The following is a 60948-nucleotide window of genomic DNA, read 5'->3' on the forward strand; positions in this document are numbered from 1 at the left end:
TCAGGATCCTGGCCCTGTCCTCTTCACTCAGACAAAACTACTGATGAGAGGAATTTCCCCTGTGACAGAGTATGCTGGAAGCATGCCCAGGCTCACTGCGGCTCCATCCCAGTAGTTCCGGGCAGAGCCCCTAGTGCTATTCACAATCAAGACAGTGGGGTTATATAACTGGAGTTAAAACACTGTATATTGAAAAGGTCTACAGAGGGATCTGGACAGGCTGGATCAACGGGTTGAGGCCAACTGTATGAGATTCAACAAGGTTCAGTGCTGGGTCCTGCACTTGGATCACAACAACCCCATGCACTATTACAGGTGAGGCTTGGAAAGATCCCGGTGGAAAAGAACCTAGGGGTATTGGTCAATGGCCAGCTTGTGCCCAGAAAGTCAAGAAGGCAAACATCCAACCATATTGTATCAGCAACAGTGTGGCCAGCAGGCACATGGCAGTGATCGTCCTCCTGTACTGGGCACTGGTTTGGCTGTACCTCAAATACTGCGTTCAGGTTTAGGCCCCTCACAGCAAGAAGGACATTGAGGTGCTGGAGCATGTCCAAAGACAGGCACTGAAGCTGGTGAAGTGCCTGGAGCACAAATCTTATGAGAGCAGCTGAGGGATCTGGGGTGGTTTAATCTGGGGGAGGCTTGAGGGGAGACCTTTCAGTCTCTACAACTGCCTGAAAGGAGGTTGTAGTGAGGTGGGGGCTGGTAAGAAGCAACATGACAAGATGAAATGGCCTTAAAGTGTGCCAGGAGAGGTTTAGGTTGACTACGTGGAAAAATTTCTTCACCAAAATGGTGGTCAAGCATTAGAACAGGCTACTCAGGGAAGTGGTTGAGTCATAATCCCTGGAGGTATTTAAAAGACATTTAGATCTTAAGAGACATGGTTTAGTGGTGGACTTGGTAGTGCTGGGTTAACAGTTGGACTCTATGATCTGAAAGGTCTCTCCAACCTGAAGGATTCTATGATTCCAATGGCACTGGGCTCTGCTGGAATTCTCCATTGATTCGAGGAGCCGGTGTGTGTGTCCAAAGCAATTACAGAAGCATGCCTTGTTGAGGCAGTTCAGTGGTGTAGCAACATTTTATTTCTCCCACCTGAGAAAATAAAAAGCAGGGTGGAATTATTTGTCAGCTCAAGCCCTGTGTTAATCTAGTTGCAAGTATAATGTGATTTCCCTCCTGCCCCAGTTGTAGGTATTGCAACACCTTACATATGGATCATTTTAATCTACTATAATCTGGATGGCTAGAAAGAAGGTTTCTTTCCACCACAGCTGCTTGTGATTAATACTAAATATACATGCCAAGCTTCAATCAAGCAAGAGTGTGCATTTTAGCTAGTCTGTATTTGGTAAATCAACAGTAAACCCTTTAAATGCAGAAGATGCTGCAAAGCTTTACATGCTTAAGTTATAACCAGCTTTTTTTTCCAAATGCTTCTTCTATTTGCTATTTCTAATGTATCATTATCTTTTACTTATTTTCTTTAAGCAAAATTGATTTAAAAGCTGCTGATCACAGAAGATAAGTATCACCTCACCTTTACAAACTGTGGGCAAATATCCATTAACTGTTTTGTCCTCTTCATTTTACATTCACTTACTGCAAACTTCAGCAAGAAGAGAAGCATTTCAGTTGAAATTGAGATCAAGCACATGTAATAAAGAAAACAACAACAAAAAAAAAAAAAAACCCAAAGCCAATAAATTATAATTTTATAAAACATTATAGAATACAAACATGTATTCTTATTTTACTATAATTATCAAACTAGGATTAATATAATCTTGTATATTACTTCCCTTCACGGTGAATTAGATTATGTAAAAAGTCTCCCACTAGTATTCTTACCCAGCAAGAAACATTTCAATTGTAAATTTGCCTTTTAGAGTCTTTAAATTACACACACATTAAAAAAGGCCAGTACTATGGCTACTGTGTATCCACTAATCTGTAAATAGACTCCCAGTCCAGGACTCATCTCTGAAACGCGGCATCAATAGCACAGACTCCCATTTAGCTTTAGTTGAATAAAGCCATACTAGATACGCAAATAACATCAAACTTGCTGGATTAGAAAGGGGCACCTCATACTCTAAATCATGATTGTCAATCATCACCCAGGATTAAGGGATATAGTTTAAAAACCTAAAAGCAAGCACTTCCTTTTAACTTCTGCCTACTGTGCATTTTGGATTATCGCCCAGAAGTGGCATTACTTGAAACAAGGCTGCCTCCCTTCTACCATCTCAGGGAAGTGCATCTTTACCATCTGCTAACCTCTGCTTGGGGAAAAAAATATAAAAAAGTCTCAGCAAAGCATACGATTTAGATTTGAGATCTACTGCTGACTGTGATTATATTTATAACTCACTTTTCACAGAAAAGTGGGGGGTTATTTTTGGCTTAATACGTGCTTTCTGAGCACAGTCACCACTTTTATCAGAAAGATGTAAGGCAGTTAAAAACCAGAGCAGCTACTCTATTCTTACACAGGACTGGCAGCCATCCTGAATCAACTGCTTTTCACATGAAGGGTTTTGAGGGATTGGAATGCATTTCATTGTACTCCTAAAAGCAGAGCAGCATCCCATGGATAACTCCACCTGTCCTCCTGCACACAAGACAGTCAACATTCAGCCTTCCAACTCTTATCCCTCACCTCTCCCTTTACCACTTCTCCTGTGTTCCCCTGTTTGAGCTAGAAGACGCTTTGGCAAAGCTGGAGTTGCCACTTTGAAAGTCTCTCATTTGACGTCAGAAAAGGCCAAGGGAGAGGGAGATTGGTCAAGAAATGTTAATGTTGAATGCGTATGCAGGTTCAATGAACTGAGCTCAGGATTTGGTTATAAACTGGGAATAATTTGTGGCAACATTTAACAGAACTGGCTGCTTGGTTTGGCCCCTAAATCATGATTTATCACCTAATCATTCAGGCAAACAAGTTTGTGGTTTTCCTCATTTGATGTAAAGTTCGGGTCATTCTTAGTTTTTGGCTATTTCTGCTCAACAACTGTCATGTCAACTGATGTACCTGCATGTGCAAGTTACATGGAGAGCTGGACACAGATGAACAATTTTGGAATTCAAGTATGGCAAAATCTGTGTAGAAGAGAAGGTACACAAGGAATCAGAGACAGTAGCTGTCTACCTGAACAAGGATCTAACAACTCTGTTTTAAGGTTCTGAGGTTCATCTGTGGTTCAGTGCTTCCATGTCTTTGGCTACTACCACAGACAACAATATACATGCCATCATGCGCATCCATCCTGTCAAACCCAGCTAATGAAGAGTATGGCACAGACCCCTTGAAGTTATTCAGGTATGTAAAGCCTCTTCAAAACTATGGGATTTAGATACCCTTGCACTTTGGTGGATCTGAGCTTCTAAACTGGATGCTGCAGTGTTTGGTCTACTCAGGTCTCCATTGCAGACATCTCAAATGATCTGGCAGGTGATCTCCCATAAGCAAAGGTTTCTTCTGCATTTGCTTACGAGTGTGTCTCCCCTTCTCTCTCTGTATTTATGAAAATTTATTAAAATGCTCTTATCATACATGTACATGTGTGCAAATGTATGGTATGTAATATAGTCAAGTTATGAGGAAGAAAAAGACAAACAAGAAGAGAATAAAGTATTATCAGTGCTATCCTAGACTATAAAAATACGATTAAATCAACTTCTACAACTAATCAAAATATTTTTCAAAATCAGTATTTTTGGGATATATTTATAATTGAGATGCTCACCAAAATCTGGGGACATGGGTCAGATCCTCAGCTGGTGTAAACTGCCACAGCTGCACTGACTTCATATGCACTTTCACAATCTAATTGAGTCAATGATCTTGCCCCTAAGGTACAGTTTATGGATGCATACTAATTAAAGAAAAAATACACTGGTTCTTTCAGCAAAAAGGGGAAAAAAACCTCAGCTAAGGCTAATCTTATCAACATATAACCTTTTAATCAGATTATTGAAACAACATGTTAATTTATGAAAAGTTTGGCATTCTATTAAATTACAAACAACGTAGTGAATTGCAACCCAACAGGCTGCTTCATTGAATTCATGCAGCCACTCCTGGAAAAGGCATTCCAAATTTGAACTTAATTAATATTCCTACTCCTGGTTTCCATAGTTTCTTTTTAAACATGAGTACTTGCAGAAACTGGCAGTAACTTTACCCATATTCTCAATAATAACCCCCCTCTGGCTGTCAATATGTGTGAAAGGAAAAATTTTTTACATACCCCAAACAGCCTGTCATTTTCCTGTCTTTTGTCAAAAATATGTTGGCAAATTTCCCCCCCCCCCTTTTTTTTTCTTACACAGCTCAAGACGCTTAACTGTTTCTCTGCTTGGGTTATGAGTGAGGCACCTTCCCTCCTTTGTGTATTGGAAGCTCAGGAGTCGTGCTTCTCCAATCTCAGATGACAGCCCCATAGAAAAAAAAAACAAACAAACAAACCAAGAACAAAACAAATCAAGACAACAAATATCAGGGTTATGGGGAGGGGAAAAAAGCTTTCCTTGGAGAATCAGGAACTCAAGTAGCTAAAATGCTGGGGGAAGTGTTTCACATTTTTCTTTCTTGCCTAGGAACTTCAAAAATGGCTACTGTCCATACTGAACCAAGAACTTATTCTAAATAAGCTTTAAAGCTGTTTTTCTATTCCTACATAAAAAAGCACTGCCCTTCATACAAGCAATATCTGAGCTAGCCCAGAAAACAGGAACACAGACCAAGAAAGTCTCACCATCTGGACAGAAAGCAGGAGAGAAGCACATCACTGGATCACGCATGGGCAAGGAGAAAGGAGACCTTCCCATGAGCATCCCACTCCCATAGGAATCTTTCTAGAGGGCACAACTTCTACTCTGCAGCTTAACAACACTTCACCTTCTGAACAATGGAGCCCCAAAACACATCTTTCACCATTATGCACGATTGTTCACCAAACCAACCCATCATTCACTATATTCAACCCAGTACCCTCTGACTTTTAGGGAGTATTCTTTGTCTTTTGTGTTGGGACAAGGGAAATAAAAATATACTTTCGGAGGGTGCTAGTAGAGCAAAGGGCCCAAATGAAGAATTTCAGGTAAAAATCTTCATAATAAATCCACCCTGAGCTCCATGCTGCTACAGGACACTGTAATAGCGATTAAGCCTTCAAGCCTGGGAACCAGTTACTTCAGATTTAACGTGGCCTTTGGACTACAGCATATATTACTTTCCATGGGAAGTTCAGTGTCTCTGTTTTATCTGGCCCAGCAAACCCAAGTTATCTCAGCCACTCTCTTGACCAGAATTTACATGCAAGCAGAGTTGACCAGCTACGTTTTAACCCAGGTGTAATTGAAGTGACGTAGCTGGTAAGTGGAAAACCTGCTAAGAATTGAAGATGGGTCCTTACCTGAGAACTGGTGATTTACCCCAGCTTCTAATCCAATAACATTATAGAATGTGTTTTTTCCTAGAAGACCACTTAATGGCAACAGTTAACGCACTTTTTCAGCAGTTTCCTGCTAAATGGCTAGTTGTTCCCTTAACATACAGATCTTGCTATTCCTTGCAAATCTCCATTACAGACTTAATGATTTCTTATGTTAGAGGCTATACCTAAAGCTCTTTCCTAAACTGAAACCAGTGTAAGCAAGATCAGGGTGTCACCATGGATATATCCAAACTAATTCTTCTCTCTGTGTTTCTTTAGCCATGTTGGCCAAATGTGGCAGAGGCATAGATTAAAAAAAAATATTATGCTGCAATAAATTTTATACAAAACATTCAATGTAAAGTTCAGAAATACAAATTAGTACCCCACTGAAACAAAAGCTACAGAACTGGTATCCTGTGTGGATGTATGTTAGTATAGTGGGAGATTATGAGAGATGTTAATGTGCACCGAGTGTCTATCACACAGATGACCACTCACCCACACAGAAGTTGTGATCACAGCAGAGCACAGAGAGTACTCCAGAGCATCTTAAGGGAGTCTTGGGAGTCTTCGGAGGAAGGAATCTGTTGGACATCATTCCTCAGTAAACCAGACTTGGTTTACTCCACTGTTCAAAGAGTAACTCTGACACAAAAAAGCTATTATTCACTGGCAAATGCTCTGACCACACCACCCAAGTCCTGAAAGGCAGACGTGGGGACTGTGAGAACGAAGACCTTGGGCCCACTGTAGGAGAGGATCTGGTTCGAGACCATCTTAAGAACCTGAATGTGCACAAGTCCATGGGACCTGATGAAATCCATCCGCGGGTCCAGAAGGAGCTGGTGAATGAAGTTGCCAAGACACTGTCCATCGTATTTGAAAAATCATGGCAGTCAGGTGAAGTTCCTGACGACTGGAAAAAGGGAAATATAACCCCCATTTTCAAAAAGGTGAAAATGGATGACCCAGGGAATTACAGAGCAGTCAGTCTCATCTCTGTGCCTGGCAAAATCTTGGAGCAGATTCTTCTGGAAGGCATGCTAAGGCACATGAAAAACAACAAGGTGGATGTTTTTAGTTACTGCTCAAATGTTTGGTCTGGCCAAGGACTTTCTGAGCCTCATGCTCTGCCAGGGAGGAGGAAAAGCTGGGAGCAAGGGAAGAGAATACAACACCTCAGCACCAGCCGACCGATAACTCGCCCCCCCCAGCACAACCAAGCACCAACGGATACCTCCTCCAACTCTGCAGTCCCCTAGCCCTTCCAGCTAACTCCCAGTTACCTCCTGGGCATGACGTGCTGTGGTATGGAATACCTCTTTGGTCAGTTTGGGTCAGGTGTCCTGTCTCTGCTTCCTCCCGGCTTTCCCTCCTCCCTGGCAGAACAAAGTCCTTGGCCAAACCAAAACATCATTATTATCAGCTCTGTTCCCAGCCCGAAAGTCAAAACACAGCACTGCACCAGCTACCAAGAAAGAGAAAAATGACTGCTACTGCTAAATACAGGACAAATGGGTTGCCCAGGGAAGTTGTGAATGCTCCATCCCTGCCGTTGTTCAAGGCCAGGTTGGACAGAGCCTTGGGTGAGATGGTTTAGTGTGAGGTGTCCCTGCCCATGGCAGGGGGATTGGAACTAGATGATCTGTAAGGTCTTTTCTAACCCTAACTATTCTATGATTCTATTAACACTCCCCTGGCAAAGAGGACTTGGATACACGCAATCAGCAAATCAACCTTCAGAACCTGTTGTTCTTTATGGCCTGACTTCAATGCTGACCCTACTTTAAAAGTGAGGTGGAGTGGGGGGAACATGGAGCAGATGAATTTCTGTGGTCCCTTTCAATCTGAATTATCCCTGTCTATAACATAGCTAGGTATACAAGAGGTAAGCCCTATACTTGCCATGCAGCTAAGTGCAGCCGTAGTTGAGTTGGCCAATTGCATAGGTTAGATTACAGAAAAATCCAAGTCAAGAAAGATTAAACTCACATATGATAAGCTGCCGTAGTGAGTCCATGGCATACTCTCAGCAGGTACAGGAGGCAGATGATGGTGCCATGAAGCAACTAATCAAAAAATTAAACACAACAAAGCAACCTTAGGCTGGACGTTCATCCTGTCAAGGCTGTTATCAACCACAATTTTCATGATTTTGCAGAATAAGAAGCTTGCCTTCAGAGTACCACAGTGCAAAACCATGAACTTTTGTTCTGTCATTCCAAATTCTTCTGTTTTATTGAGTTGAATCAACTAGTCCTGTTAGCAGTTGCCTCCTGTGTTGCCAGACGGGGAAGCTCAAAGCCACCTGTGAATCAGGAGGGGACAAGATGACAAGCAACTGCTTGACAGATAAAGATCCTGTTCTTGGAATAGTTCCTGTCTATCCTGCCAAATATGCCTTGGCTGAAAAGTGTGTGGTGGCTTGAAAGGAGGGATGAAGAGAGGGGAGGGAGAGGTGAAGATCAAAACTGTCTCCAGGTAAGGTAGCCCCAAGGCAGAGTCAAAAGAGAACGGTGGGTCAGATGGAAGCACTCTAGGAGAGACCAGGCATCTGAGAGGAAGTCTGAGCCAAATTCAGGATTTTCTTCAGGAGGCAAATAATTTCTCCTTGATGTTGGTTGTAGCCTTCAGCTTTAGGGACAATCAAAGTCCTAACTTGAAGGACCTATTAAAAAGAAAAAAAAGTCAGGAAGCCCAAGTGGCCCTTTGGTAAAACAAGATGTTTTGTGATTCACAGTTCATAGTATAGACAAAGGCAAATGTGATGGCTAAAACACCATTCATTGTTGCACAGGGAAAAAAATACCAAATTCTTCAGCTCCCCTGGGAAGGACAGCAAGCTTTTTTTCTGACAAGCATTACCTAGAAGATGGATCCTGGAAAACAAGAGGGTGAAAGTAGTGAGGACTTATAAGGGTAGCTCATGAACAGAGCACTGGAGGAAGGAGACAGACAGGAGGTGCACCCCAACAGACTGCCAGAGCAGCTCTGAAATACAAAAATCCTGAGAAATCACTCAGACCAGGACCAGCACTGAAGAACTCCACCTATGAAGGAAAGTTCATGGTGTTCAGCGTGGAAGAAGAGATCCAGAAAAGAAACTTCTGAGGACAACAGAAGAAAGTGCATTTCTACAGGAAGCCAGTGATGGAACAGATGGATGGCATCTGTAGATTGTCTAACTTGTATCATACCTCTTTGTACAGTCTTAGACAAATGCACAATCATTAGTCGACCAAACGGTCAGACAGCAGCTGTCACTCATGCAGGCAGAGCTGGGATCCAAGAGGGAGCAAATTGAGAGGGCCTGGTCTTTGCCAAGGACCAGCAGGTGTGGAAGTAAAGAGATGCCAAGCAGAAGGGAACCAAGCTAGAAGAAAACTCATTTTGTTTGAAGTTAGCCAATGTCAGATTAAAGAAATCAAAGACTTGTTTAGAGTAAAGCAAAGAGAAATAAAGGAAGCATTTTTCAGATTTCAGTCCAAGCCTTTTGTCCAGTTTAACCCCTTTCCTCTTGTTTTTCCATTTGCTTGTTTTTTCATTAGTCACAACAGAATGGCTCCTCCAGAAGAGACTCATCGCTTGGCTTTGAGATTGCTAAAGAGATCAATACCACAGTAATCTAGGAGGCACGGTTTTCATTCTTGCACCACCACATACACTAATATGCTTCTTCACACAGCGCTGTCACTGGAGACAAATCCATAGCCAGTGCTGTGCTATAGCAGCATTAGTGTTCAGCCTTCATAAAGACAACCACTAAACACTGAAAGGCAGCACTTGCCTGCTACCAAATTCTTTGTTCTCTAGTCTACCAACAGGAATCAGCTCTAGATTCTTCCATTTGCCAAGGAAAATGAAATCCAATGAGCCAGATGAGCTAAAAGGGCTGAATTCATTACAGACAGTCTCAGGGGTCAAAACAACAAGTATCAGTGGGCCTCTATAAGTAGGTTAAGACATTTTCCTCTTTAGGAATCTCATTTTAGCTGAAGTGGCTTGCATCCATTCATAACTGATGAAGTAACTGAGACTCTTCTAGAAAGCAAATCTTCTGCCCTACTTTAATTCTATGCCAGGAAGAATCAGACTTTGGAACAGTTCCTTTCCTCTGTTAGTCCATGATCTAGGGAGCCTACACAACTAGCACAGTTCACATTTAAATTCATGGAAAGGTGATTTGGTAATATCAGTCTCCATAATGTTACCATGCCTTGAGAACTACTCAATTTTTGCCTCTTTTGGCTCCAGCTGCATCTTGCATAGTAGTTACATTGTCTTCTATAATCTTGTTTCATTGCAGAACTGGCTCCATTCCATTTTCCCCTTGGAATTCATGTAGTTTGACATCCAAATATAACCTACTAGTAAATTAAATTTAAAAAAGTCAGAAACTGTTATGTCACTCTCCCCTAGCTTCCTCAGCACATCTTTCTATGTTCTCAGCACATCTTTTCATAGTTCTTTCTATGTCTATTTTATACAGAGCAAGTTCTGCTCAAGAATGCGAGCCATTTCTTATTTTTCATGGAACTAAAGCAATTTGCTGACACTTAAAGGAAAGTACGCTCCAACTCAAAATTCATGACAAGTGTAAGAGTACCTGACAGCACTCTATATAACTCATGCTATTTTTTAAACTAAGTTGACAAACTCTCACAAGTTTCTAAGAGTAAAGGGCAGACATTTTCTGAGCCTGATTAGGACCTTTTTCAGTACTGGAAATAAAGAACCAAGATGAACTCTCTTTAGCTGCTACTGATGTTGATTTCTGCCTTCACAACATGACTGAACAGTTGAACACTAAGCACTCCTGTGGAATCATTATTTTCTGCCTTCTCTTTTTAAGCTAGGCCCCTAACGTTGCTAAGTGTACCATTTTTACATGAAACAAAACAGAAAACTGCCCACCTTCCTGTTCATTACCTCATATGGTGGGCCTGAATGGAAAACACCAACAAGGAGAGAATTATGCATCGCACAAAGAATAGCTTGGGTTTTCTCAACATGTGTAGTGTCTTAAATGGGAAACAAACTACATTTTGGATCATACTGCTGCCGCACAAGGCATTCTCCCTCTGGTGGTCTGATCCGAGGGTACGTTCTGGAGTAATTTCCTAGAGGGAAGCTGACAGCTCTTTCACACCCTTCCCTCCTCCCTCTACACAAATGGCAGTATTATTCTTACAGGATTGCTATTTATCAAGACCAAATAAAGTCTTTTTTTTTTTTTTTTAAGCAAAATGCATTTGTAGTGTAGAGACTTCAAAGGGACCTTTGCCTGTGTTTGTAGGGACTACCACCATCTTGGATGTATGTCTTTTTGTCACTTTAGCCTACTTTTTAATTTTCAGAGAAGAGGCCTTTCTTTATTGCTAATGAAAGCACTACCTTAGCATTTTGCTTGCCAAAAAAATTAAGTGCTATCAGCTAAATACGCTTCATTGTCTGCCCTGAGTTATACACCAGTCATGGTAGGTTTTAATTTGATTAGTGATTGGGCTAAAAGGAGCTAAATAAAAATTATAATGCCCAAGAGCCACTTAGACTTGTTCAGACACTTTAAATACCAAATCCCTTCAGCAATATATCAGTATCTTTATAGACAAAACTGAGTTTAAATGTACAAATCTAATTGATCTCAAGTGCATTGGAATTACTATATTTAGGCATTGGATTATATTCTCCAGAAAGCCTCATGCTGTGTAAGCAACAAAATTAATTGTGGAAAGACAAAGGTATGTGTCTTAACATGCTTACAGATTTTTAAAAATTCATATTTTCATTGAAGCTGGCAACGTTACAGCTGCTCACACCAGCAGTGAATTTGGCACAGAGCCCTATACATTGAGCAAATATAAGCTGGCTATTCTGGTCTCTTTCAGAAGACCTGGACTTTAAGCCCAGCCTCAAAATTTCTATTCAAGGCTGTCACTGTTGCAGGAAGAAAAAAGTAAATAAAAAACCAGCAAGTTGATTCTGAACAGCTAAGTAAGACTTTCTTTTCTTAGGTCTTAACTAGGGGCTCCGTTCATGTAGGCATACATGGCAGATACTAGACACCACAGAAGGATGTCATTATACTATTTCAGAATGAACAAGCTACCTAAACAGAAGGAAGGAGCAATTCATCCCGAAAGCCACTTCAAGATTAATATAGCACGTACTTAAAAAAGGACACAAAAATACGTGTATTTGTCTAGTTGAACAGGGAAGTCATTTTAAACTTCAGATGGAGGCACGGATTCTGGCTGCTTCAATCTCTGCTGCTTCATGCAGCTCAGTTGCCTGCCTGCAGACAGACACCCCTGGAAGGGAAAAGCAACAAAATCCATTTTTTTTTTAATATAACCCCATATCTGCATCTCAGAATAAAATAATCACCAAAACCACACTTGCAGACATGATTTAAGATACCCCTCTAAATTTCAGTGGCTGAACCTGTGTTGCACTTTCTGCTTAACACGGGATTTTCCAGTAACAAGTCCCAGAGAGGAGTCTTGTCTTGATCCTCCTTTACAAAAGGAGATACATTCATGGGTTAGTCTGTCTAACTTTATCCAGGCCGTATCCCACTTTTAATACATGGGGCTGGGCTGGGTCTTGGAGGTCTCACTTTAAGATTTTTCCTAACAGGCTAGGGAGAGCAGGAGTGGATTTGGATCAGAAATTCCACAGAAGAGCAAAATTTTTTCTAGGTTGAAGGGTGTTGTTGGCTTATTTTTTTTTTTAATGATAAATTAAAATCACACAGACTGGGAAACAAAGTTAAGTTAAATCTAGCCCAGCTTTATGCATTTTAGCAATTCACTCTGTTGTCTGTAGAACACAACAATATAAATATTGCTATCTCTGCTAAAATGAATTATTGACAATTTTAATACATGTTGCACAGTACATATTAATATAGAAAAATACATGTTATCAGCAGTGCAATGTTGACCATGTACTAATCCATTCCACCTGCTCAAATATTAGTGCAAATAATTATATATTTGTAATGCATCATTGCTGTCTAGTTTGAATCTCTGCCTCCAGAATAAATGTCTCTTCTCTGAAGTTGTTTGCTATTATGAGTAAAATGTTCTGTATTCATACTCAAATTGACTTTGGCTGGATAAGTAAAATGAGCAACCTTCAAAAATCCACTTGTCTAAGACTTAGCAAGTAATTTTAATGAATTGTTTACAGTAAAATGAATGTTATAAAAATGTTTCAAACACAAGCTTATGTTAGCTGGCTTCTCTACAACACTCGAATACCACACGTCAAAACAGTGTAGAGTTCAAAATGACCATCTTCTGCTGGCAGCATCAACTGAGGTGTACCATAAACATATCTTTCAGCGGGAGCTATTTACCCTAATAGCATGCAATTATCTACCTACGAATCGACCCTCCAGAGTCTCATCTTTCTTTTTAAGCCAAGAGGCAGCCTTGGTGAGACTGGACACTTGGTAGAACAACAGCTCCCATTCCCAACAGACTGATCATCAAAATGAGAAAAGCAGACGTGCAACCAAGACACTACAAGGGATTGTTTGTGTTAGGATATACCCTTGGCTAGATATGAAGTTGGGATAGGGTTAAGAAAAACAAAGCACAGCCCTGGGAACAAATGAGATAGGGTTTAGGCGAAGAAATTGCAAGGGAAGACTGTGGTGCAATCAGCCAGCCAATAAAGAGGTAAGGAAGAGAAACAGCCCCAGAAATTTACAGAGCCCCATTGTGCACACAAAGAGAAGGAATGGAAAGAACCAACATCTCTTAGTCCATTCTCTCCTCTACCCTTGCTAACAATAGGCCTATAGGGATGCTGGGGAGGGACTCTTCATTAGGGACTGTAGTGACAGGACATGGGGTAATGGGTTAAAACTTAAACAGGGGAAGTTTAGATTGGATATAAAGAAGAAATTCTTTCCTGTTAGGGTGGTGAGGCACTGGAATGGGTTGGCCAGGGAAGTTGTGAATGCTCCATCCCTGGCATTGTTCAAGGCCAGGTTGGACAAAGCCTTGGGTGAGATGGTTTAGTGTGAGGTGTCCCTGCCCATGGCAGGGGGGTTGGAACTTGATGACCTTAAGGTCCTTTCCAACCCTAACTATTCTATGATTCTATGAAGAAACTTTCAGCAACAGCTGCTGCTGCCGTGATGCCTGTCTCCCAAAACAGTATTTGTTCCTTCCAGCTCTGGCTCCAGCAGCCTTATCAAGAATTCTGGGTTTCAGTGGAAGAAGAGAGAAGGTTTAACACTTAAGGAAGAAAAAATTTGAAGTATCCACTTTCAAAGAACATTGCATAATAGAAGAGCAGCTGAACAAGCTGGCGCTTCCAGCTATGGGTCTTGAGGCAGTCACACATGCTCTAAAATTACATTACCAGGGTGGAATAATTCCGAACCTCCAAGGATGACAAACTATAGCTCAGAGCTACTGGACCCTTTTAGGCAGCCTATGCAGAGCTAGCGAACATCTTTTCTGTAGCACAAGGGTGACCTTTGTCACCCTTGTGACAAAGCCTCACATTACGCTGAGGCTACACAACCAGGGGAGGGTAAGAACAGGCAGAGAACATGCATGCTGACCCCTCGCAGCAGGGGTGAGTGGCTCGGCTGAGACCAGGACAGGCTTTAGCATGACAAAAGTAGAGACCACCACTGCCTGCAGCTTGGCCAGCATTGCAGGCTCAGATGCAAGGTCTCCTCACTTCACAGAGGGGAAACAACTGTGTGAACAAGCAGGATTTGGGAGCACTGTAAGAAAGCCTCAAATTTATTTTCATCCCATATTAGGAGAGTTTAAATTACAAATAAATAAAGTGCAAATAAAATTTCAAGATATAACCATTGAGTATTCATTTTGGTTTATTAAGGTGTTCTCAAGTATACTATTCAGAGATGGCTCAACTTTACATTTCATGTTACTTTCCTGACATGTTACCTAATGGATGCTGAAGCTGAGGTATTTTTCCCCGCCATGCTTGGTCCCTTACTGTAAAGCCTGCTCAGGGGAAAGCTTAGAGAAACACAGACCTGCAGAGATGAGAGAATATGAGAAAGCTAGAAGAATAAAGGGGAAGGGAGCTAAAGACTTTCTACCAGGCTACATGTGGATGAAGAACCACCAGATAATATGTAAAGGTCATGCTGCAAAGTTACAAGTTAAAGTGTGGTAACAGAGGAGAAGGGATAGTGCAATCCTGAGATCTGGAAAGGAAAACAGGGCATAGGGATGTAAAGCTAGTAGAATAAAAGTAGAAATGAAGGCTTCCACATACACTATGGGCTGTATTGACATAGAGTAAGCAGTGCCCCATACAAGAGAAAAGACGAAAGGCAAACACAGCTGCTTCCCCACTCTAAGATAAGCAGAAGACATGGTATAGAAATCTACCACCAAAAGAAATTAGAATGAAGGAAATAAAAAAGACAAGCAGAGCAGTGAACATGACTGGGTAGGAGATCTGGCTCCCCCCTCTCGTTAAAACAGGTATAGAAACATTGGGAAAGAAAATAACATTGCCAGCCTTGACATAGAGAGAGAAAATATTCCGATGTGGACAGTAAAATGGAAACCTGCCTCCACTTAGAACTAGCACAGAAGTGAGGGTGGTAGTGGAAATAATGCCTAGAAGCCAATATCCAGCAGAACATCAGATCAGGAAAGGCGATCCTAGTTTTCAGTTGTTCTCTAGAATAGTTTTTGGTGCTGACAGCCAGCTTATCCTTCCTGCTGTTCGTAGGACTAGAAAGGCAAAGGAGAAGAGCCACTACCTGCATTTAAAACTTGACAAGCAATTATTTAAGGTATCTGCTTCCTTCATGTAGGAAAAACCATCACGTCAACCTGGTTTCTCCATCCATGACCGGTTAGCACAAGTGCTAGTCCAAATTAAGACAGCTATTGCCATGAAAACTTCCTTCATAAAGCACCCTTCTGTTTTGGAATTTGTCGTGACATCTAAAACCAAGTATACTAGACTTACTGTCATGCACATACTGCATTGAGAGACCTGGAACTATGGGCTTCTGAAGAGCAGGCCAGTATGTACCAACCTCTGAAGGAATCCAACAGACATCACCCTTTTCAGGTCACTTTGCAAGATGCAGCATTCTTGACACATTTGCACCATTCCATACAGAAATGGAACAATCCATTCAGACATTTGACCACAACACCCCAACACCAGCTATATGGCAGAGGATTGATCCAAAGGCAACTGAGTTATCTGCCAATATCATGCCATTCTCAAATTAAGTAGTCACAGATGTCTACTCAAGTACAGATAGTGTCTTCTTATTTAATCCAAGTTTCAAGATGAACAGCTCCACGGTACTACAGCCAGTTCCCCTTCTCTGGAAACTTACCTCATTTCAGGATGGGACACATGTGGAGGGTTTCAATTCCAGCTCTGCTTATTCTCCCAGGTTGATGCATATTCTATAGAGAAGAGATTCAGAGCAGCCCTGCGGAGGACCTGGGGGTGCTGGTCAATGAGAAACTGAACATGAGGCAGCTTCAGTGTGCGCTTGCAGCCCAGAAAGCCAACCATATCCTGGGCTGCATCAAAAGGAGCGTGACCAGCAGGTCGAAGGAGGTGATTCTGCCCCCCTACTCTGCTCCTGTGAGACCTCACCTGGAGTATTGTGTGCAGTTCTGGTGTCCTCAGTATAAAAAGGACGTGGAACTGTTGGAACAAGTCCAGAGAAGGGCCATGAGAATGATCAGGGGACTGGAGCATCTCCCATATGAAGATAAGCTGAGAAAGTTGGGGCTGTTCAGCCTGGAGAAGTGAAGGCTGCGTGGAGACCTCAGAGCAGCCTTCCAGTATCTGAAGGGGGCCTATAAAGATGTTGGGGAGGGACTCTTCATTAGGGACTGTAGTGATAGGACAAGGGGTAATGGGATAAAACTTTAACAGGGTAAGTTTAGATTGGATATAAGGAAGAAATTCTTTCCTGTTAGGGTGGTGAGGCACTGGAATGGGTTGCCCAGGGAGGTTGCGAATGCTCCATCCCTGGCAGTGTTCAAGGCCTGGTTGGACAGAACCTTGGGTGACATGGTTTAGTGTGAGGTGTCCCTGCCCCTGGCAGCGGGGCTGGAACTTGATGATCTTGAGGTCCTTTCCAGCTCTATTCTATAATTCTATGTTTCTATATGTGAGGTTTCTATTAATCACATTTTAACAACCTCCTTTCATGTGCTATGCTACTTCGTTTGAAACTGATTGTTCTCCACATCCTTTCAGTTCATGTCTTCCTCACACATTACCATCTAAGTATCTTGATTCTATTTTTTCCAAACACTTCCATTTCAGAGTTTTTTATATTTCTGTGTTGTGAAGTATTCTTACAGAACACCAACAACTCCTTCCTGCCCTCTGTGCACACACAAACAGAATGCAATACTAAATCATGTTAATAAAGTATAGGACTTGTAAAAACATAGCTTATTTTCCAGCCCACAAGTTTACTGTAAAGCCACTTTCATCAGCTGTAGACAACATAATTACACACACATATACACACTACTTCTCAGGCATTCATTTGGCTGCCAGCCTGTTAAATGCCTGTGTTCTAGGAGGAAACATTAAAAAGGCAATACTTTAACTCATTACATGAACATTAAAAGGCATATTTGTATTTTGGATAGTATTTTATTGTATTCAGAAGCCACTGGAATTATTTTCCCCTATTACGTTTTGTAAGAGCACTAAACTTAAAAAATGGGTGAAAATTATAGTTCCCTGCCCCATTCCAATCCAACTTGTATCGTAACATAAACTTGGTGGCACTGGAACCGTCCCCAGAAACAGAAACTCTCAGTGTGTGCAAGGGGAGATTTTTTTTAAAGGAGGGGGAAAGGGATAGCTCACACCAGTGATAAATTTGGTCAGTAAAATTACTTTTATTCTTTTTTTTTTTCTTTAATAGAAGGGCTCATACAATTGAGTGTGGAGATACTTGAAGAACATGGAAATGAAATGAAAGAAGTGCGTGGAAAAAATTCTTTTTTATTGAGGAAGAGTCTACATATCTAAGTATTCACCTACTTCTTGCTGCCTCCTGGTAACAAGCATAATGAAAATACTTCATTGAGCATATGTATGGAAAATGGCTAATAAAGCAAGAAATACAGTAAATACACTTCATACAACCTTAAAAAAATTCAAACAATCATACAACAAATTCTGAAGCACTTCTGTGATTCTGCAATCTTAACATTATGCTCGCTGTTCAGAAGTGCTTACAAATTGACACTTTTTTTGTAAAAAGGTTTTGTATTGGTTAATAAAACCATAGCCTTAAAATTGTTGGCTTTTAGTTACCGAGGTAAGAGAGGCATCATCTGAATTCACATCAGAGCTTTTGGAAAACAACAAAAAAAAAAAAATAAAAAAAAAAAAATGGCAGCAGCACAAGCATGTGTCTCCTCCAGTGTCCAAAACTCTTCATGGCTTTGTCATGGCTAATGAATAGAGCTACGCAACTCAACAAAGCAGTCGGTCTCCCCAAATACTTTGAGACAGCCTGGCATCCATTTTCTTGTTTACTGATATAATAACCTACTAAATTTAAAATGAAGAAGAAGAACCTCAACTGACCAAGAGGAGTTCCACACAAGACTGTCAATATTGACTAAGCCTGGAAATTCATTATCAAAAGAGAATTAATTTATTCAACCAACCAACCTATAAAGTAAGACATATGCTGCTCTGAAGATGGCAGAGAAAGAGGTTTCCATAACATACACTGAGCCCAAGCAGAAATAAAGTGTTACAGATGATTTGTTAAGTGATGATGTAAAGTCAGATTAAAGATACAAACCACAGCAGTTCTAAGCTGTTTTCCGCAAGAGCTCCCTCTGAACAAAGGTCTGTTTACAATTTTCAAATGCTTGTGGAAAAGCTACCCCTGATGTTGCAAACATCACTGATGCTTCAATGCACTCTATGGAGCCAACTCAGAAACATCTTGAATAAACACTGGAGTACAACAGAAATGAAAGTAGTCTGTCTCCAATATTAAAATTATGACTAGTGGAAGAGCAGCTTTTGCACACTTCAACATTTTATGTTGCTCAGGCACTGAGGATCAATTATCTTGAGCACAGGAATTTTTTACTCTAGGTTTCTGCTAGAGCCACTGTCCATTCCTCCCAGAAATTAGAAGCTGGGCTACATTTCACCCTTTCACTTCATTATAATTTGAATTTATTTACATACAAAACAAGAGACAGGAGAAAGTTCTTACATTAATCCAACAATGGGCACCTTCACCTTGTAATAGGAATGCTTTAGGCAAGGCAGATGCATTTACTTCAAGAGCATGTATAAAATTCAGTGTACCAGTATCAAACAAACAGTAATGTCAGATTATACAATGCCAATACATTCAGGTGGGCCCTTGACTATTAGGTACAAAAAAACCAAAATCAAAGAATCAATTCCCCTCCCTCCCAAAACTTTCTACCACTTCAGTTCTGTTTAGAATGCTACACAATGAATAAATTACGTCTTTCTGGGTTAGTGGTGCTTTTACTCCTACATCTCAAGGAAATTCCAAGCTAATTAATTAGAGCAAGAAATTACATTGAGCAGGATAAAGTTTTAAATGAAGGAAATGACTTAGGAACACCAATCAAAGATAATTTGATTATGATTAGCTGCGCTGAGGTCTAAGTCATTAAAATTGATGAAGAATGTTTTTCCACTGGTGTATTCTATGTAGTCCATTACCTACACTATCTCTGTAGTTCAAGTCTAACAAATGTTATCTGATCAATACTGAAGAATAACATTCTTTCAATGCATGACTTGCTCTCCTACACTGACATGTTTCTAATAAAGAGAAAAAATTAAAAGAATGAGTAGCAAGTAGATTTGCAAAATTCTTCACTGGGAGAATTTTAGCTTACGTGAAATATTCAGATTTTTATCTGCTCACCTTCTACATAGTCATGTTTAAATATGGCTGCTGCTTTATTCTGAACAGTCATTATCCCAACAGAATCTACAATCAGGGTTTGATGAGAAACAATTCCATGCACTTTCTAACAATTGAGGCCTGCCCAAAGGTACAGCACTTCTTCCTACGCCCTCAGCTGAAGTGACGAGCAAGACGAGCAGACCTGTAATCAACACGCAGCTGAACAAAGGAGTGAAGGATGTTCTTGTCCAAATTAGCAAGTTGTTCTCCTGAGCAAACTTGCTTTAAATTATCCGGGGCTACAACCAGAAGATTGCAAAGTGCATGCAAGGTATCAAAGAGTTGTAACACCAGCGCAATCTGTGGTTAAGAGAAAAGAAAGAAACATACTAAGAGTTAGACTTGCTTGAAGTCTTATAAAACAATGTCCATCTAGATCTTCAAAATACTTCTTCCTGATGGAGGATTTACATCCACCATTCTCTCATATGCTTAAATTTATATATAAATACACACACGTATACATCTGTAGGGAGATACACATGCAGGCAAAGTTATACATAGAACACATAATAATGCAAACTCAGTACTTCTTCAGTATACACATACAGCCTGCAAGCAATAAAATGCTACAAGGAAACTGCTCTTTGGGCATGATGCAGACCTGCTGGTCTAGTAGAGTATGTAACATCAGTATGCAGACTGGCGATGTTCAAACAGAAACAAACTGTTTTTATGAAAAAAACCCTATTTGATTAAAAACAGAGTCCTGCTACTGATTTCGACATGGCTGTACATCACCAACCTGTACATGCTTACCTTAAAGTCTTTGGCACACTTCCTATATTCAGCCACATCGCATATAGCTAACATCCCTCCCATGCAACTGTAGGAATATTGCTGTAGGTGTTCATAAATAAGTCGATGAAAACGAACTCCAAGCTCCATTAAAACTGTGTCCACATTCTTACCATCCATAGACTTTCTAATTTTTTCCACCTGCTTTCTAACATAGCCACAGACTTTAACACAAGCCTAAACAGGAAAAAAGAAAAATTAGGTAACTTACTTTCTAGAAACCTGTTTTTCTCAGAGTGGCTTCAGCATCACAAAGTGAACACCAGCCACTAAGCCCTTAAACTTCCCACAAGACATAACTGAAATCAGTCATTTTCCAATAATTTTTGAACATGTTATTTGCCACATGAAGACTTAAAAATGCAGGTACAAAGACAGATGCAAGACAATATTCACTTAAGTTACAGTTCATACCAGTTCAGAAAAGTCTGATTTGGTCTCTTAATTCAGAAAAAGATCAACCAAGGGGTGGGGAAGAGGAAGTGATTAAAAACCTTGTCAGCTGCAATTCTAAACTGAAATAAACAGCCACACAGGCATAATCACCCTTCTGGCATAGTACCAGACTATATCCACTTCTCCCATTCCCACCTAGCTGCAGGCATTGAGGCAATGCTCTCAATTCTTCCCATTGACTGTAGCTTCTTCTCCACTCTCTGAATTGTTTCCTAACAACAGCTTAGCATAACCTAGCACTACAGCTTCTCAGTAGCCCACAGCCTGGGATTCAGTCATTTGGTGAGAGAGATGCCATACCCATGACACTACGTCATGGCCCTGCCATTCTAGGGAGAAAAGTGGCCAGCAACTAGAGAGTACCTGATAATTGATTTTCTGAAACTGATATCTTAAAGGTAATTATCAGCTAAAAACCTTGTTCCAAATCTGTGCCTCTTATGAGGTGAAAGAATGTGACAGTGTCTGACATGAGATACAAAACTGCTAATGTGCTTTTCAGATTGAGAAAATAGTCTGAAACAGAGCTTTGACTGTTAGTGCAAAATGGAACAGCTAAGTTAATGTGTGTTTGCTAAGAAACATCTTGTACCCAGTAACACTCAGCTATACTGATGAGCTTGGATTTAGCTTACTTACATTAGTATATTGAATCAAAACATTGTTTTCATCTTCTGGTTTAAAATCTGTCTTCTTTTGCTCTGCAGCCAAGATGTGTTTCATTTGTCCAATCATACAATTCAGTGTCCTTTAAAGTTACAAATACAGGTTGGGTTTCAAAGGGAACATTTTGATTTCTGTGATTTTTATATTTATGTACACTAATATGATTCTATATAAAAGTAAGCAGCATAAACCATAAACCCTACCTACTAATATTTGAGTAATCTACAGAAAACACACTAAAACATTTATTATAAGAAGCAAGCAGTGATAGGCCATTTCAAAGGAAACACTTCATTTAATAGATGTACAAACACATAAGCACTCTTCTCAGAGAAGATACACTTCATTTCACATAAGAAGTTATAAAAAGGAGAATCAGCAAAACCACCCCAACAACCCTAGAAACTCTTTCCTCCAAGTTCTTGGAGCACAGCATACAGCATGCTGGCCAGCTGGTTTTAAAGGGGACACATTAATTGTAAGGTAATCAGTTCAAATCCAGTTCTTCAGAGAGACTGAATGCCATTCTTCAACACAGAGAGAATCAGAAAGCCAAAGGAAGCATTCCAAAGTGTTTAGCAGAATTAGATCAAATTGCATACTACTCAGAAGCAAGCATCAAAAAACACTTGTAAAATGAAGGCAGGAGGGAGAGGGAGGAAAAACCTCTCCCTTTGCCAGAGCCTGGTGTTTCTCTTGTTCTCAGAAATCTAATAGAGTTTTATAATGTCATTTACTTCTGCCTTACAGGATTTATATTTCTGGAACCTTATCTAAGGTCAAGGCCCTGGTTTGCTTCAAGTCCGAACCAAAGGTCAAACAGCAAAGCAACCCTGAGAGGAACCTCCGTCTCTTCTTTTTCTTTTTTTTCCTCCCATTTTCTTTACTCTCTCATCCTTCCAGTCTTCCCGAAGGAAACAGTCAAGGCCATCACAGGCCCTGAAGGATTCCAGCTGGGGTGAAGAGGATTAAAATATATGTATCTGAGTAGGGGTGAAGGAGAGAAGCATGTGTGTATCCAAAGGAAATAAACTCCTTTTTTCTATGCATAGAGCTCACACTTGCATTTTAGGTGTACTTCATTCAAGCAATCCAGAAACAGATAGAAATGTAAAGAAATTCTACCTTGTATTCTCTTCAATTTCCATTTTAAATAAATACTCCTAGAAGGCTATGTACAGAGAGCACACACTGAAAGAAGCCAGCTGAACTAATTTTGTTTGGCTAACAAATCGCTTTTATAGCGGTACACAGTTGCTATGAATGGCATTCAAGAAGCTGCTATTGGACCTTTTCAGACTGGCTACTCTTGTTGTTGTTATAAGTTTCCTTTTATCTTTTAAATTCAATCATTCCTTTAAGCATGACAATCATTTTTTAACACTATTAGCAGCAACTCAAAGCAGCATGTCAACAGGCCCACAGACATTTTACATGTTTCAAAACTAATCTCTCATATATGCTCCAAAGCACAAGTTTGTTTTGTTTTGTTTTGTTTTTTAAAGTCTCCATGCACAAATATTTGAACGTAACTTTTGCCAGCAGGGAACCGCTCTCCTAAATCTTACTATCACTTTTAAGAGATTAATTATTTTACACAAACAGTAACAAACTACTCTAATGTTGATGACTGACCTGTATCTGTCTGGATCTAAGCTTATAGCCTGAACAGCTCAAGTATTTCAAATCTGCGTGTAAACCTCTATAGAGTCACTTTCAGCAGGAACAGCTAAAATCTCAATTGCCACTTACACATTTTTTATCTCCATCTTTCTTTTTGCACCTACAGAAAATGCAGGTGAAAATAATATATCAAATCTTTCTCAATCCCGGTAGGACACAAATGCAGTGCCTGTTTTTCCTATACAGTATTCCTGTTCTCATCCCTCACCAATATGGTGTGATCCTCACAAAAACCTTAACAAATTTTCCCAGAGTAACCCTTGTTACCCTCAGGATGGCTTACTTCTGTTACTGCAGAGAGAAAACAGGCACAGAAAGTTTAGGTAACGTGTTCTAGGTTGTCTAATGACACCTTTAAATACAGGAACATTACATGCACCCCAGACCAAAATGCGTTGTGCAACAGCTCCATTTCCTAGTATTAAATATACTAGTTTGTTATATTCCTCTGCTGCAGAACAGCTATGATTTTATTTTACAATTTTTATAGCTATCCTCTCTTTTTTTTTTTTTATATGTAGAAATAAATAAATAAATAGAAAAGAATTAAGTGAGTCAAAGCAAGTCAATGTCAGGATCAAAATTATTCCAGGTCCACAGACTTCTCTGACTAGGTCTAATCCATAGCACTTTACAAACTCAAGCGAATCATCTAACCTATTTTTGTCATCCTTTTCTCCTAATGGAAAGTCTTTAGCCTATTTCAATCATCATTCCTTCCTGCTTCAAAGTAGAAAAAAGTAGTCTGAGTTTCCTATGCACAATAATGCATACTTACAGATTAAAAAAACAGAAAAAAGAAAATAAAAAAAAAAAAACCACAACAATTGTGTTTAGAAATACTACTACCTTAAAAGGAAAGCTAACATACATCACAAGAGTTTTAAAAGAATTAACAGGAAGTTTAAATCCCTACTTGCCTATCAATGCCCATATCCAGCTTCACTTCCATTTGTTCAATGATATCCTTTTTCTTCTGAAGACATTCAGATAATTTAGGAGAAGAACTGCAACAGTACAGAGGATTGGGTATGTGATAATGTTAAAATAGAAAAAAAAAATAAATTAAGATTTGTCTGCTGAGTCTGCAACTCAGAACAGGATTTTGTGAAGATTTCCCATCTCATCAGAAAGTGCTATTTCAAGTGTAGCTAGCTGGGTTTGTGAGTGCTGATTGACCGCAATGTAACATGCTCCAGGGAGCATTGTGACTACTGAGCAGTGCACCTCTCAGCTGTTGCCATCCCCAGCAGGTGAACAAGCAAACCCAGCTTTTCACACACACTAGTTCAGAGCACATCAGTGTGCTCTACCTCTAAGTTTATTCAAAAATGGGGTCCCAATAACACGCAGCTTCCACATAGTTTATGTAGCTCCCGGGGCATAGCCAGCTGCTCCCTCCACAGATGCTGCAAGGTGCCCCTAGGAGTCTCAGCAGCCTCAATATCACCAGCTCACCCCAAAGCACATCCATAAACCCCCTCTAGTCCTGGCCTGTAACACACCTGTGAGGTCTCTGAGGAGCAACTTGTCTCTCCTTCCTATCAATACTCTTGGAGTTTCCTCTCTCCCATTAGTTTTCCAAGAAACCAATTCATTTAACTTCCCTTCTTCCCTCTTTCATTACAGCATTTTATCTTGCCTCATCATCAAGCTGAACCACTCCAAGAATAAACTCCTCTTAATAGAGATGAAGCATGAAACAAATTGCTTTCTTCACCAAAAACGACCATTTACAAAAAAAAAAAAAAAAAAAAAAAAGCTAATCAAAATAAAGGTACCTGATCAATGGCATCAGATGATCATTGAATTGCTTGTCAAATAAATGGAAAATAGTATTGGCCTGGTGGACAACATCCAAGAAATAAAGATTTGCATTCTTTGAATCAGAAGAGGGAATGCCTAAAGCAAAGAAGGTTTCATCAGGATTGTAACGATATGCAGTTCTTATAATTAGTATGATGATTTTTTTAAATATGCAAAATTTTTCCATGACTACTTAAATCACAGGCTTAGAGTTTCAAAAATTTACCATGGTGCCATATATAGAATACTTATCATAGCTATATGAGGTAACAACCATAAGCACGGAAATATATTGCTTTTTAAAATTCCCAACAGCAAAATGGAACAGACAATTTACATATTTGTTCAGTACATAAGTTTTACGCTTTCATGTAGGAAAGCTAGGTTCTCACTGTTAAGATTTTAACTTCCTTAATACAAGCAATTTTCTTATTTACTGTCACTCTTGAAAATGCACAGATATACAAACAAGCATTAAATTCTTACAAAATATAGGACACTATGCCTTTAATACAAAAACATTCTCCTGCCAAGGCACAGAGAACAATTAAAAGAGGTACAAAGTGCTGATGCTCCAATTTCTGTGATACAAATGTTTTTGGTACACAGAAGCATGCTGTCTTCTATTCCCCAAATGGAAGTTGCACTTTAGAAGACATTAAATGCTGACTCCCAAACACATAAAACAGATTTCATTTAACCAATACATTCGGAACAAGGCTAATCAATAAGGCACAGCAAAGACCTGCAAAGATCATCTACATAAAAAGGCCAATGAGATGAAATTCTCAGAAAATACTATACTCACCAGCGAGGCCTGTTTCTAATGCATAATCAATGTGTTCAGTACATAAGAAATCTACAAGCATAGAAAAAATTCTGAAAGCATTCTTCGGTAAGTCAGATGGATCAGAGAGCTTTAAAGAAAAAGAAAAAAAATTATCCTAAAGGTCAGTTCTACATACATTTGAAAGTTTATCCGATATTGCACAGGGGATAAGCTGAAAATGTAACAACAAGTATTCCAGAATAATTGGTATTTTATTCCAAATGAAAAATATTCATAGCCTTTAGTGTTCAGCCTTTAGCATCATTAAAACCTTCAACAAGATCAAGTAAACTGAAGCTAACACGCCACAGGATAATATAAAAAGCAGAAGTATAGAGTTTCTAATAATGACAACAGTAATAATGAAGGAAGATATTAATTAATAGTTCTTAAAACACAACTGTTCAGATAGAATCTCAGGTATTACCTAAACTGCATGCCACTGTATACTAGAAAAACACAGGCAGGAAAGATGAATCCATCCATATCCTGCTTTTTATCTTTTTACTAAGCTTCTGCCACTGGCCAGAGTGACAGGCAGGACAGCAGGTTAGACAGACCTTCAGTTTCACTCAGTGCAGCTGGTCTTTCATCACCGCTACAGTACTGCAGACAAAACAATGCAGACTGAAAAAAACCACAGCTACACAGCTCAGCTGGAGTCAACGGAGCACAAAATTTTTTATGAAGTGAAGTAATGCCCATATACACACACAGCATCTGCACCTTCATGAGCTGCAAGCAACATGGGATTTCGGACAGCAACTTGTCAGTAAATCCCTTTTCCAAAGAAAAATGTGACAGGGCAATTTTATGCAGGAAATACAGCTTTGTTTTTAAAGGAATTACATGAAGACTTTATGAAGCTAGTAGTAAGCAAAGATTACTATTGCAATATGAGCTAGTTTACATAACACCACTTCCAAAGATTTCTGCTCTATTCACCCCCCAAAAAACCAAAACCCCAACAACAAAACACTATTACAGAGATTTCCAAGCACTGAAATGGTTCACTATATGGTTACATACTGTATTACCAACTTATTTTTCCTAAAGCAGTCCCAGGCACTAAGCTAATTTACAATGTTAATGGCATTAAAATTTGTTAGAAATCAGTATATTTAGCTAATTAAAAAACACCTCCAGCATTTAATTTTGTAATTGAATTTCAATGAGTTTCATTTACACTAAGGTACCAGACAAATAGTAACTGACAGACAGTAAAATAAGCAATTTCATCAGAAGAAATATACTTTTGTTCAGTTGTTGTTGGACTAAAGCACTTAAAGAACAATAGAGCATTACCCAGGTAAACAATGCTAAAGATTATTCCTCTCAGCATTTTATTGGTGAAAATTCTCTAATGCAAAAGGAAATGGCACTTGACACAGGAAACCAACTGTTGAACTGTTCTCTATATTTTTAAAGCAGGAAAAAGGCTTCTCAGGTCTTGGGTATAAATAAGAAAAGCAGAGTAGACAGCAGGTTTAATCATCCTCACTTGTTCCAAAAATAGACAGTATTAAAAGCCACAAAATACAACCAGATCCACATTTAAAAAGGAAACCCTTAGCCTCCACCATGACCTTGCTTCAGCAAAGAATGAAGAATTAATTTTTTTAATAATGTCCTTCCTTTCTTCCTATCATGCTTCAATCCAAAACCGAACCTCAAGATTTAACTTCACACTCAAAATTATATCACTAATGAAGATCACAGGAAGCAAACTTACCCTGTGACATCTTTCAAAAGCTTGTTTAGTTTCTTGCAAAAGGTTAACCACCACTTCTTGCGACAGAAAAGTTTCTCCGTGTGTGTCAATACTTGGCCCCAATGGTAAGTTTGTACGTTGCCTTATTCTCTCTTTGAGGTCTTGAATACTAGAACAAACATATACCAAAAGAAGATTTCACTGGATGGAAATGTTGATGCTCAATTTCAACAATGATTTAGGATATTTTAGTTGCTAACTTAAACAGAACCCAAGACACAGTTTAGGATACACAAGCATTAAGACAGTCTTGCAAGCTTAACAAAAATTGCCAGTAAATGCAAAACTACCACTTCTGATTCCATGGTTAATTGCGTTCTACCACGGCACGCGCACACCATGGGACCAGCTACTCCCCATCACAGTATAAGAGTAATTCCAATTGAATCCTATGACACTATGTTCCATGGACAAACTTTAGCCTCAATACACTCTGTCACACTGTACTTTCAAAGCACTAACAAAAGTTTTGTATCTCATCCACACCCTCAAATCCTCTCCATTCATCCACTACCTCAGCAGTCCTGATGTAGTCAAGCATGCTCCAACACATTGCCATGCATAAAACAACCCATAAAGTTACTCACTACAATTTAATTTTTCCCCAAGAAAATTAAATTTTCATCTTTGTTTTTTAACTAATTTAATTACCTTGCTGCTGCTCTCTCCAAATCACTTTTCATTCCTGACACACTGAACCCAGTAGCTCTTTGAAAGGTGCAGTAGTCTCATCACCTCTGCTTCACACAAGTTTTAATTCTTCCTTTCCCACTTTTCACTAGTCCTCTATTATTTTCTCTACCTGAGGATAATGAAGTCTTGTTTTACCTTTCTCTAAGTCCATTGCACCTTCTGGACTCTTTAAGAGCTTTCTCACTGACATTGCTATGATTTTTTCCCCTTCCTAGGTCTTGGGAGGGGACCACAAGACCTGGGCAGGTGAAAAAAAATGTATGCTTTTAGATACACACATATACATGCTTATAGGTACCTCAGTTTTGCTTCAGTCCTTTTGTGGATCTGGATCCTAAGTTGAAACATAGGTTTAACTGGTATTTTTCATTTCCCGTGAGTGTGTAAACACCATGCATCACCTTTCACATGTACCAAGAGCAGTACACTTTTTAATCAGAGCATAAAGTGATAGCAAACTATAAAAAACTGTAGGTCATTTTAGAAGCCTGCTCTTTTGCAGTTCATGACTCTACATCCAATGTGGCAAACACTCTGTTTCTCCCCGTACCGCCCCCCTTCCATTTTAAAAGTACAAACTTCACAGAAGAAACTTACCCTCCAGTGCCAATGGACCTTTTCTGGTGGTTTTTGGAATCGTAATAGCGTTGCAGAATCATAGCACTCCTACTTTTCAAATAACCAATTTCCACCTCAATGTAATTCTCCAAGTAGGAAATGAAAATGGATTTGATAAGCTTAGACAAGAAAGTCTGCTTATCAGTACCCAAGTTAAATTCCATCAATTTGCTTGACAGATTAGTAGTTCTTTATGCAAAAGAAACAAAGAGGAGAGGAGGAAAAGGTTGAATTTGTGTGAATTACAGCATTACATGTTTGTAAGTACACAGCACAACGAAACCCTGATTGCGTTAAGACTTCTAGCAGTCTTACATTTAAGTAAAGAATTCTGCATAATTCATGTTTAATTACATACAGTACAACTGCAATCAAGTAAGTTGCCAGTGAGATGCGGAGGACTAGCTTTTACACATTATAATTTTTTTTCTCAAAGATCACTATATTAAACACTTCCCATTAAAAATAACAATGACAATTTAAAAGTTTCTTTAGAAAAGCAGTAACTGTAAAGATTCATGGCCTTTTTCTTTTTTTTAAATGAGAATTTACATTTTTGGCTTTTCTTTCTACATCTTGATAATACATAAATTACAGGAGAATATCTACACCAATATAAAATACCTTGTATATAGATCATAGAGATTCTTAAGATACTGCTCTGCATCTGACTTCCTGTGTTCTTCCAGCTGGTCCTTTACATAACTCTGTAAAATTTGGGTACATCTGTTAGAAGAACTAGAAAACACACCTCATACTCAGTACTTGCCAAATTATGTTTAGTTTACTGCAAAGTGTGTATCTTAAGGTAATACGTATATTCTTAGGGTTTACATCTCCAATTTACAAACCCTGAATTATCTACAGATAAGAGTTAAAACCATCTTTTAGAAGAAAATTATTTATACTACAAAGCAGTAGCATGTGAAGCAAAGACAAAAGACAGATTGCTTCAAAAATGTGACTGACCAACAAACACAAAATCCCCTATTTTTAAGATTCAAAAGCACTTGGAGGCCTAGGGGCATTTCTGCTTGACAGTAAGCAAAGGAGATGCTTACGTATTTGATTATCGCAACACATAAACAAGCGTAGTGCTTTCTTGTTGTCATGTATTTGAACAAAAATATTCTTTACCATAAAATAGTAAGTAAAAAATTACATAAGAATTTGGTGTTCAAACACAAGCTTAATCTCTACACTATAAGGTGAATCTACAGGTAAGTTGCCTTTTGAAATAGTCAGCTATGATTCCACACCCTTACACAAAATTACAAATATTGTAAGTTGTCATTAATAGTTATTACTAGATACAAAATGTATTTTATTTTTTTCCTTAAGTTAAATTTTGAAATACCTGAAGTTTAACTTCAAAGATATTTTGAATGAGTTTGGCTAGTACAGTCTCTGGATTGCTAAAGACTTCTCCAACTTGCTTATTCACTCGCTGGCAGAGAATGGCTGCATCTTCAAAGACATCATTCCTCAGGAATGCACCCTAGGGTTTTAGAAGCACATTTCATAACATATTTACAACAACCTGTATGACTAAGTCTATCAAGATCCAATCAAGACATTTGAAATAAAATGTGTTACCTCTTGACACTGTTTTATGTAGACATCAACACAATGGGAATAGCCCTATGGAAGAAGCAAAAGAACTCAGTGTTAAAGCAGGCTGTCCATACTTCAGTATAGAACAAAATCAAGAAAATACAACCCTTGTGAAAAAGTTATTGTTAAAAAAACCAAAACAAAAGCAAAAAAAAAAAACCCACATTTCATCAAAAGTGTAGACTCTTTCAAACCCATTGTTGTCAAGTTACTTCACTTATCCCTACGCCACATGGCTTTACACTAGAAGTTTCAACACTCTTTTCCAAGCATGAAAACCAGTTTACATGCATACAAGAAAAAAAGCCTTAGAATGGCCTCCACTGACCTTGCCTCCAATCCCCTATTATCTGCCTTGATTCCCCTGCATTTAATTTGAGATAGAACAAACATCTCGGCATTTTTAGTTACATATGTTATATGAAATAGTGGTTGTGCCCATGCAAATATGTTCAATTAAAACAGACACTTACTGTATCATGGGTTGTTTTACTTACGTATTTAAGTTAAAACTCTCGGGTTTTACCTTGAAATGAAGCAGAACTGCTGCTACTTCTCTCATTCTGGAGATTTCGCCTCTCCGCTGTGCGCTGGTAAACTCTTGAATTAGCTGGCACTCTAAGTCATGGTACTTACCTGTAGAGGAAAGGGGATAACAATGAAAATCCATCAGGTTATGTAACACAAGCACCAACAAAACCTGTAATACTGACATTACTGCATACTTCTTTAATCATCTTTAACAATTCAAATATAAGAATATGGATCAAAGCGGATAAGCTTACTTGCTATCTTTGATTTTACTTCAGAAAACCTGTTAACAACAAAAAATACCATTATTAGATTCAAATCCACATCACAAGCAAAATCACAGACATCCTAGATCACAAGTACCAGGCACACTACTTAAAATGAGAACATACAACACAAAGATGGGAGAAAAATTACACACTTTATATCCATTAAAACCTACAAACATCTAATTCAAATCTAGCATTAACTCAGCACAGCAAAATTATCCCATTAAAAGTCTGTTAAGCAGTTTAGGATGTGTATGTAAAGATGATCCCGAAACATGAGCATGTGAACACAAATTTGAGAACAGAGGAGACAGAAATAAGAACACAATCCATCTCAAAAGCTACATGAACCACTAAGCACCAAAAAAGTAGACAAGGGAAGCATTAGAAAGTTATAGCTATGTGAAGATTATTTTTTTAAAAGATGTTCAGATAGAATATTACCTGTCAAAAGGCAGTTCCTGTGCAATCAAGTGTAGTTTTTGAATAATATCAGCTGCCTCTTTAATCTGTTAAGAGTAACATGACAGAATTACTAAAGAAGCTCTGATTAAGGGCTGTTCCTTTCCCTCCCCTTCACTGTCCAATTTTCCATACATGTAATTCCTATTTCTAAAGCTCGCTGAGTTAATACACCCGTGGAAGAGATAACCCCCTTAAGGTTCCTGTGTTTCATGGTGCTTTAACGGTTGGGATTTTTTTAACATAAAGTTATGTAGGTCAAAACATGATAAAAAGCCTAGCTATATGCTCACACTGGGCACATCTGCGTCAGTGTATAAGCTACCTGGACAAAGAGCTCATCACTGCACTGTGCAAACATAGTTATACAGCTTGCAGACCAAAGACTCCTCAGGGCTGATTAGATCAGAATGTGGCTAGAGTAGTGTCATGAAAATCTGCACCCTTCCAGGTGGAAATAAAATATATAGCTGTAACTCAGCACTGACTGAACTGTAATGTTATCTTTTAGAAGTGATTAGGACAGAAAACAGAATGAATCACACCCATCTAGAAGACATCTCTGTTAACTCCAAAGCAAAATGGCTAGCCACCCTTTCAGACATGTCAGGAAAAGCCATGAATGACAACACTGGCATGAAGAGAGAAAGAAGGGGAAAAAGGGAATCAAGGAATCCAAGTAGAGCCTAGTTAGAGTACCTCACATTCTCCCAGTGAAGGACAAATGGAAGCTGTTATTAGAAATTGCAAACTGTGAGGTCCAAATTAAAGATCAAAATGAAAGTCAGTTAATAATACACCTACACAATAGGAATAGTCACTTGAACAGAAAAGCTAACAAATAAACATAATACAAAATGCAGATTTCTGCTCATTTATTCTTCCACAATCAATCAGCATGGGAAGTGCACCTAAGCAGGGCTTAGTACTGTTTCACTAGGCTGACTCAAACTATAGAAAACACCAATTTGAAAATGTGGGGGAAAAGGTGGTTTCAAATGAAGCTCAATGGATTTACGTACACGATGTCAACTGGCCCAAACCAGCCACAGCTCTAGGACGGTTCGGTTTTAGAGGCTTTGTTATGCTGCCTCAGTGACTGGAAGGCACCTCAAAGGCAGCGATGAAAGCTCTAGCTACTACATTCAAGCAAAACCTTCGTAAGTTGACACAACGGAGGACATGAAGAACATGCAGTTTATCTTGTTCTTCCTGTTACTCATGTTCCAGGGATCTGGACTTAGAGGAAAGTAAGGAAATCCTATTCTCCCACCACTTAGAGCAGGTTGGGATTAAAACTTTTCAAGAATAGAACAAGACACACAGGTAAGAATACAGAGTACAGGCATTACACGAGGACGGCTGTTTAGCAAAAATAGGGGCTCTCATAAAGTACATCCACTCTGCTTATTAAGAGCAGCTTATGTTTTGAACTGTCAGTTTACAATAGCCTCTTAAGTCCAAAGCAGCTACGCTCCTCACATAAATCCAATGAAACAGCAGTTATTTCTATAAGCTTACAGCAACCTTAATACCTAACAAGTGTGATCAATGCTGACGTCATTAGAATAATCTACATATATCACCAGTTATTCATCGACATTAAAAAAACAACCGCAAATACAATATATTTTTTGTTTCCTGTTCAGATAATAGGTGTTAACTAACTTAGGTTTTATTGAATTCAGGGCCTTTTCTTATGCACAACAGAAGCCATGACAAATCAATTTTCCATGGTTTCTGCTTATATCTAGACATACTTAGTTTTTAATTGAATCAGGCTTCTGTAAGCTATCAAAATAAATACAGATTCTGTAAAATGCAACTGAAAGGCTGTAACCCACCTGGAGAAAAAAAAAATGAAATATTGTGGATAAACAATGGCAGGACAGAATTTTAACAAAATATTTTTATGAACAAGCTAAAAGGCATAATGGAATAATTATGAGTACAGAAACTAAATTGAGAACAGGATGGAAGAATTATAGTAGACACATTAAACACAGGACAATGCTATTGCATGATAAGCAAGTGAGCTGCCAGATCATTTTGATTGTTTAACTGGAGTGATTTGCTCACTTGAAGACTCTTCAGTACAGGACAGGGACTGGTTAGCTGGCAGCACAAGGGAGATTATAAGGATTCAGAGGACAAAGACAGCAAGGAAAAACCTTCATAAAGACAGTAAGGTTGAAATTGCTCCACACGGCTAGGAGAAAGTAATGTGAGAAGCAAAACCTTGAGTGCAGGGAAAAAAAAGGAATCCAGTAGATTTTAAGAACTGACCCTAGGAATAACTGCATTATAATTGCTTTCCTGCCTCTCCTTTCACGGTATCCCTTGCCTTCAATGTCTCAAAGAAAAACCCACTTGTGAGGGATGGCATGGTCACAGCATCTTCCAAACCACTATCTAAACTCCACATCAGTTCAATGGTCAGACAACGAGAAAGCATTTGATTTTACATTCAAGAATATTTGTTACTATCTCATATCTTAAAACATTTTTAGTTCAAAGATTCATTAAGAAGTTACAGCACATGTCTAGGCACATTATTCTGAAAACACTACTTCTAGTTACTATTTAAATAAGGAGGCAAAAGTTACAGAACAGTACTAACCCACCTATATGGAAATTAGTTGCAGTAAGACAACTTGGATCCAGAAAACCTTGTTTGTGTTCCCACACACTTTGCCTGCAGATGAGCACAAGACTTCTGGCCTTTACTACATTTGACTTCCCCAGATTTGCTGAATATCTTATTAGTCTTCGGACTGTCTAAAGATTAATTTGTTTACCAATTTCCAGGTTCACCCTATTTATCTACTTTTTTTTCAGATCCTCCAACAGAAAGTACTATGAAGCTTCAAATTATAAGTGAAAGTTGAATTATATGACAGCCTCTTCAGCAGACAATACAATTCTCTTTCACTTATACTTTGTTATTTACCATGTTGCTATTAAGTATTTTTAAAATGCATGTTTTATTTCTACTGAGGAAACAAAAGGAAAACTTACTTAGATCTGGAAAAGGCTGTCCATAGATGAACTTCAGTTATGTTGAAAACTTTCTGTTTGACTTGGAAGTTACAGAAAGTTTTATGGGCTCCCTATTCAATTAGGGCAAACTATCAAATGGTAATTACCATATATCCACAGACCACAAATCAAAAGTCACTCTGCAACTTCTTGGGAATACAACTATATGAAATGATCAATTTTTCATTTTCCTGAGAGATACCTTAAGGCTCAGTTGAGAGGAGATGACTATTAACCTGTTCTTGGGCCCTTTGTGAGCTACACTTCAAGCACATAATTTTTGCTGAATGTGCAAACCAAGTTTTTGCTGTTCTCACATACTGGGGGAATTTTTTTCCAGAGTACAATCATAGCATTGCACAGAACTTAAGGAAAGTGTGAAGATTCTTCAGGATGCACCTTAAACCCACCACAAAACCCACAAAACCCTCAAACCAATAACTTACCTTTCAAACTAAATAAAGAAATCCAGTATGTGTCCATTTGCTTTCAGCTGGACACTTTTCCTTCAGTTTATTTCTATTAGCCACACCATTCAGATTGCATTTGCTTCATGAACATACTCTTGAAGCATAAGAGAAACAAAATGCTTTAACATTTCTTTGAAGTTTTCCTGCCCGGTTCCTCTAAATTCAAAGGGTGGAGACATAACCACAGGACTATACAAAGCCCAAAGCCATGCTGTGACAAAAAGGTAGCCAAGGCCATTGGACTGACCCAACAGAGTAAAGTTTCACAAAGAAGTTGTATTCAGAAACGTTCTGCATTACAGGGTGGATCTGAGGCAAGGGGTTCAAAGAAAAAAAGGCAGATATTTGTGCACTCTAAAGTTGCCCTCCCAGCGTTTCTCAAACCTCGATAATTTCATAAAATGAAAAATGCCAACATTGTCACATTAAGCATCACTGAATACAAATGCTTTATCAGCAATCTGCAGCCTAGTGTTGTTAATTTACATTTCAGAACAATGAAACTTTAACAAGTCAGTCACTCACTAGTTTGAAGTCTGACCATGGTAAGTCATGGTAGCAGCTTGTAATTAGGGCAGTACTGCTTATTGCTTTGAACTGCTTTCATCCCGCTGACAGCTCTTACCTTTTCAGAGTTTGTAAAAACATCAGACTTCAGCTCTCCATCCAGAAACTCATTAAAGTATTTCATCAGCTTCTGAGCCTCCACAGCCCGTTGCCGTGGCGTGTTTACCCCCTCCAGTTGGTCACCAAGGTGACAGACCTTAGTTGCTACATAGCTGATGTGCTCATCTAGCTCTTGGAAATGTTGGAAGGCAACCTGGGAGAACACAGGCACGCACAAAAAACCTCATGATTTCTGTTTACTGTACTTTAGGAAACACTAGATTTACATCAGTAAGAAACAGTGAACACAAGTATTAGCTTTCCAGGTGCTGTATCTCTCAACTACAGAACTAATCAGAACCACTAATGGAAGTACACACAACTTAAAAGTTCAGTGTCTTCCTTTTAACTATTGTGAAGACTTAGTACTTTCAGAATAGCTAGCACTCATTAATGGAACATGCAGATAAGCCCCCTCTGACAGGGGAAATTGTTCTCCATCAAAACCTCTTTATTCTTATCTCAAACAGTAGCATGCTGTACCAAGAAACATTAATAGAGCATGTGATGCTTTTAAAACTTGCAAAACTTAGCGGTGACTATAGTCTTTAGATTTTACCTGGTTGCTTTTCTGCAGCTCTTGTACTTTCTTGGCAAATTCCTTTGCTTCCTTCTGGCACTGCTGTTCTAGTTTCTCCACCTTTCTCTGAATCCTTTCATCCATTACCTGTAATTCTTGGATATGATTTACAAATTCTTCCAGTAATCTGATTTAAAATAAAATGCAGGAAAGCAGACTTCAGTTTGAAAGACACTGTCTTCTGCAGAGAGTTTAAAAAACCTCAAAGAACTTGCCTACAAGGCTGATATAACCACATCTAACTTACAAATGCTATTTTGTTTTAAACTATATCACCCTAGCTGTGTAGAACTCTATGCCTACATAAAAACTATGTAATCACATAAAAGGTAAGCTAGAGGAGAGTAGAATACTGAAATACCAATCACCCAGAAATGTGGCTCTGTCACAGGTACAAAAACCCCTATATTCCCATCTTCCCTAAAGAAGTCTCATAAAGACAAAGAGTTTAGGCTACCCCATCCCTTCATTGTAAGAACTATAACAGGGTAATATCTACTGTACATGTTACAGTAAACTTGTAAATCAGTACCCTATTAGCAGGCAACAAATACACTCATGTAGTCTCCTTGTTTTGCTTACAACCATTTTCTTTCTGGATTTCATTTCTTTTCTTCCTCTAACGTATACCATTTTAAGGACTTTTTTTCCACCCTTTCCTATCACTTTGATTTTTCTTCCAGACTCACTCTTCCCAAATACAGGAATGAATTCCTAAATTTCCTCTCTTCTTTTTCATTCCATTCTCAATGTGTGCCTCTTTCTCATTCCTTTTTTTTTTTTTTTTCCATTTATCCCATTCCACTCATCTTTTCAGCTTATGCTTTTCTAAACAACCCAGTCACTGATGCTCAACGAATGAATTATGCCCAGATCCTCCATAGCCATAAAACTCATGCTAATAACTGAAAACAGATCTGATAACACTGCTGTCAAGGTTTAATATCAGAAGACGAAAGGAAAGATGAATCTCTTTCAGGGAGCTATTTCTAGGCTACTCAGGAATTGCCTTTTCAGAATACTGTGAATGTGAAGCCCTTCCAACCTGCAATGCTGCTGAAGGCAGATGAGCATGTTGCTCTTCTCCTCACTTCCCATGAACAAGCTAAAGACTCTCAACAACCAGAAGTGAGAAGCAGAATGTGTTATTCTACCTTCATGACTCCTTTCCAGTAACAACTACAGCACCTCTCTTGGCCAACAGCTTTCTCCGAGCAACACCTAAATGATACTAATGCAACTCTTCGGCTGCATGGAGGGTCACTGCAGTTTCAGTTTGAACTTCTGCTGTTAAAATGACTGGCTTGGAGCACTGCTCACTCTATTGGTCTAAAAACCTATTTCAAATGATACCTTTATATGACTTAAAGGCACAACTTAATGAAGAAAACTGGATTGAGGCAGATGCTTATGACTGCCTTCCTCAACTTCCTGCTTGCCCAAAGTCCAAGAGTAAGCATGTTGCATTACATTCCACAGAAAACCACAAGGAGCAAACTTAAGTTTACAGAAATATATTTAAAATAAACTTTAAACAACAGTGACACAAAGCATACTTTCCAACAAAAGCCTTGAGAAGTGCAGACAGTTTCTATTCAACAAGCTGATTCAGTTCCATTTGAGATTTGTTTTTTAAACAGTTATTGTGCCAGCTGAGCACTTATGCAGCAATAGTACTTAATATAATGAGAGAAGAAAGAATGCTCAAGTAGAAGAGGTAGCTGCTGGTCACATTTCTCAGAATAAAGACTCCAACATTCTTTCTAGAAACAAAAGCATCATCTTCTAAAAACAGAAAAGAAAAAACATACACCAAAAGATCCAGGGTTTTTTTTTAATAATAATTTTGGCTCCCTACTCAATATTAGAAGATCCCACAGGAAAAATATTTCCTGTTGCAGGATTCTTCCACTTGTCCTGAAAAATCTGAAAGTGCATCACAGGAGTTAACACAAACAAGCCAGCAGAAATACAGAAGATAGGTTAAACTGAGTAGGTATTGGTACAAATCATTAACTACCCTAAAGCATATATTAGGCCCAACTGTGAAGAAAGAGCTACAGGAAATAATGCTGTATATTTCCAGGCTTCTTCCTGCTTAAATCACATGCAAAGCTCTGCATAGGACACAGGCCCCAAACCAAATGTCAAACATTCAGCACCTTGCAAGAACTCAAACAATATCCCTCTTCTTCTTTCATACCTCCAAAGAGCCAGACTGCTCCAGAAGGAATGTCCTTTGACCAAGTTAATGAAGCGTTTCATGTTTCCTTTTGAGTAACAACAGCTTCTCTATGAAGTTAATAATTCCTAAAGTTTGTTTTGGTTCTATCTCAGGTTACTACAATGAATGATCATGTGGAGGAGAAGTCACTAAGGAACAGTTATTGCACTCGCTCATCTCCCAGGGTATAAGTGTGAAAAAAAAATAATCAGTTGTATCTCTAGAAAAGCTACCAATACTGGTACAAAAGCTAAAGTCTGAAAGAGTCACTCTTCAAAACAAAGAATTTCCAGAGGTTTGCAGTACAGAAGCCTAGTTGCTGATGTTCAACAGATGGTGCTGTATAAAACTGTGCATCTGAGTTACCAATGCAACACCCAATGTCAGCCCAGTAACTGAAGATCTGGCTTCTTAGGGTTAGGTTTCTCACAGAGGCAAGCCAACTCACCACAAAGCAGAAAAGGTCCTATACTACCTCTTCCTTCCCCACTTCCCATAGCCTAGCTTTGAGCATTTCCACACCCACATTCCTTCTCACCGTCAGCTCACAGACACACTTTGCACCTCCTCCCAGGCTTTTTCAGTCAGCAAAAATTGCTAACTGAATGAGAAAATGTTTTGGTGGGTTTGTTTGGTTTTGTTTTTTTCTTCGTATCAATTTAGTTTTCTGACACTTTAGTAGGTTAAATTAGCTTATCATGAGATCGGATGCCCAGAGGTAGCTCAAGATGAGCCATCATGGTGTGCAGCTTAGAGCAAGAAGGGCACGAGCCCATTCATCAGCAGCAAGCTGTTCATTTGATTCAGACTATACAAATTCACACAAATTCAGTTTAATACAATCTAAGTCAACATTGCCATGTTTCTCCCTTTCTTCCCATCCTACCTTTTATTTGCACCAATACTGTAAACTACTGGGTCTTACAAAAAGCCAGGTCAGGGAGCTAAATTGGCAAGAAACTCATTAAATTAACTTAAATATCATAGCAGCAAAGCCTCATATTATGCCTTAATCCAGCAACTATAGTGCTTTGGAACATTCACGTCTGACAATATCAATTCTCCTTCCTTCAAAAGGTCTAAATCAGAAAGTGACTTTTCTTACTCTTGTTACTGAATAACTGGTTCATGGCCACAAATTCAAGCAATTCTCCCAAATGAAACCCCCCCTGGACACACACCAATACTGCCTACAGGCTTTTTGTTATATATGTAATAAAATGGTACAATTAAAGATACATTCACTGACCATTATGCAATTTTACTTTACCTTTTTGGATCAAAGGCTTCTCCACCTCTGGAACCTCCTCCCGGTGTTCTCCATGCCAGGCGTTCAATGTATTCATCTGCCACAAAAGGCTCCTAGCCACAGAAAAAACAATGTGCCACCACAGGTTGTTCCTTAAGCAGCTGCTTACACATAATATTAAAAGTGTGTAGAAGCTTTGCTACAATCAAAAGCAAGTACAGTGTTGACAATTACGCCATCACCTCTTATGTTTATGTATTAAATATGGGAACACTGCTCTTAACACAGTGGATTTGAACATCTAGTCTAGAGATAGGCTACTAGCAAGGTTTGCTACAGGTCTGGGAAGAGTTAGCTCTAAATTATCCCTCCTGATTTCCAAATGAGTTTATGGCTTGTCATTAAAAGGTGTGAGGACTGGAGCACCTCTCCTACGATGACAGGCTGGGAGAGCTGGGGTTGTTTAGCCTGAAGAGAAGGCTCCAGGGAGATTTTAGAGCAGCCTTCCAGTACCTAAAGGGGCTCACAAGAAAGCTGGAGAGGGACTTTTGACAAAGGGCCTGTAGGGATAGGACAAGGGGGAAGTGGGTGGGGGTGGGGTTGTTTGTGGGGGTGGGGTTTTGGGTTGTTGGGGTGGTGGGGGGTTTTGGGGTGTGGGTGGGGGGGTGGCTTTAAGATGAAAGAAGGTAGATTTAGATTAGGAAAAAATTCTTCACTGTGAGGGTGGTGAGACATGCAACAGGTTGTCTAGAGAAGTTGTGGCTGCCCCATCCCTGGAAGTGTTCAAGGCCTGGTTGGACTGGGGCTTTGAACAACCTGGTCTAGTGTAACGCGTCAATGTACTGGCATGGGATTGGCACTAAATGATCTTTAATGTCCCTCCCAACCCAAACCATTCTGTGTTTCTGTATGATTCTATGAATCTGCATGATTCTATGAACCATGCAGCAGCCACACTGACTTGACATACTAAATTATGAGACCCAGCCGCCAGCTGGGCAGCAAATCAGATAGAACTGATCTGTCTAAAAAGTGGTAAAGTTTTCTTTACAATTGGTCAACCCTGTGATGCAGTTCACAACACAGCATCACCAGCAGAACTGGCCAAGACACTGCCCTCTGGCAAAAACAGTGTGAGAATGCCACTAGACACTATGAAACACCAAACTGCAGCTGCAGAAACAAAACAGATAAGGAAAAAAAACAAAGCAAGCATAAACACAGATGATGGACTTGACCTTTCCAAGGAGTAAAAACAAGGCATGAGTGATATCAAAAATGCAAGGCTACTCAGGTTTCTTCCACAGTTTTTGCTGGAGCTTCCACAAAAATACTGCACAATGGTGAAGTGTTAACATTATTTCTCCACCCAAAAATATTTTCTGAAGCCAGAGACCTCGTTATGAACTTAAGACCTCCTATCTAACAGGAGTATCTCAAATATTTCTTTACATAGTTTAATACTAAATACTCAACCCACAGTCCAACACCTACCCTTAAAAAAAACCCAAACCCCTAAGAATTTGTCACTTCGGATTAACTGACAATCTAGCAGCCTTGTTAAGGTGTTAACATCAGCACATCTAAGATCAGTAAACAAAGTATTCTCATAACCAACAGGATTTCATGGAAAGCTTTTAGAACCATTGCTGCATGTAATTTAACACTATGAACAGAGCTGGGAGTGGTTCTGGTTAGAGGTGGTATTTGCCACAACTTATTTCTGATAACAAAACATATGAAGATGCCACAACTATTTTTGATAAAGCTTGGTTTTTAAAAATAAAAATAAACAGACCTCCACAGGTACCAAACTGATTCCTGTATCAACAGGTCTAAAATCTCATCAGAAGTGAGGAAAATCCCCACACCATTATTATAGTGTTATTTTAGTAACAAAAAACAAAGGTTGAAAAGCAAACATTGCCATTTCAAAGTCTGTCATTCCTCAGAAACACATTATGGCCTATCCAGTCAGGCACAGCTATTAAATAAAAATGTAAGAGTTTTTTACATATACTTTGCAACATGCTGGTTCCTACCAGATAAGAAGTTTCACCATTTCAACAGATCACCCAGAACCCACTCATTCAAAGACTGACTACAGTAACTGAGTTTTGCTCAGGCTTCTTGGTTAAGCTTTGAAAATAAGTGGATGATACCACATACAAACAATTTCTCTGCAAGTCACTTATCTCTAACCCAGCTGTTTCTGATACACACTGTGTCCTTTACATGAATCCTTTTTATCAAAAGCCTAACACAGTCTTTTCATATCAAGTGTAAATTCTCTCCTTATTTCATCTTTCCATCTGAATGTTTGAGACCATTTTTGCAATTTCAATTACAGGTGAAATCAGCCATTCAATACAGTAACATTTCCTTCAAGGGCTTCCTAATTATCTTATGGCTCTTTGCATCACTTCTCCTTTACATGAAAATCCCAACCACAGTCTTTCTTCTTAAGATTCTGCAAGTCAACTGGACTATTTACAAGGATATCAATGCCAAGTACATCGCCAAGGAAGAATCCTATATATGGCGTGCACTGTTTACTGATGCTCTGTGTATCTAACATTTTCTACATTTTGCAGTTTTCCTACAAGCCTGTTAAAGCCTTCTCTCCTACAGAAATCTGATATACATGCCCTAGACAGTTGAAAATAATAATAATAATAAAAAAAATATTTATAATACCCATTTTGCTTATCCACCTCTAGTCCTCTAAAGCTCTCTCAAGTGCATGTGTTCACGGAATTCCTGCAGTTCCCTAGCCTGCATCCCCAAAACCAGCCAGATACATAGCAACATACAATGTGATTGACCCCAAATCCAGGTGCCACCTGACCAGCCATGAGGCCAAACCGAACCGGCAGCAACCCAGTCCCCTCCACTGCCCTCCCCCCGGGCCCAGGCACTCATCTCCCTCTTCTGCAATGCTCATCCCATCTCACAGTCTGCCTCTATCCTGCAACATCTGCTATTCTGCAAAAATTATAAACCAGCGTTTTGTTTTAGCAACCTGACACATCAAAGTATTAATTAGTTTAGTTCAACCTAAATGACAGCAGAATTACTACATACAGGTGCAGTAATATTTTAAAGGGGCATACCATGGAAAAATTCTGTTTTTCAATAGCACTTACACAGGAATACTGTTCTTCAGTTTTCAATCATATAAACCTCGTTCTGTATCATTTAAGAAATAGTAACTGCAGGGGATATTATTATGTGCAGAATACTGACCAACAGGGAAAAAAAAAAAGAGCTTTTTCATCCAATTTTTTATAAAGGGTGTGCTAAAAACAATTTACTTGCTTTATAAAGAATAAATGAAGTTCAAAAGTCTTTTTAAGACATAATTTCACAGATCCCACTGCAAACTCAAAACTTTACAGTTTCATTTGTATATCGTGTCTTTAACAAACATTTGCTCTCTTCAATGCTATCTTGATAATAGGGTTGCCTACAGCTGACAGCTTAATTCCTATTTTAAGTCTCCTATCCTGTTTTGCAGAAATTGCTGAAAATCTACTATTACAAACATCATTTGCAAGTCCTTTGCCTGTTATCAGATGAGCTCCAACAGTCAATTCCTTCACAGCTCTGAGCTTCCCTCCAGCTCTAGATGAATTAACATTATGTTATCCATTCAGCCAATACTACTGATTTAATAAGAGATATGCCTGAAGTGGATGATAACCTGCTTTGATCTGGCCTATATAGACAAAACTAAACTGGACCTAGAAACATTAAAAATCAGTTTAGAAATAATCATGGTTAAATAACACTTTGAGTTACATGAGGAACTGAGTCCATGTTGTACCCATTTTTTAGCACAGATCCTTCTACACATCTCTATTAAAAAGTACTTTCAAACACATACTCATGAAAACATGGCAATCAAATACCACCCTCAGTATGCAGCTATGGGTTACTCCCATAAGCGCATTTTCATGATCTAACATATATGGCAGTGACTTCAAACTAACACAGTAGGCAACATTAGTTTAATGAATGTCAAGAAAATCTCTCTTGCCTTTGGAGAGAAAGAAATACTGGCTTCCATACCAGAGAACATAATTTCAAGCCCCATCTCCAGGCAAAGGTGTCCCCTGCAGTGCAATTTCACCTTTATTACTATTGCAAAATGGAGCAAATTGTTGCATGACCCCAACATGCAGACAAAACAAAGTTTTCTTTCCACAGCCAAGTTATCTCACATTCAACTCCCACAAAGAACAGAACCACACTGTCATCACACTGAGAAATCAATGGACTCCTAAGACAGTAAGGGAAAAAAACCACCCTAGCATCCAGCTATTTATAACATGATACATTAGTCCTCCTATTTTTTTTTAAACCATGCAAGCCAAAAGATGCAATTCATAACACTAATGTGTCGTAACAGTGACTCACGAATTCAAGTGCATACAATGCATTTATGTAAACTATATACAGAGGAACTCCCAGAGAAAAGGGAAGACCTTTCCTGAAGGCTGGGCAAAGCATGTCCCAGTATTAACACACCAAGTGAACAACAGCCTCTTGAGCGACTCAGAGAGCAAATACAGGATATATAATGATACCACATCCTCATGCACTAGCATGGGAAGGCAAGCACTTTTCAGACTCACATATAATGACAGCCCATAATGCAGGCCAAAAGAGGAGAATTCGCCAGACTCTTGCTGTATTCCTGCCCTGCCATGTACAGCGTTGGGGAAGCACTCAGTTTCTTGTGCCCCAGTTTCACAGTAGCTAAAGGGAGAATGAAGTTATCTTCTTGTTTCAGAAAAGCAGAAGCTGTGACAGGACACCGTGGCGCTGGGGTCAACTGAATCTGTGCATTCATAAGGGTGGCGGTCGGGCCTGGCACAGCCTGGCACCCTGCTGAAAGCGGCACCCCGCGTGCTGCAGAGCCCGGGGGAAGGAGGCCCAGGCGTAAAAGGCACCGCTAGCTCCCGCCCTAGGGAAGGTAAGGGAATGCTCTCCCCCACCCGCGGCAGCTTTTTAGAGAAACAGCCCTCCGAGGTACCACCCTCGCTCCCCCTCACTTCCTCGGCCCCCCACACCGACACCCCGCTCCCCACTTTCTGGCACTGCGCCGCTCGCCCACGGAAGGAGGTCTAGCTTCCCTTACAGCCCGAGGAGGAAGGAGCTCCCCCAGGGAAGCTGATCCCCAGCCGCAGCGGGGCAAGCCCTCCGCATTCCCCCAGAGAGCCAGCCGTCTTCACCTCTATCTCCCGCCCCCGGGCCCAGCACAGGCCTCTCCGCCCGGGAAAGCTCGCGGGGAACCACGGCGCACCCACCTCGAAGAGCTCAGCCGTGGTGGCCATGGCCGCAGGGAGGGCAGCAGTCCTCCTCTTCAGCGGCCCACCGCCAACCCGCCAATGGCTCTCATTGTGTTCCGCAGCCCCAGCCGCCGCGGCACCGCCTCCACCAGCCGGAAATGGGCCTGCGCCGGGCGGTCGCCGCCGCGCGCAATTCCCGGCTCCTCCCTGGCCGTGGCCGCCCCGCCGCAGCAGACGGGCAGTCTTCAGCGCCGGACCGGCGCCGCAAGGGCTTTGCGGGCAGTGTGGCTCCTCAGGTATGACCCTGGGGCTGACGGCGCCTTGCTCTTCTCTGGGTAAGGACAGCGCGCCGGGCTGGGGGCCTGTGAAGACCAGGGAGTCGGGGATGGGCGCAGGCCCGGCAGCCAGGGTAAGCTCGCTGGCCGGGCCGGCGTGGGTGCCCTCAGGGATCCCGAGCGTTGTGGGGCGGCCGGCGTCGGTAGCGGGGGAGTTCTGGCCGCTTTGTCAGGAGAGAAAGCTGGAGGGGTCCTGGCAGCTTTAGAGAAACCGCGGCTGCCTTGGGCTCTGAAACGTGCAAAAAATACCGAGCAGTGTGATGCTGACTGAATCCCTTCAGCAGCATCCGTGTGCTGCTGGCCACTGTCCTTTTCTGAACCTGATTTTGAGAATTTCTGTGTTCAGATAATCTGCTTTTAATTAAATCTTCCTTTTCTTATTTTTTCCCCTAAGTTCTGCAATTTGTGCATGACTTTCTTTTCACTGTTCCTCTTCCTGTTACTGTAAAGATTTTACCTAGCTTTTCTCTGCCCTGATGTGGAAAAGGACAAGGTGGAAATTACTAGTCAGATGACCAAAGTGGGTAAAGTAGAAATCATGCATCTTGCATATATTCTCTTGTTGTATTATTCTGTAACTAAAAAAAAATGTATTTTCAATCAGAAATGTGACTTTTGATTTGATTTTATTTTTTGCATACTAAGACAGGGGTTTTTTAAGTTAGCAGAGGAGTCCACTAAGTTCTGTTCTTATTCTGAACTGTGTAAGAGTTCTAAGTAAGATTTTGGGCTAGGCAGCCTGTTTTTGTTGGTCTGCCAAAATTTGTTGCTATTTCAGAGGACTCAGAGGAGCAGAAAAGTAACTGGGGTTAGGGAAATGAAAAATGTTGAGACCTGGTTAAAGAGTCGTGATCTACAGTCCTTGTCTGGATTCACTAAAACTGAAGAAGGAGGCAAAAAACCCAACCAAGACAACAAAAAGAGCAAGTAGACTATCTTCCATTTTCAGGTGCAGACAGATCTCTGCATCAGACATTCCTCTCATGGTTTTCGGATTAGTATTATGGTCCTTGTATTACCTACAGGACCAGAGGTGAGGCGTCCCCCCTACAAGCACAGAGAAAGAGAAAGCCTTGTCCCAAAAAAACTGAGAGTGTAATCACCACGGAGGAAGAGGGGGCTGGTGACAGGGATATGTGAAGTAACTTGTCACACAGTAAGTGGCAGAGAGAAGGAATAGTGCTCCTTTGAAAAGGGCGAACTATACTTGATACTTCAAGTGATTTCCAGACTTAGATCTTTCAAGTTCCCAGAGGAAATAATAGGGCTGTGGAAACCCCAAGTTTATCCCCCTAACTGACCTTAAATTCAACAAAGCATGCAGACAATATAAAGAATGCCGGATCACATGGAAACTGTTGGTTTCAGAACTTACGCACTCAGCTGGAGATACGTGAGCCCTGATCTTTAACCTCAGAGAAGACATCTGAGACATCAAAGCATTCTGCTGTACTTGAGCTGGTCATAACTTAATTCAGGCAACAAATATGGTCTCTCTTGAATCACCAAAGCTCTTTCATCCCTGGAAACTTTAATCTTTTTAAGTTTTCATTGCTTTCTAGAAGCAAATACTGAAAAACTGAGATCTGAAGGGCTGACTAATCATCTAATTACTCAGCTAAAGCTGGGAAGATTCAGTGAGGAGGAAAAGATTGCTGTGGTATGGGGGACAGCTTCAGCAAATGGAGCAGACAGGTGGGGACATAAGTAAGACAAAACTAGACTGAAGTATTTCCCCTTCCTTTGTTTTAGAAACACCGGTGAAAAGTAACAGATGCTCACTGTGATAAACACATAAATGTATTGGCTTTCGCAAATCATAGGTGTTGCTATGTGACTATAACTGTATGAGTTCACAAATCTTGCTAAAGACACAAGATTAGACAACAAGTTGAAAATGGCCAGAACTCTTGAGCAAAATGGAGTCACATAGCAAAAGAATTTGTAAAGGTAAAAGAAAAGGGGAGGGACACACACACACACAACACAGGACGGACTTGATATGAGGAAAGCTAGTGCCTGGAAAACATAGGGTTAAAGTACTTTTAGCCTAACTTAGGTCGAAGATAAAGAACAATGTTGTTAAGTCTGTGGAATTTAGTAGCCCCACTAAACATGAATGAATGATTTCACACCATCCTTCTACTTATCAGTTAGTTTAGAGACAGTGCCTCCCAAACATCTGCTAGCTTTGGATACTCCTTGTCTGCTCATCCTGCAATAAATTTTGCAGGAAGGTCACACTGTTCTAAATCTTTGCCAGCTACCAGAAGCATTACAGATATGTCTGGTTTCAGCTAGTTTTGTGATTACTGGGGCATCCAACTGTGACAAAGGTGAAAAGTCCACCGTGTGAAAGACTGCTTACTTCATCTTGAAGGCCCCTACTCACATGAGGAAGACTGCTTCCTTCATCCTCAAGACCTCTGCTCACAATCACTGGAGAGCAGTGCGCAGATGCCAAGAAAAGACTTATGATAATAAGTTCCTGGAGCTAGTTCTAATATTCCCCACCTATACACTGGAGTTATGAATATGTATATGACTAATGCAATAGCAAAAGCATATAAACCTGTAACAAATGCTAATCAGTGCGCCTCCAGCTATGGTCATGTGTCCAGTGCTGTTGCTTTTGCTTTATTGACTTTGTCCCTCAATAAAACCCTGTTATTTCTATTAGAGGAGTGAGCTCTTATTTCACACTCACCAAGGTTACATGTAGCTTCTTATCAACAGCCTTGCTCTGGAAGTCCTCACAAATATTAATGCTGCAAAACCACTTTGTATCTTTGCACTAGAAAGTAGGCGTGAAGCTTACAGGGGGGGTGTTTTAACTATCACTTGTATCCTGTTTATGGTTCTTGTAGTTCTGGCTTCTTTCTACCTATGCATGCTTTTTCCTTATTGACCAAAAAAAACAAAAAAACAAAAAAACAAACAAAAAACAACATATAAACCCAACAAAACCCCTAGATGGCTGATAAAGAATCAAAGAAAAAAGCAGTCACTGAAAATAAGAACCATAGCTGCCACGATCAAGAGACTGCTAAACTCTGGTACACAGTTAAGAAAAGATGGTGTAGGTGGGACTTAAAGGCAACAGGATAAGAACCATGCAAGTGTTCAGGAGCAGAAGGGGAGTGCTACATATGTGGGTCATAGAAGCAACAAAGTACCACATTGCTGGAATTACAAGTTCCATGGCAATTTAAGAAACAATGTGGCAATGTGTCCTTAAAAAGACAGCATAAAAAGGAGAAACAAATATGTTTCTCCCATGTTTGTGTGTTAGAATGGTTCTGAATGCAAACAAACATGCAGCCTGAGAACAGATCTGCTAAGGAGATGATTCATAAAGTGATTTAACTATTTGCCTGCTGTATAACCTGTGATATGCTCTGAAGGTTGTAGATAACTACTAAGGGAATCCAAAAAAGAGAAGATAGAAAAGCAAGCCTGTTACCAAACTTACACAGGAGTCTGAAGTTCCAAAAAAGGATGAAAACCAATCCATTTGTAGAAGAAATAATTTGTCTTTTCTCAGCTATTTATTAAAAGATGAATTCTTAGTTCCTCTTGATAATTTTAGGTTAGCTTGAGAAGAAATCTGTCCTTCTCTCGTTTACAAGTAATACTGCTTCAGAAGAAAAAATCACAGACACAGCATTAAACAGCTAGTATAATTTTTCTCAAATATTATCTCTAGGAAATTTAAAATTAAATATATACATGGATGCAACGTAGCAATTTTAAAATATACAAAACTTTGTGTCTCTGTGACATTATGATTACTTAAATACTTGAAAAAATGAAACGATGAAACAGTCATAAAAGCTTAAAGTCACATATACTGCATATGCAGTGTGGAATCTGTTTTGCTTCCCTCCTTCCAGTCCACACAGCCCATGCCAAAAAAAATTGACTCATGTACAGTGAAATTGTGTTGTATATATAATACTGTAAAGATTTTAGTTAATCTCATTTATCAATTAAAGCAACTGCTGCAGATCAGTTGTGTAAGTTCAAAACAGCAGTGGTATATTAGCATAGTATAGCTATAGGCAAAAAGCTGTTGTATTTGGATTTTATTATGTGGGACATCTGTTTTCTTAAGTGTCTGAAAACTTGTCTTCTTGAGTGTAATTTCACCTCTTAGAAATAGTTTGCTGTTGCAGTTTTGATGCACTGTTGTGAGTCATGCTTGGGGTCATTAGTGCCATTTAAACATCCCGTACATTTGTGCAACAGTAACGGTAGACAGACAGATTCACATTTTATCTAAAAAATGAGCTAATATGTTTGCTCAAAGTTTTCAGGAAAAATCTACCTGCTATAATGAATCCTAATGACTCATGAAATAATTTTATTGACAGTGATTTAGATCACTGTTCCTGTCACTGTTTCTATCAGGATGCTGCTAGCTTCCATTTACACAAGATTCCTTTTAGCAGCAGAGGGGCCTTTAGGAGTTACTTGAATACCTAAGAGAAACCCATCCTTCATTATAACAGCAGATTGTGTGGTTGGTATGATAATTTGGGTGGGAAAAGATGCGCAGCATTAAGATGCTCTTATTTCCATGTCACAGATGTTACCCTGATGTTGAAGTGTGTGCTAAGACCTTCAACGGGCCAACTCATGCCTGTACCCTCTGAAAATGCTTTTCTTAAAGCCTTGCATTTCGAACTGGAACTCACAGACGACCATATCTTCGTGAAGTATCAAGATACTTGTACCCAAATCAGTCATTCATTGGTATATTCAGCTCGCACCAAAGGAGAGGATCTCTGGTCCATGCTTGCTTTTCAGAAGAGTGGTCCAACATATGCATGTCTTCCAGTAGTTGAGGAGACCTTGGAGCCACAGCCACCCCTCCTCACTGTTAGTGGGCTCTTGCAAGGACTGGCTTTTTTGTTAGGCTTTGTGGGCTACATCTCTTCAAGTTGGAAAACTGAAGCTGAGTGTGAAAATAGGCCAGCTTCAGAATTTGCTTATACAGACCTGTCTGCTTGGCACCCACTTAAGCACAAACATACATAGTTTAAACAGCTTGTTTGATGACATTCAGGAAATACCTACAGATAAGAATCAACCGGCTTGGAGATCCAACAATATAAAGGCAAACCTCAGGTAAACATCTGTACTACTGAAAAAGTCGTGTATGCAGTATAACACAAGAGATGTTGTGTACATGTAGCAAGTTTATGGAACTGTAAATTGCAACATGAGAGCATTTTATGTGCAAGTCTGATCAAAGTATTTTCATACAAGCACACTGGGAAGGTAAGTTCTTATGCCATTTTACTTTGGGAAGTGAACAGTGAATTTTTAATACTGGTATTTCAAAGTATAATGAAATATTACTTATTAGACTGATGTTAGTGTTTTTTATGTTGATCTTTACTGATTTTTTTTTTCCTGCATGCTTCATGCATTTTTTCAGTAACTATTTATGGGACTTAGATGTCCAGCATTCCAGGTTTTCATTGTTTAATATTAAAAATTGGGGAATATTGACTAAATAGATCAATAATAATTATGAAATACATTAAAATTTGTGTTTTCTATAATTGATGTATTTAACATTCATTCTGAATTATGCTTCGGAAGCGCACTATGTTATCAGAGTATTTGTAATTGTCAGTGTTTTGAGAGGAGAAAGGCCTAATAAAGTGGATCATGACAATTCAGTTAACTGCAAGAAGTGGGATATTCATCTCTGAAGGAAGCTAACTGCACTTTCAAAGACTGGGCTATTTCCCACCAGCAATGCTGGTAGGAATTATAAGGGTAATACAGCTTCTTGCTCTCAGAGGGACAAGTTTCTAGGTCATCTTGCAGAGGGAATGGCCTTACATAAGAAGAAAGCCCTGGTGTAATCGTGCGCTGCTGAGCTGGCACATGGAGAGATGAGACAATGGATGTGCTGCACATGGTTGCTGTGAGAAAGCTGACTTGGGACCACAGTGGCCATTAATAGCATGCTTGAATCCATTAAGCTGATGTTGTAAAAGTAATAGAATTAGACTGTCAGCAAGCATGTTTATGTAACATTTGTCATATTGTAGCTATATGTTAGTCCTTGGTTTGCTTATCTGTTGTTTTCTTGCTAAAGAGTATTTGCCAATTAAGAGACACTTAGCTAAGACTGCATCACTAGCCTTACCACATGGCAAAGGCTACTGAAATGGGAAAGGAACTTGGTTTTGACAGTATTTGTCGGTATTGATATTCGAAGCCAGCTGAAAAGTTTTAGTGTGATTTTATTATTTTTTCTTCTAATGCTTATATTTGAACATCTAATTCTGACTTGAGGGAGTTAATCTAAAATGACTTAATTTTTAAAGTGTGACATAGAGGGATCTGCACCAAACATAACCCTCAGCTTGAACCTCCCGACTAATGGTCCTCCACTCCAAGATATCTGGTCCGTCATTTTGTGACTTCCATTGACACTGCAATGCTGATGTCCAGTAGTGCCAAATCACTGGATGATTCTGTGTACTATGGACCTTACAAATTTCCTTTCATTTTTCCTTCAGATTCCTTCAATTTGTGTTACTACACTTCCCAGGTAATAACATCCCTGACGCTTGTAATTTTTGAGTCTTCAAGCAGGGATAAAAATACCTGTGTTGTTGAACGTGTCTGAATGAGTTTCAGTCTGATAGAGGCAAGTAATGTGTTTTTTATATAATAAACTGCTTGGAAGGCAATTGAGTCATCTGAATCACATTCAGGAGGTGCCAGTACCTTTGCTTGGCATGGCTGTTCTTACTTTAAATGAACTATTTAGATGCCTGAATTCGAAAAATATATCCAGGCTGAGGTATGTCAAGTGCATATACCACAAGTCTGTGTATCACAAGTAGCCTGAAGAGTAAAATAGTATATAACTGATCTTATGATTATGGTGTTAACTTATCTTGGTAATTAATATTTTTTTTTCCCAGGCTCCTGTTTCACCAGTTTTGGGATTTTATCAACTTGTTGAAGAGCCATCACAGTTAAAAATAACAGTTAATTTGAAGCTTCACGAGAGCATAAAGAATTTTTTGAGTACTGTAAAGCTTGCATACCTTTTTTCAACAGGTAAGAATAAAGAAATCCTAAATAAATTTCTTCCATTTCTCTGTAAACTTCCTGAAATAAACCTGTCAGGAGTCAATATAATAGATTATGGTCCATCAAAGTACTACCAGTGGATAGTGGCCTTGCGGTGTTCTGATGCCCACTTGGAATTCATATAATTTCCAAAAAACAGAATTATACCAGAATATTTGGTAATGTTCTGAGTACTTCTGTTGTGCATCTCCTTCCCCCATGGTATTTTCTCATGGGAAATACTGCCACAATCCCAGGTGGATTAAGTCTCAAGATCACTTCCAACCCAGGGCTACCTGTTCCTTAAGCCTGCTAATCCTAGCTACAGATCATCTTACCAAAAATATAGTTATTTAAAATTAAAACAATAGTTTTCATTTAAGCCTTTCTGACAAGTGCCATGATTATGCTATCACATAATTATCATGAAAATTTAAAGATTAAGTGATACCAAGTTGCTGATGCTGATCATAGTGTTAGTAAAACACTATCAGTGAACTAAGGACAGTAAAATATCATTAGCTCTTCTTTGATTACTAGGTTGAGACCATGGTGATTTCTTCCTGCTCTGTAATATTTTTTTTTGTTTTCTTTTTTTCATGAATTAGCTGTGTGCTCAGGTATGATTTGTTTCTGTGCACATAAATAATGTCTTTCAGCATTGTGTTGCTTTCTTTAACAAAATGGTGTTAGCAAATACTGAGCAAGCCCAATCACTCTATTAGAGTACAAAGTTGTGTTAGGGTTAACTGGATTTGTCCCAAGAGAAAAGCCTACTGGTCTGGGTCATTGCTAAGCAGAATACCCGTGTTACTTCCTCCCCTAGTCAGTTTGTACAGTACAAGCAGGGATGTGTAATTTCTTATAGATGCTGTTTCTGGCTTTAGGACAGAAGTTCCCTAAATCTTTGGAATTTTCTCTGACTGGAACTGTGGGTTTTGGCACTGCAGGTAAGGAGCACCCAACTGATTATATTTGCACTGGGAATTCCGCTTACGTAAAAGCAAATTGCTGACTCTGTGAAAAGAGGACTTAATAGTAATTTATGTTATTATCTTAAATTGGCTATGAAGATACCCTGATTTAAAATCAGACATAATTATTAACCTGTTTTTCTCAGCATGGAGTTTTTTGTTTTCTTGCTTGCAGGGTCTGATGTCCTGTCATTCTGTAGTATGTTTGCGCACCAAGATCATGTAACAGATTGCCCATATTTACACAGCAAGCATGACAATATGCATTTAATTGCGTATTCCCTCTCTTTCTGTAGCTGTATTTTAGAATCCCAGACTTTTACACTTACTAGATGTTATGTAGACCAGCATCCTGTTCAGATCGTTGTACCAGGAAAACCCAAAATTACTGCATGTGAGTTGCTAATAATGTCATTTATTTAACTGAAATATATTGAAGTTATGAACTGGATGTCAGTGGCTAAAATTATGTAGCTAATGTTGGACAAAGCTCTTTTCTGTTTGCTTGGGATATCCCAGAATTTTGTTTTCTGCTTTGTACTTTTGTGTGTGTGTGTGTGTGTGTGTGTGTGTGTGTGTGTGTATGTGTGTGATGCTTAAAGTGTCCTTGGAATAGGGACCTGCATCTTGCTTGAAGAACGCCCTTATTGCTCAGTTACAAAGTCATTCTGTCCCTTGGGCTCTTTCTCTTTCACCCTGTAATGTTTTACTATGCTCTGCATAATGGCAAAACTTCTGGGGGGGGGGGGGGAGGGCAGAGAATGACTCGGCAATCTGGCCCCTTATTTTGTATCCTTTTGCTTGATGTGATAGATGAATTGGGAATACCCAGCTACAGAATTCAGCTCCTGCATGGAATGTGTGACTGTTGCTGTCAGTGTCACCTCACCAGCATCCCTTGGTGGTTGTGGGCTTACGTGAATCTGGAGCAAAAACCAGGTCTACTTATTCTTGAGTTAACACATGACTACTTCCAAGTCTGCACCAAAAATACACTTAATTTGGAACATGGTAGGTACACATTAAATCTGAGCAGTACTAATGGAAGCATTTTTATTTGTAGCAGTGTATCTGTTGCGGCCTCTGTCAGTCATGTTAGCTGAGCCTGTGAATGCCTTTTGAAAATTGTGGTCTACACTGCTAATTTTGTGACAGGTCATATTCAGTCCTAAATTGTACCACAAAAAAAGAGTTTTTTCATATTGTATGGTTTATATCAAGTATGCAATTTATATTCATTTAACAAAATCCAAGCCATCCCCCTGCTTTTGATTTAACCTCTGTTTGAATTTTAAGCTTATGAGCGATACATTAGTAAAGGTAATTGAAGCTGATACTTTAAATGTCTCATTATCAGAAACTATTTTCAAATAATAATAAGAGTCTTAGCAGGTTAAAGAAGCCATTATACCTTTTCTGTAAACTAGTAAGGATGGATTAGTAGTCTCTCAACTTGGAGGAAGGAACATCTAATTGTAAAGCACCCTGTAATGATTATTTTTCTTGCCTTTTTTTTTTTTCTAGCCTGGGAACTTCTTTCTTCAAGTTACTACATCTGGAATTCCAAAGCACCAGCACCTACGTTTTTCTGCACCGTAGACTTGATTAATTTTCTTGTGAATAATTTTGCATTTAAACAAAGCAGACAGCTAATGAGTGTAGTATCATGATACAGTGAAAAGAAATGTTTTCCAGCACTTTGTATTTTGTATGTTTGTTTAAAGATTTATGTTAAGGAAAAACAGAAGTCACTTGTCTTAAAAACATAAGTTAGTCTTAAATTGGTTAGTCCTGTGTAAGAGTGTAGAGAAGACAATTTGAAATGTACTTGCCGCAACCATTTTTACTTTACATTCTAACATTAACTGATACAAAATAAGTACCTAGTGATACAGATACAGACTGGTATGATTGTGCTTGTCTTCTGGGAGGACTCCCAGTTACTTCATTGGTTTTGTAAGCCAGACAGCTCACAGGACGTGAATGCTCTCAGTGTCTTATTCCTGTCCTGAATTCACAAGAATGTGATTAGATTAACAGGACAGTTAAAAGCAAGAGTGCATACAGAATACATGCAAGTTAGTAATTTACAAGAGTTTTGAGAGGGGGAGAATGACATGAGCAGCACTTCTAAAAAAAGGAGCTGATGCAGGAATCTTTTTGCATCTGTCAGAAGTGGCAAGTCCCCTTTCACGTGTGCTGTGAAGTACGAGGTGTGAACCTGGTTTTTAAAATTATGAGACTGGCTCCGAGCAGACTAAACCAGCTAAGTCTGCTGGATATTCCAAAAACATCACTGAACTTTTTTCCTTGGAACGATAGGTGGAAAAGGACTCAATTTACAGAGGCAGACCTCTGATTTTGAGAAGAAAATTGGTATCTGCAGGAACGCTGGAAATGAACTTTAAGAGTCTTATCAGGAAACAAGCAAATTCTGAGAGGCTGGTGAAAAACAGAACCTGGAGGGCAGCAGAAAAGAAGAATGCTTTCTAATAACTGAGCATGCTGGCTACGCCTGCCATACCTCTTGTTTAACTGTATGCTCTGTGATAGATAAGATTAGTGATGACATAAGGAGAAGAGTTTCAAGTTATAGTTTAAAAAATGCTTAGATTGAGATAGTAATTTAATTGGTTGATTAAAAATTCTGAAGGGTGGATTAATTAGTTTGAAACATGCCATTCAGTTCAGACTGCTGTGCAAATTTATAAAACAGAGCTGTGCTGCTGTGACCCATTTTACACAGGTGACATGTCGTAGAATTACAGAATAGTTACAGTTGGAAAGGACCTTAAGATCATTTAGTTCTAACCCTCCTGCCATGGGCAGGGACACCTCACGCTAGACCATGTTCCCCAAGGCTCTGTTCAACCTGGCCTTGAACACTGCCAGGGATGGAGCATTTGGGCTACCTGTTCAGTGCCTCACCACCTTCATAGTAAAGAACTTCTTCGTTATATCTAACCTGAATTTCCTCTGCTGAAGTTTGAACCCATTACCCTTTTTCCTATTGCTACAGTGCCTGGTAAAGAGTCCCTCTTCAGCATCCTTGTAGGCCCACTTCAGATATTGGAAGGCTGCTGTGCAGTCTCCAATGTGTCCATTTTGATTAGCAGACAACAGGTGAATTAATGATTTTGCCTAGAATCCAGCCACTACCTGTTACAGCCATCTGCATGCCTGAACACCACAAAGTCAGTGGAGAGAAAGGGTCTCTCTATTTGAAGGGTTTAGATAATTTTCTGTACACCAGGGACCCACCAAAGGATTTCAGTATGTGGTGTTTGCTTTCCACCCGTAAAAAAAGATGAGAGCTGTCTGCTCTGCAGAGCAGCCATATGGAGGAATGGCTTTTCTTCTTCACCTTCACAGGTTCACGGATTATTCCCCAGTAAATGCTGTGATGCAATGGGACTGTCAAAATTCACAGTGCACTAGAAGACACCTTGCGCTTAATAACAGGACTTCCCTCCCAAATCATGATCCTTTTTGCTTCCCTCTTGCCCATGTCTAACTATCAAGGTTAGGAGAACAGCAGTACTTGGGAATGGAGGCTGCTGCTCTAGATTACTTTGCACACACCTGTCAATGCAGGTTTGGATGGAGGCAGGGAATGGATGATGTTTCTCTTCTAGCCACGTGCAGTCTTGTGCAACATCTGTGAGACACTCTTGCGATGGAGGAAGTCAGACAAAGCTTTTCTCCTGACCTGATGGTTATGCTTGTCCTTGGGAAGGGGAAGGGCCTATTCTCATGGAAGCTTCATAAATCTTAGTAAGCTGGTAAATTGGTAAAATAAGCTTAGTAGTGAACTCAGTAAGCTTCATAAGCTAGATGAAATCAGAAAAATATTGAGAGCTCGCTTGAGCTTTACAGAGGTGGCATCTAACAGTAGTCCTGGTAGGCTTTAAAGGTGATTAAACTCTTTGTCAGTGGTATTCATTTAAAAATAAAAACTCTTTAAAAATCAAGGTTGTAAAATGAGGTTTTTTAAAACAACAGTTTCTTTGATACAACAGTTTCTTTAAAAGTACTATACATCAAAGGGAAAAAATAAGAATTCTCTTGTGGTCCAGAGGACTGTTTCTTCCACAAGACTGGAAGTGCTTATATTTATAATTTCATCAGAGGTATAGACTATATGATACCTGTTCAGATAACTTTGCACAAAGACTTCAGAAGAGTTGGCTGAAAAGTTCTCCAGTTAGTATTCATTTCAGAGGGCTAGAAGAAAAATAACATGCACATAGTTGGAAGAAATAAACATACAGATGTAAATAAATACTGGGTCATTAACCCGACATTTTCCCAAACAAAATAATGGGTATAAATGAGATAATGCAGAACTCAGTTAATAAAATGAATTATGTCATTTAAGTTTTGGGGTAATTAAATAATGGCAATTAGCATGAATTTAAAGCAAATGTATACTGCCAAAACTTTTTGGATGAGACTGCGCATTTAGTTGGAAAAGAGAATTGATGTAACAGACCTCTAAGAAATTAAAATACTGCAAAATCCATGTATCACTCACTAAACACGGTAAAAACTGGCTGATATTTCCAAATGGGATCCACCATCAAACATGTTTAGGAGCCCAACTGTGTTATTTAACACGTTGTGGAAGGAAATGAAGTTCCCAGATGATGCAGTGGCTGAGAAGCAGCTATTACTGAAGCTGTCATAGCCCTCATTCAAAGCCTGATAGCCTGAATATTTCGGGGTGGGTGGAAATCAATGGTCCAGGACAAGCAGGTACAAAGGTGCAGATCTGAGAACAGGTAACATCGACACAGGGTGAGAGGAGAAGGGAACCAAGGAGTGTCACAAAGACCTAATATGTGGCTTAGGCATGCAATCCTGTGGCTAGAAGGACCAGTGCAATCACTGAATGTGCAAGGGATAAAAATGCAGGAATACCTGGCACTGGTGTGATTCTCACCTGTCCATATAGCCCCCATTTCTAGAAAACTGTCCAGACCCTGAAGCTTCTGAGAACTCACGATCTCACCAAAATTTCCCATCTTTTGCCTCTACCCGCTTGCTACCCCTGGTATAGCCTACCTCCCTCTCCAAAGCGTTGTGTCCAAAGGTTTGTACTGAAGTGCCACAGTGAAGAGAGGGATGTCTTCAGGTGCCTTATGTGCATTCTTCCCCTCCAAATCCTGAATTGTACTAGAAGCAAGACTGGACCAAGAAGCCCATCTTTCCTTGACTGGTAGCTCCTGCTGGAGAACAGCTTCCCAGGCCCCTGGGAGCACTCTCCCACCACAGTCACCTCAACGCATCTCCTGAACTTGCTTGGCACATTGTGCGATGGTCAAAAGTGTCACCAATGTACCAATGTCTATATGTGAGACAACAAGTATGTCCCCCGAATTCACAGTGCCTGTACATCTCATTGCAGGAGGGAATTAGTCCATCCAACACAGTTCAAAGTTGTCAAACCTGTGCTGGCTGTTACAGAACTCAGTAGTTTGGTGCTTTTATAGGTTTCTCGAAGCCCTTTCCTCCCACAAGGGTCCCAAGGTATTTGGTGGCAGCTGCAAGAAAGTATATGCCGGTTCTTAAAGTACTTTGAGGTAAATCCTGTTACTTCAGATCATTTGTAAGCAGCTACTTTTCCTGCATAATTCAGCCCTTCCCTTCTCTGTATTTTTATCCTGTTTTTACCAGTGTTAACTACTTTGTTAACGAGGAAGCATTGAAACAGCAAGGCATTAACTGTTCAAAGACAGTTGTCCTCTATTTATTCACACTATCCTAGAAATTTGCTACACTTCGTCCTATTTGTACAAGCCCTGCTGAGTTTCAAGTCGTAATAGAGCTTTTAAGTCCATGTTCATCCTTCACTACTTTTGCTGTCTCCTTCACTGCACCTTGTTCTTTCATGCTTTAGAGGATGGCAACACTTTAGAATATACCCACTCCCTCAGGCAGCCTTGTTTCTTTGACTTACTGCCCGTAGGCTCCCACTTACCAACTTCCTGAACATACAGAAATTTGGTCCCATTCCTCCTCTTTCCCATGGCTAGAGTTCTCCAAGCTTTGCTTTACTGTCCCCATCTCCCATGTTGCCTTCTGCTGTCGCATCATCTATTAGCTCCTCAGTCCTCAGACCGCAGTCTGAACCTGTTCCACATTGTATCTGCAGTAAGAATTCACCTCATAGCAGGACAAAATGCAAAGTATTACCAGCAGCATCTTTTAGGGGAGAGAAAACCAAGCCCACCCAAAACTGTGTCCATCCGGAGAGCACCATGGCAGGAAACCCCTGCCGCCCTCAATCCCAAAGGAGCCATTAGATGTGAGTTTTGTGGATCACAGTTTTGGAAGTGCAAGCTTTCTTGGAAGAGCTGCTATATTGCCATATGGTTGTTAGTGGGAATAAACAGCGGCACCTTGGTGTTGTTCCTAAATTCAGTTCCCTTCATGGTAACTGGTGGGTTGACCCTGGCTGGACAGAGGTGCCAACCAAAACCATCCACAGCTGGACAGCAGACAGAAAACAGAATGAAGGCTCATGGGTTGACATAAGGAGAAGGAAAGTTCCCCAGCTATTACTATGATGGGCAAAACAGACTTGACATGGGGAAATTAATTTAATTTATTACCAATCAAATCAGAGTAAGATAATGAGAAATAAAGCCCAATCTTAAAAGCAGTCCTCCCTTCTTTACGGACTTCATTTCTGGATTCTCTATCTTCTCCCTTGCCAACAGCACAGAGGGACAAGAAATGGGGATTGCAGTCAGTTCATCACATGTTGCCTCTGCTCTACTGTCTATTCCTACCTCCTCAGGGGAGGATTCCTCACACTCTTCCCCTGCTCCAGCATAAGGTCCTTCCTCTCCACAAGACACAGTCCTCCATGAATTTCTCCAGCATGAGTCCTTCCCATGGGCTGCAGTTCTTCATGAACTGCTCCAGCGTAGATCCCTTTCATGGGGTGCAGTCCTTCAGGATCAAACTGCTCCAGTGTGGGTCTCACAGGGGGTCACAACTCCTGCAGCAAACCTGCTCCATTGTGGGCTCCTCTCTCCATGGAGCCGTGAGTCCTGCCAGGAGCCTGCTCCAGCACAGGCTTCCCAGTGGGGTCACAGCCTTTTTTGGGCATCCCCCTTCTCCATCGTGGGGTCCTGCATGGGTTGCAGTGGGACAACCAGGGTCTGCACCCAGGCTGCAGGTGAATCTCTGCTCTGGTGCCTGGAACATCTCCTCCCCTCCTTCTGCACTGACCTGGGTGTTTGCGTGACTGTATCTGTCACATATTCCCACTCCTCTCTCTGGCTGCAGTTGCTCCTGTGCAGTAAATTTTCCTCCTTCTAAATTACCTTATTCCAGAGGTGCTATCATTGTCACTGATGAACTCAGCCTTGG

General features: G+C 39.8%; 2 protein-coding genes across 3 annotated transcripts; one reads left to right on the forward strand and one right to left on the reverse strand.

The window, feature by feature from the left end:
- Positions 1–17085: 17085 nt before the first annotated feature.
- EXOC5 (exocyst complex component 5) lies at positions 17086–45363 on the reverse strand. 2 transcript variants are annotated; one of them, XM_061356113.1, is made up of 19 exons: positions 45174–45363; positions 39883–39974; positions 36368–36515; positions 35768–35962; positions 31616–31680; positions 31157–31185; positions 30898–31007; positions 30354–30398; positions 30115–30255; positions 29382–29464; positions 28737–28946; positions 28438–28473; positions 27408–27555; positions 25655–25763; positions 24822–24942; positions 23961–24047; positions 21331–21439; positions 20197–20412; positions 17086–19737 (listed from the first exon to the last, which is right to left on the reverse strand). In XM_061356113.1, exons 1-19 carry the CDS (start codon positions 45198–45200, stop codon positions 19549–19551), a joined length of 2160 nt encoding a protein of 719 aa, XP_061212097.1. In that variant the 5' UTR covers positions 45201–45363; the 3' UTR covers positions 17086–19548. The 2 variants fall into 2 exon arrangements, with proteins under 2 accessions (XP_061212097.1, XP_061212103.1); XM_061356119.1 differs by lacking the exon at positions 28438–28473 and having other exon boundaries at positions 45174–45352.
- A 3063-nt stretch (positions 45364–48426) lies between these two features.
- On the forward strand, positions 48427–55265 carry AP5M1 (adaptor related protein complex 5 subunit mu 1). The gene is given in 15 exon segments (XM_061356130.1): positions 48427–50129; positions 50131–50451; positions 50453–50598; positions 50601–50646; positions 50648–50711; positions 51835–51910; positions 51913–52064; positions 52444–52540; positions 52543–52582; positions 53303–53342; positions 53344–53379; positions 53463–53597; positions 53865–53885; positions 53887–53962; positions 55093–55265. Coding segments are annotated over 15 exon segments (1485 nt in total). The 5' UTR covers positions 48427–50040; the 3' UTR covers positions 55239–55265.
- Positions 55266–60948: the final 5683 nt, after the last annotated feature.

This window comes from Neopsephotus bourkii, unplaced genomic scaffold, assembly GCF_033783945.1.
Source record: "Neopsephotus bourkii isolate Nb327-2 ecotype Australia unplaced genomic scaffold, CSIRO-AGI_Nbou_v1 NB_95, whole genome shotgun sequence".
NCBI classification, from domain to species: domain Eukaryota; kingdom Metazoa; phylum Chordata; class Aves; order Psittaciformes; family Psittacidae; genus Neopsephotus; species Neopsephotus bourkii.

Excerpts from the sequence above, each read along its gene's own strand:
- EXOC5 (XM_061356113.1), bottom strand. The coding sequence starts at position 45,200 with ATGGCCACCACGGCTGAGCTCTTCGAG. Across the intron at positions 30,256-30,353 it reads ACATAAAACAGTGTCAAGAG|GGTGCATTCCTGAGGAATGA; the intron begins GTAACACATTTT and ends CTAAAACCCTAG. Across the intron at positions 24,943-25,654 it reads ATTAGAAACAGGCCTCGCTG|GCATTCCCTCTTCTGATTCA; the intron begins GTGAGTATAGTA and ends TCTTTGCTTTAG.